Source organism: Nicotiana tabacum, chromosome 14, assembly GCF_000715075.1.
Source record: "Nicotiana tabacum cultivar K326 chromosome 14, ASM71507v2, whole genome shotgun sequence".
Lineage (NCBI taxonomy): Eukaryota > Viridiplantae > Streptophyta > Magnoliopsida > Solanales > Solanaceae > Nicotiana > Nicotiana tabacum.
Window position 1 is genome coordinate 6,718,089 of NC_134093.1, and position 72,089 is coordinate 6,790,177.

A 72,089-nucleotide genomic window follows, 5' to 3' on the forward strand; every position below is an offset into this window, starting at 1 on the left:
AACGTGTCTCGAATATTATTTGGAGGTCCGTAGAGGAATTAGATTTTAAATGCCGAAAGTTTAATTTTTGAGAAGTTTGACCGGGGGGTTGACTTTTTGATATCGGGGTCGGAATCCGATTCTGCAAATTGGAATACCTCTGTTATGTCATTTATGACTTGTGTGCAAAATTAGAGGTCAATCGGACGTGATTTGATAGGTTCCGGAGTCATTTGTAGAAATTAGAAATTTCAAAGTTCATTAGGCTTGAATTGGGGTGTAATTCATGATTTTAGCGTTGTTTGAGGTGATTTAAGGGCTCGACTAAGTCCGTATGATGTTTTAGAACTTGTTGGTATATTTGGTTGAGGTCCCGAGGGGCTCGGGTGAGTTTCGGATGGTTAACGGGTTGGATTTTGGACTTGGAACTCTGCTGGAATTTTTCTGATGCACCATCTGGTTTCCTTCATCGCGTTCGCGAGTGGAGCCTCGCGTTCGCGAAGAGGAACTGGGAGGCTGGCAATATTTGCTCTTCGCGTTCGCGAAGAGAGGTGTTACGTGTTCGCGAAGAAGAGAGGAAGCAGACGAAGACTCCAGGCAATTAGTCTACGCGTTTGCATAGGGGGTGTCGCGTTCGCGTAGTGAGGGGGAAACGAAGCACCGCGTTCGTGATGGGTTGAATACGTTCGCGTAGAAGGCATTGATGCAGAGGCATTTTGTGCTTCGCGAACGCGAGGGTGATGTCGCTTTCGCGAAGGAGGAATTTGGACGGGAGTTATTTTGTGCTTCGCGAACGCGAGGCACTGACCGCGTTCGCGAAGAAGAAAAGTCTGGGCAGTGAGTTTAAGTTCTGAAAATGGGACTTCGTCCCATTTTCAGTTTTTGGCGATTTAGAGTTCGGAAGTGAGGCCATTTTGGGTGATTTTCAGAGAAAATAACGGGGTAAGTATTCTTAACTCAATATTGGTTAAATTACCCGAATCCGTGGTTGTTTTTATCATTTAATTGGTGAACTGAGTTGGGAAAATTTGAAAACCCTCTTGGTTTAAATTGAAGATTTGAGGGTCGAGTTTGGGTCGGATTTTGGTAAAATTGGTATGGTTAGACTCGTGGTTAAATGGGCTTCCGGATTTTGTAACTTTTGTCGAGTTCCGAGACGTGGGCCCCACGGGCAAATTTTGAGCTAATTTTTGGATTTTTATGGAAAAATCATTATTATCTTGTGGAATTAATTCCAATGAATTTTATTGACTGAAACGAATTATTTATGACCAGATTCGAGGCGTTTGGAGACTAATTCACGAGGAAAGGACATTGTAGAATAAGAATTTCGCGGTTTGAGGTAAGTAACGATTGTAAATCTAGTCCTGAGGGTATGAAACCCCGGATTTCGTATCATTCTACTATTTTGAAGTGACGCACATGCTAGGTGACGGGTGTGTGGGCGTGCACTGTTGGAGATTTGTGACTTGGTCTGTCCCGTAGCAACTGTAAAGTTGCATACTTTGTTGAAACCATTTGATACTTATATGTTTTAGAAAGAATTTCTGTAAATTGGGCTGAATGCCATGTTTGGTCCTTGCACCAATGCTGTTAGGACCCTTAGGGGTTATTTCTTACCATCCTCTCATTGTTTTCGATTGAAAATCTATACTCAGTCATGTTTATACTTGTTTACCGTATAACTCAGTTTTATGACTCTATTTTGATGCATATAAATGTTTTGGGCCAAATGCCTTGTTTTACTAAAATGCCCGAGTGGCTTGAGAGATTTATGAGTGAGTGAGGCCGAGGTCCTGATTTGTGAGGATGAGTGTGGATCGGGGCTGCCCACCTGCAGCATACTTTATTATTTATGCATGTGAGTTGTCCGTGCAGATTATAGCGCTTGGGCTGAAGGAGCCCCTCCGGAGTCTGTACACACCCCAGTAAGCACAGGTACCTACTGAGTGCGAGTGCCGATTACTGAGTGACTGGGAGGCATAAGTGATTGTGAGGTATGCCCGAGTGGCAAGAGTGATTGTGAGTATGCCCGAGTAGCACGAGTGACAGTGAGGTTTGCCCGAGTGGCACGAGTGACAGTGAGGTTTGCCCGAGGGGCTGTTTATGAGTGATGTTTTGCCCGAGGGGCTGTTTATGATTTCATCATTTCTTTTGCTCACCTTTGCATTAAGCCTTGGTTTGAAAAACTGTTGGAAAAATATCTTTAAATGATTTCTACTGGAAACGGGTTCAAACGAGATAATTCGATTCAAACACTGATTTTTAAAGCATGTTGTACTTTACTGAGATTTCATGATATGAACGTTATATGCTTTATTGCTCGTCACTACTGCTCAGTCTTTATTTATTATTATTACTTACTGAGTTGGCGTACTCACGTTACTCCCTGCACCTTGTGTGCAGATTCAGGTGTAGTTGGACATGATAGCAGTTATTGAGTGTTCTGGTTGCAGATTTTTCTTGGAGATAGTAAGCTAGCTGTTTGGCGATCACAGCCCCTGCTCTTCTCTCTCTTATCTTCCTCTAGTTGTATTTAGCTATTTTCCAGGCTGAGTTAGCCTTGATATTGTTAGACAGATTGTAGTAGATGCTCATGACTAGTGACACCCCGATGTCGGACTTTTTCTTTTCCACACTTCTATTTTTCTTTAATTTGAACTCTTTAAATGGAGGTTTTATTTTAAATAACCTTGAAATTATCTTTGAAATAAAAATATCGGTTTGTTTTGGAAATGAGTCGGCTTTCCTAGCTCCACGATAGGCGCCATCACGAAAGAGGTTAGTTTGGGTTGTGACAGATTGGTACCAGAGCCTAGGTTACATAGGTCTCACGAGTCATGAGCGGGTTTAGTAGAGTCTTGCGGATCGGTACAGAGACGTATGCACTTATCTTCAGGAGGCTACAGAACCTTTAGGAAACTCCACATTCTTGAAGTCTTGTTATGCCAATCTGTTGATTCTAGTAATTAAACATCTGTAGTTTCATTCTCTCACAGATGGTGAGGACTCGTGCTACCGGTCAGGAGGGCCAGCTACCAGTACCATCAGTCAGGGCCGCGAGAGGCAGAGGCCGCGGTAGAGGCTGTGGTAGGGGCAGAGGTGCAGCCCGTATAGCAGATGGGGCAGTACCTGCAGATCTACCGGTTGTCCCAGATCAGGACCAACTTCCAGTTGTTGATGCACCAGCTCAGGAACCACCTATGGCTATTGTGATTCCAGGCCTTCAGATTCTGACAGCGTGTATTGGCCTTGCTCAGGCGGTTTCTATTTCGACGGACGCAGCCACTTCTCAGGCCAGGAGAGGCACTCAGACTCCCATTGCTCGCATACCCGAGCAGGTTATTCAGGGACTTCAGACACCAGAGCTACCACCAGCCCAGCCGGTTATTGTTGCTCAGGATTATGTGGTTCCTGCTATGCCTGAGGATGATCAGTGCAGGTTGGAGAGGTTTAGGAGACTTCAGCCACCACCTTTCAGTGGCACAGAGAGAGAGGATGACCAGGACTTTTTGGACAGGTGTTAGAGGATACTCCGTACTGCTAGTATTTTGGAGACTTGTGGGGTCTCATTCACTACCTTTCAGTTTTCTGGGGCTACACTCAGATGGTGGGAGACTTACGAGAGGTGTAGGCCTGTTGGCGCAGCACCCCTTACTTGGCAGCAGTTCTCTGTGGTCTTTTTGGAGAAGTTTGTGCCTCGATCCCGCAGAGAGGAGCTGTGCAGACAGTTTGAACAGCTTCGCCAGGGCGATATGTCTGTGACACTCTGAGTTGGCTTGTCATGCTATCTGGTTGGTTCCCACGGACAGAGAGAGGATCATGAGGTTTATTGATGGCCTCACTTATCAGCTATAGTTTCTCATAACCAGGGAGCGGGTTACAGGTGCTACCTTTGATGAGGTTGTCGACATTGCTCGGCAGATTGAGATGGTTCGCGGTCAGGAAAGAGTTGAGCGGGAGACCAAGAGGCCTCGTGGTCAGGGTGGATTCAGCGGTGCTCCCACTCATCACTTAGTTCCCTTCCAGTTCAGAGTTCGTCCTGTGCTCCACCTGTTCAGGGCTCGTCTATGCCAGGTTCTTCTACCAGTCATCCAGGTGCTAGGGGTTCCCTTCAGTTTCCGCCGCCAGCACCAGAGAGTTGTTTTGAGTGTGGGGAGCTTGGGCATATGTGGAGGCAGTGTCCTCGTCGTCATGGAGGTCTATCTCAGTAGAGGAGTCAGCCTCCAACTACAGCACCAGCTACCTCACCACCCGCCCAATCAGCTCGGGGTGGAGGTCAGTCAGCTAGGGGTCGCCCTAGGGGGAGAGGCAGATCAGGGGGTGGTCAGGCCCGTTTCTATGCTCTCCCTGCCAGACCAGATGTTATTGCTTCAGATGCTATGATTACAGGTATTGTATCAGTTTGTCACAGAGATGCCTCAGTATTATTTGACCCTGGTTCCACGTATTCATATGTTTCCTCGTATTTTGCCTATTTTCTGGACATGCCCCGTGAGTCCTTAGTTTCATCTGTACTTATATCTACTCCTGTGGGCGATACTATTATTGTGGACCGTGTATATCGGTCATGTGTGGTGACTATTAGGGGTTTGGAGACCCGAGTGGATCTATTGTTGCTCAGTATGGTTGACTTTGATGTGATATTCGGTATGGATTAGTTATCTCCATGTCATGTTATTCTAGATTGTCACGATAAGACGGTGACGTTGGCTATGCCAGGAATTTCGAGGGTTGAGTGGAGCGGTTCTGTAGATTATGTACCAAGTAGGATGATTTCATATTTGAAGGCTCAACGCATGGTTGAGAAGGGTTGCCTATCTTATTTGGCTTTTGTGGGGGATGTTAGTGCAGAGACTCCTGTCATTGATTCTGTTCCGGCGGTACGTGATTTTTCGGATGTGTTTCCTGCAGACCTGCTGGGCATGCCGCCTGACAGGGATATTAACTTTGGTATTGATTTGGTGCCGGGCACTCAACCCATTTCTATTCCACCGTATCATATGGCACCGGCGGAGTTGAAGGAATTGAAAGAACAGCTTCAGTAACTCTTTGATAAGGGGTTTATTCGGCCTAGTATGTCACCTTGGGGTGCACCGGTTCTATTTGTGAAGAAGAAGGATGGTTCCATGAGAATGTGTATTGATTACAGGCTGTTGAACAAGGTCACAGTCAAGAATAAGTATCCTTTACCTCGCATTGATGATTTATTCTACTAGCTTTAGGGAACGAGGGTGTTCTCTAAGATTGATTTGAGGTCCGGTTATCATCAGCTGAAGATTCGGGATTCATATATTCTTAAAACAACTTTCAGGACCCGATATGGCCATTATGAGTTCTTCGTGATATATTTTGGGCTGACCAATGCCCCAGCAGCGTTCATGCATTTGATGAACAATGTATTCCAACCCTATTTGGACTCATTCGTTGTTGTATTCATTGATGACATCCTGGTATACTCTCGTAGCTAGGAGGAGCACGCTCAACATCTGAGGATTGTATTACATAAATTGAGGGAGGAGAAGCTTTATGCAAAGTTCTCTAAATGTGAGTTTTGGCTCAGTTCAGTAGCATTCCTGGAGCACGTGGTGTCCAGCGATGGTATTCAGGTGGATCCGAAGAAGATAGAGGCGGTGCAGAGTTGGCCTAGACTATCCTCAGCCACGGAGATTAGGAGCTTTCTTGGTTTGGCGGGTTACTACCGTCACTCTGTGGAGGGATATTCATCTATTTCATCGCCCTTGACCAAATTGACCCAAAAGGGTGCTCCATTCAGGTGGTCGGATGAGTGTGAGGAGAGCTTTCATAAGCTCAAGACTGCTTTGACCACAGTTCTCGTGTTAGTTCTGTCATCAGCTTCAGGTTCTTACACCGTGTATTGTGATGCCTCGAGGATAGGCATTGGTTGTGTTTTGATGCAGGAGGGTAGGGTGATCGCCTATGCCTCGCGCCAGTTGAAGACCCATGAGAAGAACTATCATGTCCATGATTTTGATTTAGCAGCCATTGTTCACGCCTTGAAAATTTGGCATCATTATTTGTATTGGGTTCATTGTGAGATCTATACTGATCACCGGAGTCTACAGTATCTGTTAAAGCAGAAGGATCTTAATTTGCATCAGCGGAGATGGTTGGAGCTTCTTAAGGACTATGATATCACTATTTTATACCATCCGGGGAAGGCCAATGTGGTGGCCGATGCTTTGAGTCGCTGGGCAGAGAGTTTGGGGAGTTTAGCATATCTTCCAGCAGCAGAGAGACCTTTGGCATTGGATGTTCAGGCCTTAGCGGGCCAGCTTGTCAGATTGGATATTTCGGAGCCTAGTCGGGTGTTGGCTTGTGTGGTCTCCAGGTCTTCTCTTTATGACCGTATCAGGGAGCGTCAGTATGATGACCCTCACTTGCTCGTTCTTCAGGACAGGGTTCGGAGAGGTGATGCTAGGGATGTGACTATTGGTGATGACGTCGCACTGAGAATGCAGGGCCAGATATGTGTGCCTAATGTAAATGGGCTTCGAGAGTTGATTCTTGAGAAGGCCCACAACTCGCGGTATTCCATCCATCCGGGTGCCGCAAAGATGTACCAGGATTTAAGGCAGCACTATTGGTGGAGGCGGATGAGGAAGGATATAGTTGGGTTTGTGGCTCGGTGTCTAAACTGTCAACAGGTTAAGTACGAGCATCAGAAACCAGGTGGCTTGCTTCAGAGATTAGAGATCCCATAGTGGAAGTGGGAGCGGATCACTATGGACTTTGTAGTTAGACTCCCACGGCCTTCGAGGAAGTTCGACGCTATTTGGGTTATTGTGGATCGGCTGACCAAGTTTGCGCACTTCATTCCAGTTGGTACTACTTACTCTTCAGAGCGGTTGGTTGAGATTTACATCCGAGAGATCGTTCGCCTGCATGGTGTCCCAGTTTCCATCATTTCATATAGGGGTACTCAGTTCACATCGCAGTTTTGGAGGGCCGTGCAGCGAGAGTTGGGTACTCAGGTTGAGTTGAGCATAGCTTTTCACCCTCAGACGGACGGGCAGTCCGAGTGCACTATTAAGATATTGGAGGACATGTTGCGTGCTTGTGTCATTGACTTTGGGGGTTCATGGGACCAGTTTCTGCCACTCGCGGAGTTTGCATATAACAATAGTTATTAGTCGAGTATTCAGATGGCTCCGTGCGAGGCTTTATATGGGAGGAGGTATAGATCTTCGGTTGGAAGGTTTGAACAGGGTGAGGCTAGGATCTTAGGTACAGACTTGGTCCAGGACGCATTAGATAAGGTGAAATTGATTCAGGAGCGGCTTCTCACTGCGTAGTCCAGACAGAAGAGCTACGCGGATAGAAAGGTCCGTGATATGTTTTTTATGGTTGGGGAGAAGGTTTTGCTGAAGGTATCTCCCATGAAGGGTGTTATGAGGTTTGGGAAGAGGTGCAAGTTGAGCCCCCGGTTCATTAGGCCTTTTGAGGTGCTTCAGAAGATATGAGAGGTGGCTTATAAGCTTGCCTTGCTACACAGCTTGTCGAGTGTGCATCCAGTGTTTCATGTTTCCATGCTCCGGAAGTATATTGGAGATCTGTCCCATGTTTTGGATTTCAGCACGATTCAGTTGGAGGGTGATATGACTTATGATGTGGAGCCGGTGGCTATTTTGGATCGGCAGGTTCGAAGGTTGAGGTCAAAGGATATAGCTTCAGTGAAGGTGCAATGGAGAGGTCAGCCTGTGGAGGAGGCCACCTGGGAGACCGAGCGGAATATGCGGAGCAGATATCTACGCCTATTCGAGACTCCAGGTATGTTTCTAGACCCGTTCGAGGACGAACATATGTTTAAGAGGGGAAGGATGTAACGACCTGGCCGGTCGTTTCGAGAGTTATAGCCCTATTTTCCCCATTTCTACTTCTTTTTGTGTTATTCAGCTATATTATGTTATATCAAGTTAGTTGGTTCGGGTCTGGAAGGAACTCGGAGTGAAATGAGACACTTAGTCTCATAATTAAAAAATTGAGTTAGAAAATTAGACCGGATATGGACCTATGTGTAAATGATCTCATATTCGAATTTTGATAATTTCAATAGCTCTGTATGGTGATTTTGGGCTTAGGAGCGTGTCCGAAATATTATTTGGAGGTCTGTAGAGGAATCGGGCTTAAAATGCCAAAAGTTTAATTTTTGAGAAGTTTAACCGGGGGTTGACTTTTTGATATCGGGGTCGGAATCCGATTCTGAAAATTGGAATACCTCTATTATGTAATTTATGACTTGTGTGCAAAATTTAAGGTCAATCGGACGTGATTTGATAGGTTCCGGAGTTGTTTGTAGAAATTAGAAATTTCAAAGTTCATTAGGCTTGAATTGGGGTGTAATTCATGATTTTAGCGTTGTTTGAGGTGATTTGAGGGCTCGACTAAGTCCGTATGATATTTTAGAACTTGTTAGTATATTTGGTTGAGGTCCCGAGGGACTCGGGTGAGTTTCGGATGGTTAACAGATTGGATTTTGGACTTGGAACTCTGCTGGAATTTTTCTGATGCACCATCTGGTTTCCTTCATCGCGTTCGCGAGTGGAGCCTCGCGTTCGCGAAGAGGAACTGGGAGGCTGGCAATATTTGCTCTTCGCGTTCGCGAAGAGAGTGTTACGCGTTCGCTAAGAAGAGAGGAAGCAGACGAAGACCCCAGGCAATTGGTCTACGCGTTCGCGTAGGGGGTGTCGCGTTCGCGTAGTGAGGGGGAAATGAAGCATCGCATTCGCGATAGGTTGAACGCGTTCGCGTAGAAGGCATTAAGGCAGAGGCATTTTGTGCTTCGTGAACGCGAGGGTGATGTCGCGTTCGCGAAGGAGGAATTTGCAAGGGAGTTATTTTGTGCTTCGCGAACGCGAGACAAAGAAGAAAAGTCTAGGCAATGAGTTTAAGTTCTGAAATGGGACTTTGGGTAATTTTCAGTTTTTGGCAATTAGGAGCTCGGAAGTGAGGCAATTTTGGGTAATTTTCAGAGGAAACAATAGGGTAAGTGTTCTTAACTCAATATTGGTTAAATTACCCGAATCCATTGTTGTTTTTATCATTTAATTGGTGAATTGAGTTGGAAAAATTTGAAAACCCTCTTGGTTTAAATTGAAGATTTGAGGGTCGAGTTGGGGTCGGATTTTGGTAAAATTGGTATGGTTAGACTCGTGGTTGAATGGGCTTTCGAATTTTATAACTTTTGTCGAGTTCCGAGACGTGATCCCTACGGACAATTTTTGAGCTAATTTTTGGATTTTTATTGAAAAATCATTATTATGTTGTAGAATTAATTCCAATGAATTTTATTGACTGAAATGAATTATTTATGACGAGATGCGAGGCGTTTGGAGACCAATTCATGAGGAAAGGACATTGCAGAATAAGAATTTCGTGGTTTGAGGTAAGTAACGATTGTAAATCTAGTCCTGAGGGTATGAAACCCCGAATTTCGTATCATTCTACTATTTTGAAGTGACGCACATGCTAGGTGATGGGCGTGTGGGCGTGCACTGTTGGGGATTTGTGACTTGGTCCACCCCATAGCAACTGTAAAGTTGCATACTTTGTTGAAACCATTTGATACTTATATGTTTTAGAAAGAATTTCTGTAAATTGGGTTGAATGCCATGTTTGGGCCTTGCGCCAATGCTGTTTAACCCTTAGGGGCTGTTTCTTACCATCATCTCATTGCTTTCGATTGAAAATCTATACTCAGTTATGTTTATACTTGTTTACCGCATAACTCAGTTTTATGACTCTATTTTGATGCATATAAATATTTTGGGCCGAATGCCCTGTTTTACTAAAATGCCCGAGTGGATTGAGAGGTTTATGACTGAGTGAGGCCGAGGGCCTGATTTGTGAGGATGAGTATGGATAGGGGCTGCCCGCCTGCAGCATACTTTATTATTTTGGCGCGTGAGTTGTCCATGCAGCACGTGAGTTATCCGTGCAGATTATAGCGCTTGGGCTGAAGGAGCCCCTCCGGAGTCTGTACACACCCCCAGTGAGCGCAGGTACCTATTGAGTGCGAGTGCCGATTGCTGAGTGACTGGGAGGCATGAGTGATTGTGAGGTATGCCCGAATGGCAAGAGTGATTGTGAGGTATGCCCGAATGGCAAGAGTGATTGTGAGGTATGCCCGAGTGGCACGAGTGACAGTGAGGTTTGCCCGAGGGGTTGTTTATGAGTGATGTTTTGCCTGGTGGGCTGTTTATGATTTCATCATTTCTTTTGCTCACCTTTGCATTGAGCCTTGGTTTGAACAACTGTTGGAAAAATATCTTTAAATGATTTCTACTAGAACCGGGTTTAAACGAGATGATTCGATTCAAATACTGATTTTTAAAGCATATTGTACTTTACAGAGATTTCATGATATGAACATTATATGCTTTATTGCTCGTCACTACTGCTCGGTCTTTATTTATTGTTGTTACTTACTGAATTGGCGTACTCACGTTACTCCCTGCACCTTGTGTGCAGATTCAGGTGTAGCTGGACATGGTAGCAGTTATTGAGCGTTCTGGTTGCAGATTTTTCTTGGAGATAGTAAGGTAGCTGTTTGGTGATCACAACCCCTGCTCTTCTCCCTCTTATCTTCCTCTAGTTGTATTTAGTTATTTTCCAGGCTGATTTAGCCTTGATATTGTTAGACAGATTGTAGTAGATGCTCATGACTAGTGACACCCCGATGTCGGGCTTTTTCTTTTCCGCACTTCTGTTTTTCTTTAATTTGAACTCTTTAAATGGAGGTTTTATGTTAAATAACCTTGAAATTATCTTTGAAATGAAAATATCGGTTTAATTTGGAAATGAGTTGGCTTGCCTAGCTCCACGATAAGCGCCATCACGACAGAGTTTAGTTTGGGTCATAACAACTGAGGTTAGTCTTGATACTTAGTGGGTACCGACCGTGGTGTACTCATACTACACTTCTGCATATTTTTGTGCAGAGCTAGGTATTGAAGATATCGGATCCAGACAGAGATTAGAGTATGATCGCAAGGATTCAAGGTAGGACTGCTTGGTCATCGCAGTCCCTTGGAGTCTTTCTATCTTATTGTACTGTTAATTTCTTATTCGATCAGTACTGTATATTCGATCCTCGAGATAATTTCATGCATTTAGTTAGAGTTCGTGACTCAGTACTACCAGTCTTGGGAGGTTGTTATATTTATATTTGTTCCGCTGTTGGTTTTGCTTACCTATTTAATTCATATTCAAAAAAAATGGCCTCGAAATATAATGGAAATCGGCTTACCTAGTCTTAGAGACTAGGTGCCATCACGACGCCTGTGGTGAAATTTTAGGTTGTGACACATGGTTAGGTATGTAACAAGCTTAGCCGCAACTCTATTTCCTTTTGAGTCAGATTCAATATTCTAAACAAAGGAAGCACAAATAAATGAGAGAAATAAAGAAGAAAAATATACAATTGAAATAAATAATCATTGTATATGATTAAACTCAACTTATAAACAAATGTACCTTCCCTGTCACGGGCCCAAATCCTTACATTGGGTAGCGGCACCTGCTCGCCCGTGCGGCGCCTGCAGTTCCCCTCGCTGCAGGCCAGCCTGTTTCCTATCTCAGGATTCCCAAGCACAATCCTGTTCCTGTTGGTGGGACTCGCCCGTAGGCTTGCCCCAACTTGTGCCTCCTTGGCCCTAGACATGTCGTGGCGCTTCATCTTAGGATCACTATCCATGCGCGCCCTGGGGGAGTGGCTTAGGACATGTCTTGTCCCTCGCCCAAGACTGAGCATTGCTCTCGCGTGCACAGCCCAATCCTCAAGCTTGACACTCGCCTAGTACATCTGCGACTAGCTCATGCTTCGCCCGAGTAAGGCAACCTTTAGCCCTTGGCCATTGTCATGTGCGTCTTTCGTGCCATGCCCATACATTGCCCTCGCGACACGCTTCCATCCCGAATAGTGCAGTGTCGCCCCACAACTGCACCTTTAGGCCAACAGACCCTTACTTGCATGGTTGAACCCAAGTCATGCTCACAAGTCGACACATGATGCCCCTATGACAGGTGCGTCAAGTATCCAATCGGCACGGAGGTCTCGTTCCAACATTCGGCAGCCCGCAGGGCTGACCGTCCCACACATCGAGCCTCCAGCGCCACTTTGATGCCCAACGCTAGCCCGAAGGCGTTGCACCGCCCATAGAGTTTCCCTAACTCGTATGGGTATTTTTGACACTCCTTTGAGTCATCTAGGCAGGCCCCTGAGGTTGCCCCCAAGGTAGCTCGTTCTATACGGCTCGGTGGCAGCACGTGTGGGGGAGGCAGGTCGGAGCTTTCATCACCTATATCCTCCTTATATATGCTTAAAATTAAAAAGCCCAAGTTGCCCGAGTAGACAGTTCTACGTCAGACCATCAGAAGGACCTTTTCTCACCAGTTCTTGGCCGAAATCACAACTCCAAATTGCGAGTTGTGACATCCTCCTACACTCATAATGTCATCGTCCCCGATGACACATCATGGCTTAAGACATCCCTGAGTCTGCCTCCTCAGGTATGCCCATTCAAGCTCCCTTTGTCCTGTGGGTTGGACTTCCTCGAAGTCCTTTCTCAAAAGGAGTCATGCCCCATGCACTTCTCCCCCAAGTATCTTCCAAGCGTGCCTCTGTACTTCACCTCCATTCGGTGTTCACTTGGAAAGTGCCTCCGCACTTTCACCCTCTGGTGTCTAACTTTGTGATTGACCCACACTAGTCAATCACACCATGACCCTCACAGCCTTCATGTCCGTCTGAAGCTTTCCTTCACAGGTTAGCACATCAATGTGCTTTTTTGACGTCGCTCCTGTAGCCTTTAGCTTCCATAGCCTTAAGATGCCCTCTTTGGCATGGCTCCCATAGCCTTTCGCTCCCGTAGTATTAAAACGCCCTCTTGGCATAGCTCACGTAGCATTCCGCTCCTATAGCTTTTAGTTTCCCTCACTACCTTGAAGATGTGTTCGCTTCCAGACCCACGACTTCGCCCATATGCCTCTTGCATAGGTGGGATCCTCCCACACTCAATGTGGAGGATACATCTTAGCGCTGTCGTCCCACTTGGTATTCGGCCAGCACTTGGGATGACATTTGGTGAGTACTATATTCCCAATGGTATTCGGCCAGCACTTGGGATGACCTTTGGTGAGTACTATATTCCCAAAGTCATAGCATCGCCGCATTCCCGAACAAAGCTCTTTGTTTTCCAACTGTCACTTCCTCAGCAAGTAGCCAATGCTCCTGGTAGTACTTCAATACTCGCCCTATAAATAGGCACCCTCTTGGTCCTGCTAGCACGACTTCCCAGTTCGGTGTGCCTCGCACCAGGACACTCACGGTCCCCGATCATTCGACGTACCTCTTTCCAGAATGATGACACCTTATAACTTAGAAATCAGCCCAGTTCCGAAACTTCGCTATACCCTCGAATTCGTTTCCTCACCTTGGCAATGCTCTCAGGCAACCCAAAGGTCTTCTTCCGTAGGAAAGAGACTCAACTTGATGCGTTGCACGCATCCTTGGCAAGATATCCGCTATGATCACGCCCAAGTTTATAGTCCATGGCTCCCACTCTTCGCAATATGGTTGCACAACCTGGAAAACATGGCTTTTGGCCATCCGACTCATCGGCATATCACCTTATTCAGTAGCACCTTAGACTCACGAAAGACAATGGAATCACCCATTTCTTTCGTCGACCATCAGTATCGGGTTCTCGATCTTTGGTAGCATATGAACATCAATCTCTGCTTTGACGTGATCTCTGCACTGACATCCAAAATGCGCTCACCATATCCACCCTTTGCCTTGACATTGTGCCATGGCATAGTATGGCCTTAATCAGCTCTGATACCAAGTGTCACGGGCCCAAATCCTTATATTGGGTAGCGGCACCTGCTCGCCCATACGGCGCCTGCAGTTCCCCTCACTGCAGGCCAGCCTGTTTCCTATCCCAGGATTCCCAAGCACGATCCTGTGCCTGTTGGTGGGATTCGCCCGTAGGCTTGCCCCAACTTGTGCCGCCCGTAAGATGTCTAGACCCTTGGCCCTAGACATGTCATGGCGCTTCATCTTAGGATCACTATCCACGCGTGCCCTGGGGGATTGGCTTAGGACATGTCTTGTCCCTCGCCCAAGACTGAGCATCGCTCCCGCGTTCACAGCCCAATCCTCAAGCTTAACACTCGCCTAGTGCATCTGCGACTAGCTCGTGCTTCGCCCGAGTAAGGCAACCTTTAGCCCTTGGCCGTTGTCATGCACGTCTTTCGTGCCATGCCTATACATTGCCCTCGCGACATGCTTCAATTCCGAATAGTGCAGTGTCGCCCCACAACTGCACCTTTAGGTCAACGGACCCTTGCTTGCATGGTTGAACCCAAGCCATGCTAACAAGTCGACACATGATGCCCCTATGACAGGTGCGTCAAGTATCCAATCGGCACGGAGGTCTCGTTCCAACATTCGGCAGCCCGCAGGGCTGGCCGTCCCACACATCGAGCCTCCAGCGCCACTATGATGCCCAACGCTAGCCCGAAGGCGTTGCGCCGCCCATAGAGTTTTCCTAACTCGTATGGGTACCTTTGACACTCCTTTGAGTCATCTAGGTAGGCCCCTGAGGTTGCCCCCAAGGTAGTTCGTTCTATACGGCTCAGTGGCAGCACGTATGGGGGAGGCAGGTCGGAGCTTTCATCACCTATACCCCCCTTATATATGTTTAAAATTAAAAAGTTCAAGTTGCCCGAGTAGACAGTTCTACGTCAGACCATCAGAAGGACCTTTTCTCACCAGTTCTTGGCCGAAATCACAACTCCAAATTGCGAGTTGTGACATTCCCTCCTTATAAAGAATGCTATAGCATAGGATTACACTCAACTATAAGGAGACAAATACAGTAAAAATTAAATTGAAGTAAAATCATGGTCAAAATGATGCAATCTCACATAATCCATCTTCACCGCCACTTGCGAAACTGCAAAATGAAATAGCTAGTTCATACGAATGATTTAAGTGTTATGCATATTCACTTTGATTTATTGATTCTTAAGATTAATTATATAGTTAGGTATAAACACCTGATACATGTAAGTCTTTATTGTTCATACGACACTTAAATATCTACAATAAAACAATGGTCACAATAGTGTGTTCTATCTCATTTTGAGCTCCAAATTTTCCAAGTACACCCATTGAAGTTGTATTCCTTGAGGATGCAATTTATTGATGGTAAAACCGAAACAAAAACGTTTTCGACACCTCAATTCCAAACTAATTGGAGTCAACTATATAAATATTTTTAATTGTTTATCTATTTGAGCCCATTTCACTAGAATACCAAAATAATTTAATTTGTCTCGTAAAACAAACAAATTACGGGTACTCTAACTAGAAGTTCTATAAACCTCAGATTTATTATACATTGATCCCTTGATCACTTATTATAGTGATGTACATTTGAGACCAAGTACAAAATTTTCTTTTATCTGAACAAATACACACTGAATATGTAAATCTTCACATAACTTAATAATTATGTCTTTCTTTTCCCATTTTGACCTTTTAGTTGAAAGGATTCACATATAAGATGCAAGAACATGGAATGATCAGGCGTTACCTTTTCCCATTAGGATTGAAAGCCAAAATATTTATTGGTCCAAAACAGCTGAAGCATCCTTATCGTTTCCCAAAACCACCTATAAAACCATGAGAACCATTAGATTAGAAATATATCATTTACAGCTTGTTTGGATACATGCTGTAATGGCGTTGAGAACTAACGATATCATTTAAGTAGAAGGTCCAAAAATGCAATGGCGTTTCTGTTTATAATTTATATAAGATTGGTGAAGAAAATGGCATAATAGCTTCCGCCAATTAAACCGTAGGGTTTTTAAAAGCTGAAATTTTAATTTTCTCATTTGAACACTCGAACTCATTTTTTCTTGTAATTAATAAACGCATTTGACCATTGACCATGCGCGCGTGTATATTACACATACACATACGTGTCCATCTAGTCAACAAATGACCAATGGATGTCTTACACGTCAAGGCCGCGAAAATCCTAACCCAACAGATCGGGGTCCCCTCTTTTATTCTATAGACCGACCCCCTCCCCTCATTTTAATCTCTCTCTAACCAAGCCCTCCTTTGTTAAACATGGGTTATCAATGGGCTAACGTTCATTCACCCCCTTTCAAAATCGATCATAATCACTCACCCATTTTTTGTTTTCGTTTATTATATGTTAATCTCGTTCTGGTTGAGTTTCGTTTGGTATGTGCTTTCGATTCTAGTGACGTTATATGATCTGAAGGTTCGTTTGTTTCTTTTCTATTCCATTATTTTCACGGCCTTGAAAAAGAAAAAAATTAGAAATGGAGCTTCTTAAAAAAGGAGGAATAGAGTATTTTAGAAGGAATGAATAAGAAGACACTTAAATACAACCCATTTTGTACCGTTAGACGTTGGGAAGGGGGCTTTCACGCTCCTGTGCGTCGTGTTCCTCATGTGGCCTACTGATAGGACCAATTGATGTCACATGGGCATGGTCAATGATCAAATGTGTTTATTAGTTACCGAAAAAATGAACTGTTCAAATGGAATATTAAAAATTCATGTATCGGCTTTTAAAACCCCACAAGTTTAAATGGCCAGAAAGTCATTCTTCCAAAGAAAATCCTTACTAAATCGATTTTTTCGAGATGTGGGCTTAATGTGGATTAGTTTAAAGTACCGACCTAGACGTTTAGAGTCTCATGCGGCTAACGTCTCAACATGTGAGACATTCGACTTATGCATGCTTACGCCTTGAATTATTCGGCTATTTGTTCTTTATTTACAAAAACAAATGTTCTAATATAGTTTTATATAAATGCTATTTTTATTTTCAGAAATATTTGAAGTTAATAGTAATTCGTTAGTTTCCCTCTCTTAAAACACTGGTTATGAATGCATCACTCTCAATTTCTTCACCAACTTCAACGATGCGCCAGATTCCATTTCCCTACCGATGGCAGAAAATTACATGCTCAAATAGTCAAGATTGGCTTAGACAATTGCTCGCTAAAGCTTTGCAACAATCTCATAGACGTGTATGGCAAATGTGGCCTCTTAGACAACGCCGTCCAACTGTTCGATGAAATGCCACAAAGAGATTTAGCTTCATGGGCCTCTATTTTTACTGCACACAACGAAGCTAACAAACACCAAACGACCCTTTCCCTCTTTTCCAACATGTTTTTGGATGGTCTTTGGCCGGACCATTTCGTTTTTGCTAGTATTGTTAAGGCTTGTGCTAACTTAGGCACTTTGAAAATTGGCAAACAAGTGCATGCTCAGTTCTTGAAATCAGAATTTTCTCATGATGATGTTGTTAAGTCTTCTATGGTTGATATGTATGCAAAATGTGGATTGCCCGATATTGCAAGAACTGTTTTTGACGCTATCTTGGTTAAGAATTTGATTTGTTCAAGTGCAATGATATCGGGGTATGCACGTGTTGGGAGGAAAGATGAAGCTTTTGAGCTACTAGGGAAGTTGCCAGTAAAGAATTTGCAATGTTGGACTGCTCTGCTATCTGGGCTCGTGCAAAATGGGAGCTTGGTTGATGCCATTGATGTATTTCTTGAAGTAAGAAGAGAGGGTATCGATATGAGGGATCCATTTATTCTTTCAAGTATAGTAGGAGCTTGTGCTAGCTTAGCAGCATTACAGCTCGGGAAACAGATTCATCGGTTAGTTTTAGGACTTGGGTATGAATCCAGTTTATTCGTTAGTAATGCCCTTGTGGATATGTATGCAAAATGTAGCGATATCATGGAAGCAAAGAGAATATTTGATAGCATGTTGACAAGGGATGTTGTATCTTGGACCTCAATTATTGTCGGGATGGCACAGCACGGGCAAGCTATTGAGGCGTTATCTTTATACGATGAGATGATCTTTGCTGGCGTTAAGCCAAATAAAGTAACTTTTGTTGGATTAATCTATGCTTGTAGTCATGTTGGATTAGTAAGCAAAGGTCAGAGTCTTTTTAAATCCATGATTGAAGATTATAAGTTAAGTCCTTCTCTGCAGCATTATACTTGCTTATTAGATCTGTTTAGTCGATCTGGTCACCTTGAGGACGCCGAGAACCTTCTTAACACAATGCCATTTCAGCCTGATGAAGCTGTTTGGGCTGCTTTATTGAGTGCTTGTAAGCAACACGGAAATACTGAAATAGGAGTTAGGGTTGCCAATCGCTTACTAATTCTCGGTCCAAAAGATCCTTCAACTTGTATATTGCTGTCAAATACATATGCTGGTGCAGCTTTATGGAACGAGGTATCTAAGTTGAGGAAGCTGCTGGCAAATTTGGAAGTTAGGAAAGAACCTGGTTACAGTTCTATTGATTTGGGAAAAGAAACTACGACATTCTATGCTGGAGAGGCATTGTATCCAATGAAGGATGAGATATTTGCTCTCTTAAAGGAGTTTGATTCTGAGATGAGGAAGAGAGGTTATATTCCTGACACCACGTTCGTTTTGCATGATATGGAGCAGCAAGAGAAGGAAAGGCAGCTTTTTTGGCATAGTGAGAGATTGGCTGTGGCTTATGGACTTCTGAGAACTGTTCCTGGATCAGTAATAAGGGTGGTGAAAAACCTTCGAATTTGTGGTGATTGCCACACAGTTATAAAATTTATATCAAGCATTACAGGTCATAAAATTGTCGTTAGAGATGCAAATAGATTCCATCACTTTGATAAGGGGATATGTTCATGTAATGACTTCTGGTGATTGTGTGTCTTCAACTGTTAAGTATCTATTTTCCTCATACTTGGTAAGGTGCACACTGTTCGACAACCATCTAACCATCCTTGAGAGCTTTCAAGATTCGATATAGCTGTGCTTAACGATCAAACGCTCGTGCTGAGTCTTTTCTTGCTCTCAGGAATTTCGGTGCACGTTCTTCAGACACGATCTTGATTCACTATGAAGAGAAATTCTTTACACTTGGTAGACACAATGGTGATGGTGGTGATCAGGCTTTGTTAAACCCTTATGGTAATACATTGCTTTGAACTTTTCATAATACACCATTTTCCTGTGTTTTCTTTAGCATTGGAGATGGAAAAGAATGGACAAAGGGAAATGTAATTATCACAGATAGCATAGTCTCCTTTATGATCATTTCCTATTCAGTTCTACTACTCTATGTTGTATTTTGCCACAAGAACAGGATTTGTTATAAAGATACCTAACCCTTAGAACTCATTAGAGTTGGAATGCAAATAATAACATGTATTTAAGTGATACATAACGTCAAATCTGAGACCTCTTGTTAAGGATGGAGGATTCAAACCAACATTCGAGATACTCAACTAGACGTTAAAGTTGATTTAATTTGAAATTCCTTTTCTCAAGCAATTCAAATAATCTAAACTCTTTACAAATTCTGTTTGTTTATCCTCACGAATATATTGTTCTCTCACTCTACTTTGTTTTTCTATTTCTTCCCTCCATCTGAGTAGTTTTGCCTGGGGCTAACCATGTAATTAGGAGGTTTAAGTACGGAATAATTGTTTTATCGATAAAACAAAAATTAAAAAAAAATGCATGGAATAGAAAGAAGAAAAAAAATAGCAAGAACAAGTGCAACATCTCCCAAAATTGAATGTAATTTATTTTTCAGGAGACAATATTACATGCTTATTGAACAAGTTTGTGGTACAAAAGTAGTTAAATTTGCCTTCAATTACAACTTTTACATCCTCATAAATATACAGTTCTATTAGATCTATTCAATTTCAATCACTACATTATCATTACAAACACATTTTTTTATGGAAAAGTTCTGAAAACCCGTTCGCCGGTAGCAATTCAGATCTTGCAGCTTTCATAGAAAAAAAAAGTGGGGATTCCAGAGACAGGAATCATTTGTACAAGTTCTCAATTTGCTCTTTGTAAAGAGCTGCAACTCTGTCTCTCTTGATTTTCATGGTTGGTGTTAGTAAGCCACTATCAATCTGCATGCCAAAAAATTGTCTAAGATATACAAATAGTCTTGACATTTAAATCAAATTGTCAAAGAGGTACAGTTAATAAATGGTACCGTGAAAGGTTCATCGACAATAAGGATAGGTCCAACTTGAAATGAGCAACCTGAAGTCCTGCATTTTCAACAAAGATGGCAAAGATTTTTATTTTAATGGAACTGAAAATAAAATACTGATAGGATACGAGTAGGAACACGGAGGGGAGCCTTGGCGTAATTGGTAAAGTTGCTGTCATGTGACCACGAGGTCACGGGTTCGAGCAGTGGAAACAACTTCTTGCAGAAGTGCAGAGTAAGGCTGCTAGACCCTTGTGGTCTGGGCCTTCCCCGGACCCCGCGCATAGCGGGAGCTTAGTGCACCAGGCTACCCTCTTTTTTTTTTTTTACACGAGTAGGAACACAAAGATATATCAGTATAAGTGTAACGGACTTGGTCAATGGCAGACATTAGAACTACAATTAGTATGACATAAAGAATGGAGTTAAGACCTTTCCACAATCTTATAAGAGGGTTAATTTGGTGATTCGTTGCATCATTTACACATTTCCATCAGGAAGTGGATAAACAAGTTTTCTGATATACGATATGCGAGGGAATTGGTCAATGTAGAAGCTGTAAGTCCGTACCATTTTCTTAACTCCTCGTATAATAGGCCAACTGCTTTTTCCTTGCTAAGTTCAGTGGTTTCAGAATCCACAATAGCTGATCTTTTAGCTGCTAACAGAACCTCCTCCTTATTTGGTACAATTATAGCTCCAAGGCGTCGTTGATCCTACATGTTACTGATGTCAAACTTGTGCAACGTGAGAGAAAATCTTAATTATGCGCTCAATGACAATTCACCTGGCCAATGACAACAATCTGCTGAATCAGACGACTTCCCATTGCAGCTTCTTCAATCTCTGATGGTTCAACATTCTCACCTAGTTTTTCCCCAGGAGGCAAATACATAAAAATAAAGTTCAAAGCTCTGAATTGCAATTATAATAAGGCCAATCTCATGGCAGTTTACGAAGAGAAAAATCATCTATGATAATAAACACATAATAAAGGCCCTAATTACAAAAAGGTGTTGCATTCACAACAACTACTATGCTTCAATACCAAGCTAGTTGCGGTAAGTTATATGAATCCTCATTGTTCAAGTAGCTCGGTTACGCCCGTTTTAATCCAATTTTATAACTATTAGTTTCTCTAACGTTAAAAGTTCTCTACATCTATCTCTAAATGTCTAAGAAGACTAAAGACCCTAACAAATGTTGGACTAAAGTAAACGTATTAACATGACTAAAACTTACTCACAACTAATTGGATCAATTATAGCTAATCGAATACTAGCCATAACAAGCTTCAGATCTTTATTCTTTGTACATGAGTCAATTGCTAGTTTCTATGGGATCTATTCTGGAACTTCTTTTATAATGGTGGTGTTTGGCCCATCTTGCGCGCCTGGACATTCTATAGGTTACCTGCTACCACCCCACAAGCACAGGCACCAAGCAAATCTGTCCTTTTCGCCTAGCATTTTCTAATTTGGAACTTCCAACAGCAGCAAGTTTCAATGGGAATCTAATTTGGATTCCTCTGAACTCACAAACTCCTATGTATTGAACTGTAAGTCATAGCCCATACGACCCAACTCAAATCAGTTTTCATTTGTTTATTTTTCTTTTAAAATATCTACCTAAATTAATATATCAGCAATCCAACTCGTCCAAACTCTACCTAAATGAATGCATCATTCACCGGTACATCCAAGCTTGGGTGCGTTGAATGGCGTACACATTTATAGGTTAAAATTGACACTTATACTTTTGAATTTCAGCTATAAATTGGACAGGTCAAAATCTTTATTCATTGGAGGGGAGAGTTCCAGACGTTCTGCCTCTTATTTTTCATCTTTTTCATTTGGGGTAGGCGAGAGGGTGGGGGTGGGGTGGGGGAAGGTGGTCGGGACTTTGAGGTTTGGTGACAGTTGATCTTCATTCGAACACATAACTGACAACAACACTACAACATAGACAGACTTACACGTTGCTAGGGCAGTCAAAGAGCAGGCACACTAGAAATAATTATAGCTCACCAGTTGAAAGGACTATGGTATCCTTTGCACGGCCTTCAAGGACTATTACACCCCCACTTTTACGACTTCGCCCTACAGAATGATCAGGCGCAATCCAACCAAGATCACCAGTGTTCAGCCATCCATTCTCATCAATAGCTTGTTTTGTTGCCGACGGATTCTAACAATAATTCACATAATAATGATGGTTAACCAACACTGCCAGTGGAATAATATTCCGGAGTAACATATACAGCAGAAAAGTGACCACCTATGAAGCTACTGAAGGCAAAACATGCTTTTGATGTTTTTCATAATGACGAAGAGTAACAAGGAAGCTCTTTTATAAGTATTGCTGAAAAGGCAACAATAGGGAGAAATGGAGTACTTACAATTCATAGGATTCGACTGATCAAGCTATTGCATTGCATTGCATTAACAGGTCGAACTAAGATGAACTGTAGAATTCATTATGCTCAAACAAAAATTTATGCACTAACCTTATAGTAGCCCTTCATTACTAGTGGCCCTCTGGCTTTTACAATGCCTCTTGAGCCTGGAGGAAGGACCTCATCTGTTTCTGCATTTACAACTTTTACTTCTACATGCCGAATGGGAGGCCCAACTGAGCCGAGTACCTTCAGAGATTAAATCAATGACTGTGTTATATGAATATCACATTCAGAATATGCATAGTTAAAGCAAAGTAGATATAAACTAGCCTAAGAATATGTAAAATATAAATCGCATATTTGTGTTGTGGGAAGCAACAAATGTGCCATATGAAACAATTTCATGTGATGGTTGTGGTATTATGGCATATTTAATAGATAACCAATGGTACGTGAAACCTGTGAATTGAATAAATTCAAAGAATACTTTAGGAAAAACTCTTTTTCAGCATAAAGTCTGACTAGAGGTAATGTCATGCTCTTATATGAATAGCAGTTAAGTTATTGGTAACTATATTCGTGATTGCTCGATTCAGAGGAAAGTATTTTTTTATCATTATACAGAGGAAAGTATTTTAATTTACTTCACGCCCTCCACCAGATTCCCACGTAAGAATTTATGATGCACGCCTGCAGAAAGATGCTTAGAAGCTCAAGGCACTGCTCTATACCAATATCATACAAGGTATCTCTATGAGAAACTTCAATGTCGAAGCAGAAGTTGAATTCTTTTGGTTCTATAGGTAGAGGATACACTACTCACATTACACGCAGGATGACGGGCAGCAACCACAGGAGATGACTCAGTCAGACCATATCCATTCTGAATCTTTATGTCAATTGCCTAAGAATTACCAAATGACATGTAAGAAAGGAGCACGAATCCAATTGCCTACAAACAATAGTTAAGACTATAAGAGCTACTAACCTCAAAGAACTTGTCAACATGTGAAGAAAGACTACCACCTCCACTTACGCCAGCCTGTAAAATATAAAAGGAAGGTAATCAACTGTCTTCACAATCTAGTGGACCTAAGTCACGTTGGGCCATGCAAATATAAATAACAATAAAATATTAGCAATCTTTACAGAAAAGAGTAGGATGTGGCTGTTAACAAGGTATTGAAAGATGAAAGTTTACAACTATGCATTTGGAAAAACAACAGCACGAAAACATGTAAGCTATTTTCTGCAACCTTTTCTAGTTATTTCCACTTACATTGACATGAGAGTAGGTGTATTGTCTCCAACCTTTTCAAATTATTTCCACTCACATTGGCATGAGAAAAACTTTCATCTTCTCACTTTTAAATTTCTTATTTTACTTTCTTTCTATTTCTAAACTTACTTTGTCCTACTGATGTTGTAAGTTTATCCTGTTAGCTCTTCTATTTTCTTTTGATACACCCTAACTGCATCAAAAATTTCTGTGTCGTGGATATGTACAGTGTACCTAGCTCGCCCATGTTTTAATAATATAGGGAAAATGGCAGAAGTTTAACAATGACGCATCAACCTTCGAACTTCAGAGATGCACCAGACAAAGAACACCAGAAGTCACAAACAGTAGCATATCCAACCTTTGAAATACCAATGCTTGCGTGTATTTTACTGTAAACAATTTTCTTCGCCAGCATATGCAGCGGCCATAATATAGCAGCAATAGTTCTAGCCCACAACCAGTCGAGCAATGATACAATATATGAAGGTTGCTTGGTGTCCTTCATTAAACATTTCCCCTGCATAAGAGACCGTGATACAAAAGAGTAAATCATGATTATCTAAGCAAAACTCTGTGCTTATTCACTACAATAATGGTGCATATAAGCTGAAATCATAGTACAATAATATCAGGAATTAACCTCGTAAATCCTTTTTGCCTCCATGTAAGCCATACTGATCCTTAAAAATAATAGGGCAATGAGTTTACGAGCAGCAGAGTTTGAATTGATCTGCTTTAGAATTCCACTGTAAAGTTCATAAACAGTAGTGTATCATTTAATAATATACAACAACAACAACCCAGTAATATCCCACTAATGGGGTCTAGGGAAGGTAGTGTGTACGCAGACCTTACCCCTACCCCGAAGGAGTAGAGAGGCTGTTTCCGAAAGACCCTCGGCTCAAGAAAACAAAAAGACAAAAGGACAAAAAGATACAATATTAGTATCACCACAGCAATCATAGGAAAAATGAGAACACCATGAAAACCAGAAGAAAGATGCAAAGCAAAAGCGATAACTAGTAAATAGGTCCTTCACTGAAAAGCGAAATAGTAAGACAAAACATTGCCACTAGCTATCTTAGATAAAAACCCTACCTGGCTAGTCCCACAATGGTACGAAGTAAGGCAAGACTCAACTACCTCCTAACCTACAACCCTAATACTCGACCTCCACATCTTCCTATCAAGTGTCATGTCCTCGGAAATCTGGAACCTCGCCATATCCTGCCTGATCACCTCTCCCCAATATTTCTTAGGCCGCCCTCTACCTCTTCTCGTGCCCTCCACAACCAGCCGCCCACACCTCCGTACCGGAGCATCTAGGCTTCTCCTTTGAACATGTCCGAACCATCTAAGCCTCGCTTCCCGCATCTTGTCATCAATGGGAGCCACGTGCACTTCTCCCGAATATCATCATTCCTAATCTTATCTATCCTAGTATGCCCGCACATCCACCTCAACATCCTCATTTCTGCTACTTTCATTTTCTGGATATGTGAGTTCTTAACGGGCCAACACTCAGCCCCATAAATCATGGCCGATCTAACCACCGCTTTATAGAACTTACCTTTGAATATCGGTGGCACTCTCTTGTCACACAGAACTCCAGATGCTAACCTCCACTTCATCCATCCTACCCCAATACGGTGTGTGACATCCTTGTCGATCTCCCCTCCCCCTGGATAACCGAACCAAGATACTTGAAGCTGCCTCTACTCGGGATGACCTGTGATTCAATCCGCACATCCACGCCAACTTCCACCGGCTCAGCGCTGAACTTACACTCCAGGTATTCCGTCTTCGTCCTGCTCAGCTTGAAACCCTTAGACTCAAGAGCTTGTCTCCAAACCTCTAGTCTCTCGTTAACACCGGCTCGCGACTCATCAATCAGAACTATGTCATCGGCGAATAGCATGCACCATGGCACATCCCCTTGAATATGGTGTGTCAACGCGTCCATCACCAAGGCGAGTAAGAATGGTCTGAGCGCAGAACCTTGGTGTAACCCCATTACAACCAGAAAATTCTCAGAGTCGCCTCCTACTGTTCTAACTCGAGTCTTAGCCCCATCATACATGTCCTTAATCGCCATAATGTAGGGAACCGACACACCTTTTGCCTCTAGGCATCTCCAGAGAACTTCTCTAGGATACTTTGTCATACGCTTTCTCTAAGTCAATAAACACCACGTGCAGATCCTTTTTCTTCTCTCTGTACAGTTCCACCAACCTCCTAACAAGGTGTATAGCTTTTGTAGTCGAACGACCCGGCATGAACCCGAACTGGTTGTCGGATACAAACATTGTCATCCTCATCCTCGCTTCAACCACCTGCTCCCACACTTTCATGGTATGACTCAGTAATTTGATACCCCTATAATTGTTACAACTCTGGATATCACCTTTGTTCTTATACATTGGAACCACCGTACTCCACCTCCACTCATCCGGCATCCTCTTCGCCTTAAAAATAACATTAAACAACCTAGTCAACCACTCCAAACCTGCTCTCCCCACACTTCCAAAATTCCACTGGAATCTCGCCTGACCCGGTCGCTCTGCCCCTGCTCATCTTACGCATAGCTCCCACTACCTCCTCGACCTCGATACGCCTGCAGTACCCAAAGTCACGGTGACTTTCGGAATGCTCCAATTCGCCTAGCACAATATCCCGATCCCCTTCTTCATTCAGAAGGTTATGAAAGTAAGTCTGCCATCTCTTCTTAATCTGGGCATCTTCCATCAATACTCTACCATCTCCGTCCTTGATGCATCTCACTTGGTCCAAATCTCGAGCCTTTCTCTCTCTCAACTTGGCCAACCAGAATAACTTCTTCTCCCCGCCTTTTTTCCCCAGTTCCTCGTACATACGACCATAAACCGCAGTCTTAGCCTCCGTGACCGCCAGCTTAGCCTCCTTCCTAGCTACCTTACACCTCTCCATGCACGCTCGCCTCTCCTCCTCTCCTATACTCCCCACTAACTTCAGGTACGCTGCCTTCTTCGCTTCCACTTTACCTTGGACCACTTCATTCCACCACCAGTCTCCTTTGTGCCCACCAGAGATGCCCGTCGAGACCCCTAACACCTCTCTCGCAGCCTCTCTAATACAGTCTGTTGTCGCTGACCACATAGTGCTCGCGTCACCACTGCTCCTCCACACTCCCATAGCCGACAACCGCCCCTCCAACTCTTGGGCTTTATCCTTAGTTAAGGACCCCCACCTGATTCTCGGTCTTCCTCGAGCAGACCTTTTCCTCCTCTTTAACATAATACCAACGTCTATCACCAAGAGTCTATGCTGCGTCGCGAGTATCTCATCCGGAATCACCTTGCAATCCTTGCACAACCCTGTGTCACACCTCCTGAGGAGGAGATAGTCAATCTGAGTCTTCGCCACCGCATTTTGAAAAGTAACCAAATGCCCCTCCCTCTTTGGAAAGCTAGAGTTCGCAATCACCAACCCAAAAGCCTTAGCTATCATTTAATAATATAGAATAATAAAAAATGATTACCTGAAGATATTTCAAGAGAAAAATGCCATAAAGCACAAAAATTTCCAGCAATTTAAGAAACGAGAAATTCAAAGGAATGAGAAACCAATTTATCTAATGCACGGTGACATTTGGAGAAGAATTTCCATCATATTCAAGCGGTAAAATTGTTTCAAAAGATTAAGGGAACAAGGAGATTTATAGCAGAGGTTTTACTCAGTATTTCTTCAGAAAACACCTTGGCTGACAAAGTACTACCGTCTTTTATCATTCAGAAGGTTACCATTTTCTATTACCCAATCAGTTCTCAGCATGCAACTGATTTTCTTCGTTGTCCCAGAAAAAACGTATATTTTAGAGGAAGAGTTTATATGAATTAGACAAGAAAAGTTCTCCGGAGCACAGTCTTAGAATAGCCATCCACATTAAGGACATACCTGTATAATGTCTCATACACTAAAGGAACACTTATCAAGTAATGTGGCTGATAACGCCGCAAATCTTCCTACAACAGTAAGAAGGTTGCTGAGGCAGTGGTAACAAAGATTAATAATCAAAGTACCAATAAATTTAAGGGGACAAAATATTAGGGCAGAGATCAGATCAATGTTTTAGATTCTCTCAAAACATCATTGGCGAAATAAGGGGTTTAGATTGACTACAAAATGGAAACACACCTTCAAATTTTTCACAGTTGTGTACACTTGCTCTGTTCCGTGTGTGAATATGAAATATTCACAAGCACGCTCATATGCATGCCAAGGCGGAAGCATGCTTAGAAATCTGTCCCCAGGTACAGCAGGTACAATCTCCCCCAAATTCAAAATCTAACAAGGAGAATGCAGGGATGTCAACAACTGTATGTACCCAAATACTAGCAGTCCAGCATACTTATCAATACCACAGATACTTTTAGAAGTTAAAGAAACACGGATGCTTGGCTATTAACATGATACTAAAAGATGGGAAACCAGCCAAACAAAAGATCAATCAGAAAAATAACAGCAACAGCAAAAAACATTATTTTCTATATACAATGGTAATAATAAGAAAACAGGCACCCATTCAAGTAATTAGGATCGCCAAGAAACATTTCTTGTTGGTTTTTGTTTCGCACAGCTTTTACGGTGATTTATTCCGACTGTATTACGATTCTTTCTGGTGATGTTTTAGTGACAATGTGACTCTTTTATGTGACCGTTCTGCTGGCACCGTGTCTCTTTATAGTGATCGCTCTGGTAGAACCACGACTCTTTCTAGTGAGCGTTCCAAAGGTAACATATTTGTTCTCAGTGGCTTTTACGGCGTTACTGCTAAGCGCCTCGCATGAACACTATTTTAGAAACATTTAAAGCAATATATTCTCCAAAACCCGTTCTCTTCTTTCTCTTCATGATATCAGAGTCGGGATATTGAGTCCATTTCGTGGACATTAAATTTCGATCATTGTCCTGACAAGTTTTTCGATTACTCTAAGCTGCCAATTCAAGCAATGCTCATGATGTTCTAAAGATTTGTGTATTTGTACCTCTTCGGGAGGAGTAAGAAAAGATCCATTTCCATATATGTTACAAGAAGCACTTTCTTTACACAATTACCATCAAATTTCAGGGGGAAAAGAATTCCAGCACTGCTTTTCTTTTGGGGATTGTTCATTATTCTAGCAACACTACTCGGACAGTTGTTCACTAATCAAGTATTTTTTTTTTGCAGTTCTTGTATTGGAAATAAAGTAAACTCACGACGTTTCACCACCTTGAGTTTGAGGGCTTCTGAACGTTAAGAAAATCATTAAATATTTGGTAGAATATCCTCGATAATGTCATAACTAAGAATTCAGAAATAGGATTCATTCTTTAAAAAGCCTATATAAGGAGCCCGCTTAGTAGTTAACCTACAATTCAGCAAGAGGTTTTTTCTCTTTTCTTTTTCTCTTTCACAAAACTAAACCTCACTTCTCAACCTAACTTTTTCTCACTGACGCCTTTCTCCAAGGGTATTTTATTCGTTTTTCTGCCACAAAAAAAATCACAAGAGTACAGAACCAATTGAAACACAAATTTTAAGATGACATAGCACTCAAGTTCAAAGACAGATTGGTCCATTTATCCTTTTCCCCGATTTTGTACCTCAAGTTAATAGCTTCTTTTCAGAACCAAGATCAGAATAACAGGATAAAGTTAATAAGACACTGATGAACCCGCAAAAATTAGCTACAACTACAGAATTCTTAGCACTAGAGTAAATGTACAAGTGCAAACCTGGTGAAGCAGATTTTTATGCGTAAGCATGACACCTTTTGGATTACCGGTGGTTCCACTGGTATAGACAATTGTAGCCACATCATCAGAGTTGATTGCCTCATATGAATATTGTTTCCCTAAAAAATTATTTTGTTAGTTACAGATATTCTCCCCAAAGGGAACTATATTATTGAAAAGTGCAACTTCAGAATCGAAGACAAAATAAAACTGTTACCAAACTGAATTATCGCATTGAACACATAACTGCGAAACATATAACTGCTAAATATATATAGCGAATACAGACTAGATATCGAGCTCATTACCAACATGGAAGTTGTAACAGAAATAGAAAGGAAAAAAAACAGAGTTGCTCTAATATCCATGAAAGATGTTAATAATCACTTGTCACCGGCCAAATTGATTTGAAAACACAAAAATTCCTACTAGCTTGAATAAGCATGTCCAAAATTCCATAAATTACAGGGTTACATTTCGACAAGCTAAAAGGGAAGCAGCAGGCCAAATTGTGATGATAGAATTAGCATGAGCTTCAGGATATTGATCTCTACGCTGAAGTCTCGAAATCTAATCTACTAAGTAATGATTTATTGTGTTTACATTAGGGAGGAGTTATCTTTAGCGTAGTATCTCAGAGAGCTCACAAACATAACATATACAGGAAAAGAGTCGGGAAGATAAACTTGCAACTTGAAGTCGAAAACTTCTTAAGACAACTATGCTCTAAGAAGATGATAAAGAAAAGTAGAGAGGAAAGAAATGCAGGATAAAGAGTCAAGGAAACTCTCTTGTTTGAAGAAAAGAAACCGCCAATATATCATCTTAGTAAAACACTAATTAGTTTTAAGCAAGAAATATTTTTTTAATTTAAATTATGTCTCTTACAGTAAATGTCTTACTGGCATCTTCAGAATCAAATAGATCCACACGACTCTTGTGACCCAATTCTATAATCTCCTTATAAGTATATACAGGATATCCCTGCACGGCTTCTCTTCCAAGGCTTGATTTCTCTCCCCAAAGTAAAATAGCAAATCGTACAGCTGCATGGGAACCAAAGGTGTCTGCAATCCGGTTGTACATCTCAGGATTGTCAATAGCAAGAGCGACACTGGCAAAATGCATGCAGAAAAAACAGGCTACTTCGTCAAATTGATCACACTTGCTGGTGTAAACTAAAGAACGAGAAACCCATGATTCTATAATCTGTCCACAAATGAGCAGAAGAAATATCATGCTCATTAACATGTTAATTAGAACAACCAACCAAATCTCAATGCGCAAGAACATCTGCACTAACCTTTCAGAGTGGCTATATAATTGCAATAGCTCTTGAACTGATGACCTTGAACCCCTCACAACGTTGATAGCCCCACTTGTCATTGTACCTAAAGGAAATTGGACACTTTTACGACAGAGCTTCCACTAAAATTGAACATAATTTAGACTGTAATTTTACACTATATCCCTACTTCACATATCATAACAACAAAAGAAAACCACAGTACATATAGTAGTCCTTTCGAATAAGCGCATCAGTGATTAAGCAACCCCATTTACCATCTCGTCGACATGCTTGAGTTCAAGTTATTTTACAGGACAGCATATTATCTGGACCTTATGATGGAAAATGTTGATTTTGTAGGTTTGCAAATGATAGACGAGCGCATGTGAATAACAGCCTGCTGACTTATCCCCTATTTAAACAAGCTAACACAGAAGCTTGCGCACTTGGCAGCTGTTCAGTATCTCATTTTCAAGAGATTTGAGAACTCAAATCCTGGAGATAACCAAGCAACTACCACCCCTCAATGGATGAGCTGAAAAGTAGCCCCTTCGTTCTCCATGATAATGAGCAGGAAAAAAGAAAAAGTGGTTAAATAGGCAATTACCAAGGTGGACGATGAAATGCACGTTATTGATTCCTTCCCTAATATGAGAATTCCTCTACAGAACTCTTAAGTAAGGAAAAACTGGGTACTTCTCCCATTATATTTTCAGAATTGTGTGCGCTTTCAATTGTTAATTTGGTTCATGAATTACTTTGGTTATGAATGTACTATTGTTTACTACTACAAGCCAGCTATTAAGTCCTAGAACAGGTAATTTATCAAAAAAAGATTGTCCTGCTACAAATAAACTTGGGTGTTCTTTTGACGGATAAAACAAAACAAAGCACGAACATAATTCATAGATTCGAACCATGAGCCATTGGCTTTAGGGGATTTCTCCGTAACCAAAAAAAATACTCTAGGGGTTTGGCCTAGTGGCAAGAGCGCAGCGTGACGTATGGGTTGGGCACACAACACGGTTAGACCAAAGCCTGGTATTTAAGTGGAGGAGGATAGAGGGGTGAGCCCATTATCCACCAAATTTTGAACCGTGAGCCACCGACCTCAGGATTTTCTCAGTTATAAGAAAAGACAACAATAACAACCTAGTAAAATCCCATCAAGTGGGGTCTGGTGAGGGTAGAGTGTACGCAGACCTTACCCCTACCCCGAAGGGGTAGAGAGGCTGTTTCCGGGAGACCCTCGGTTCAAAAGGCGAACAGAGATAATAGATCCTTACCAGCAGCAGCAACCAGAGAGATAATATAATATCAACATTGTAAGAGACAGAAAATAGATGGCAAGGCAATAACAAAAACAGTTACTAGTAACACAATACTATGAAAACGGGAAAATAATATGAACTCGGTTATAAGAAAAGATGAAAAATAATTCAAGGGCTTTAAATTCAAGTTATGTACATGATATATTTCTTGAGACATAATGGAGAGAAACAGTTAAATGATCAAAAGGTTGGTATTATATATGCCCTTCAGCATATGGGCAGTCCAGTGCACAAAGCATCTCATCATTCATGCAGGTATGAGGAAGGGCCGCACCCCAAGGGGTGTGATGTAGCCAGCGTACCCTAATGGAAGCATTAGTGCCTGCTTCGACGGCTAGAACCCATGACTTATATGCCCTTCAGCATACAAACTAATATTATCATAGTTTAATCGCAAAGATGGTGCTTCCAACTTCTGTCTGCTTATGTAGAGGGTTCAACTTTTTCAAGAAGCCATTATATGATAATTGGTGAGCCAATAGCCTGACTTCTTTTGTCTTTTTCATTAGCAGATCAGTATTTTCACGATCCATAAGTTTTACATGCGCATTTTAGGTTCATACCATTTATGATAATCAAGGGCTTTAATAAGTACCTAGGATTATCCTAATCCGCAAAAGAGCATGGGAAATTTTTGAAATCCGAAAAAGAAAACAGGAAAAAGAAAGAAAAAAGTAATACGTAATAATAAAGCTAAGAGTTACCGATTTCTAGGATTTACAAAATAGGACGGATTGATTTACCTTGATCTGCAACAAGCCATCGACATGAATTATCAGCAAAGAGTGCAATCTTCTCATTTGGCTTTAGCCCAACAACTCTCAAACCTTCAGAGAAATCCACAATCTCCTGACAAAGCTGCATTTTTTGGTAATGCATTTAGAAAAAGTACTATGGATAGAATAGGAGAGCTGATAACATAGTTAAATGCACTTAATTTTCCAGATTAGCTAGTCGCCTTCTTGCAAAATTTTGATTAAGTAGTAACTACAAAAACCATGCATCCAATTACACCCAAAACAGATTTTGACTAGGGAGACCACCAGGGGCGGAGCTAGTGTTTCAGTGACAGGTTCAGCCGAACACAGTATCTTTGACCCTAACTCTTTATTTGTCTTTAGAAATTCATTGAATATGTAAAATTTAATTTAGAACCCAGTAACTTAAAAAGACTAAAATCCCCCACTCATAATCTTCAAATCCTGACTCCACCTCTGGAGACCACAACTTTACTGCATTATCCTCTGCTATTTAGATTTAGTGCAATTACTCTCAAGCACAACCGTATATTCATGATAAATGATCTGCCCAAGTCTCAAAAGATCCAACAAACATTAACATTAGATTAGATTAAAAGAAGATTGCTAAGTCATCTCATCGTTTCCCTTATATAATAAAAAATAAAAAATAAAAAAGAAGATTGCTAGGTGAAATTTCTGTTGCCTCACAGTTTTTCAACTCTTCAGATCCACTTGATGTTAGGGACGAAATACTACCACCCCCCAGAATGATCAGATCTAGAAGCATTCATGACACTATTCATAGAAATCATGTTTAGAGCTATAGAAGCTTGAAATAAGAAATCAAATTCTACCACCCATTTTTGGAACAAAGGGAGCACAGAATATACGACAATTTCTTTTTTTGAGAAGGAATATACGACAAATTTACCTGAAAGAAAAGAAAGAAAAAGGAAGACGGCCGGGCTAAGGATGAATCAAATTCCTAAAGTCAAAGGCAAGGCCATACACCGTTTGGTTCACCACGCCTAAAAGCAACCACATAGTCAAACAAAAGACTATAATCCTACACCAACATTGACTCATAAATACTGAAAAGGAAGATCCTACCTAGGAACTCATGTTGATAATATTTGTTCCCAGCAAGCACTTACAAATGAAAGACAGGAAGCCCACGCCTTCACGCATACGGATAAAAAGATGGATAGTCTCATACAGTCGGCCAACAGAGGGCCACTACACAAACTTGTGAAAGCAACTATCATTCCAGAGAAAAAGCTCTTTAAAACAGAAGAAAATTTTATAGCAGGATTTAATGAATTCCCATAATGCAGGACTTCACATATTAAAATAATTAACACAAAGGGTTGATTATTTCATCTTTAGATAAAAATAAACCAAAAAAAGGATATTGAAAAGAATAAAATGAGAATAAAGAAAAAAAATTGACCTGTTTATAAGTCATGCTTGTAGGAGGATCATGATATGGGTCCACAACTGCTACATGATCACCAAATTTCTCTGACGAAGTCCGCCAAATGTCGGGAACAGTTCTCCACTCTGTCAAGGGCAACCCACCATTACCGGACAACAATTCACTTTCTAGAAAAGGCGAGCACTTCCTGATTTCCATTTCTGCAGTCTGGGAACATGATTCGATGAATCCCATAAATAAATACACAATAGAAGCAGTAGCTGAACACTACATGATAAGTTTTCAAATTGACTAAAAACAATTGACAGGTACAGGTAAATTTATATACTTATAGGATGATGCCGGAGAGTCGGTGAACGTTACATTTAAAAGACCACCATGTGTTTCCTGACACTTTATCTTCTCTAGTCTCCCACAATAATAATTTTTGAAGATTCAACTAACAAGCTTAACTCAAAAACTGGATAGGGTTATAACTTATAAAGGATGGTGGATTGGTAGTGAAGATTTTGAAACTTCATAATAAAAGTTTTCTTTGATTGGGAGATTAGAAGGGTGAACCTTTTGATTGAGAAACTAGCAGTGATTATCGAAGAAAGTTCGTAAAACTTTTCTAATAGCCAATGTAGATGGCAAATTTTCTCTGAACTCAAGTTATAGGCTGTTGTGAAAATAAAATGTTGAAAATGAGATTTATCTGCCCTGGAAAATGTAAATGGAAACAAAATCTCCACCTAAAATGGTATGCTTTATATGGATTCTTACATAATGCAGCCTAACCCAGGATAATTTATAGAGAAGAGGCTTTAAATATGCAACATATGATGCACCTAAGGGTATGTCCAGTGGTCAATGAAGTTGAATAAAGACCACGGAAGACAGCAAAACAATAGGTAATTTCTTCTTAGCTGCCTAAGTCTGGGCGAACAGAGTTACCACCTAGAGTTACCCAATATCTATATAGTTTGGATGGTGCAGCTATTCAAGTTGAGGTGTCTGCAAACTAACCCACCCGATTACCACTACGATAAAAATACAATAAAAATTATCAACAGTCCTAATATTACTCTCGCCCAAATATGCTTAAATTCAAAGTTCTGATGGAATCCAGACAGTTATGGAGCATTTGTTTTAACATATATGGAGTCCAGTGGGTTATGCCCGAATACTTGAAAGAGGCTACAAGCTGGGTAGGGACAAAGGACACTTAAGAGGCAGAGACAAGCTTGGCGAGAAATTCCTCTCTATGTACGCAGGACAGTGTGGAACGTGGATAGATAGAAACCATAGATGCTTGATGGGAAAGAACATACATCTCTTGTAAAGTTCAAATATCTTGAAAATCATCATTTTTATGCAGGATGAATAGTGTAAACAAAACAGATGATATGCTGGACTTAATTGACTCCTTATAGCTATAAAAGCGATCAGCCACAGATGACTACACCTGCTTTGTGCCACTCTATCAATGAGATTACTTTAACTGTTCGAAGAATTATTTCAAGATCGGTACACAAAATGCATCAACAATAAAACTGTAATTGGAGGCTAACTAAATTTAGTTGGTATTAAGAAAATTACATTTAAACACAAAAGGGTACTGAATCCAATAAAAAAGTATTCGCAACATATTCATTCAGGAAATTTCCATTCTAAATGCAATTAATGCTGCTTGTCCTTCCCAAGCTTAAGTCAATTATAGCAATTGTACTTTCAAACCTGGACTAAGTTATAACAAATAGGAAAAACATTGCAAATTAATGTAGAACAATGATAAATACTCCCTCTGTCCCAAATTTATGTGACACACTTTCCTCTTTAGGCTATCCCAAAAAGTTACACCTTTCTACACTTGGAAACAATAACTTTAAACTTTCAATTTTACCCTTAGTGACATTTAACTGGAGCCAGTATGGAGGGATAGAGATAGGCTGAGTCCTCGGTACTAAGCCAATGCAAAACTCAACTTCTCGCCTAGGAGGTAACCCAAGAAATCTTCTGGAAATACATTTCTGAATCCGCAATTTTATAGACATGCAAATGTCTATGACAATGTTTTAGACCACAAGTGTCAAAAAAATTCTATATTTCTTAACTTTGTTCCTACTTCCTAGTAAAAAATCAGTCACGTAAAATGGGACAGAGGGAGTATAATTTACAATGATGATTACAATTAACAACTATAGTTAAAGGGCAGCCCAGTGCACTAAGCTCTCGTTATGCGCGGGTCCAAAAAAGCATCATACCACGAGGGTTTATTGTACACAGAATTAGTTTCCACGGCGGCTAGAACGCGTGACCATCACACGGCAGCAACTTTATATGTTACACCAGCGCTACCGTTCAATTAAAAACTATAATTATTTTTAAAAAAAGAAAGAAACAGAAAGAGCATTACATAAAACAAAGTACTAAGAATCACCTTAGACTCGCAATAAACTCGACCAACCCTCTGACTTGTGTGTGACTTGGAGTTGACCAATTTCTGCTGAGACCAAAAATGGCTTACCCCATATCTTCCACTATATGGGGTAGCAAAAAGATTGGATTTTAGGCTCATGGTAATCATCTCTGACATCTACAACAAACCCCTTTTAATTTCTGTGCATAAATATATTGTACAGAGGGTAATTCCCTGATGTTACAGATTGAAATCTCGAGGGTATTAATGGTGAGAAGGAGTCAATAGTTAGGAATTAAGCAAAGAAAAATAGAGAGGAACAAAGCTGCAGCATTGAAGTAACCGCAGAGAAGAATTGAAAGGGGTGGAAAATAGTGAAGAATTGATGACTTCTAGGAATTCATTCACGAGTGAGAGGAGTGTGTGTGAGAGAGAGAGAGAGCGAGAGAGCGCATTGATTAGTGTGACATTCGACAAGTTTGGCAACCAATCTATAATTGTAAAACTCTCTTTTAACTACTTCTAGTAGTACTATGAAAATTTTGTCCATAAAAAGAATTTTTTTTGGAAGAACCGTAAGCAGTTTTTGAGAAGTAGAAAAAAAGTATAGTTTCTTCCCGAGAGCATAAGCAAAAATAGTTTTGAATTTTCTTTTTATCAAAAATATCTTTAATAAAATATAATATATATTAAAATAACTGTTAAACCTTATACTTAGGCTATTAATATATAAATATTTCTTACTATTTTTAGTATATCTTTCTAATATATAGTGACTTTAGGAGCGAATGCTTTTATATTTGTTGAATGATTTTTAATATATTTAACTTATATTAAAATAATTAAGTACTTTTAAATTTTATTTTTATATTTTACTTAAATAAAATAAAAGGATCTAACTATTGCTTGTAATAATAAATTTTTAAGATTATATATTTATTTATAATATTAACTATTAAGTAAATATATTAATGTCCTTATTCGTAATTTGATACTTAAAAGTACTTTCTGAAAATCTTGACCAAACACAAATTATTGCTCAAAAGTATTTTTCAGAGTGATTAGCCAAACACAAACTTCTTCTCTCCAAAAGTACTTTTTTCAAAAGCACTTTTGAAAAAAATACTTCTCAAAATAAGTTAATTTCTCTAGTTTGGCCAAACAGGCTAGTAATATCCTACCCCTATTTGTCTCTTCTTGAATTTCAGGAAACAAATTAATATAGAAAGGGTATTTAGTTTGTGAAAATGACTAGAAATATTTGTGTAAAAGTATACTCGGCCTTGGCCCAGTAACTCCATAAGAACATGGGCTCTGAACTAGAAGTGCACCAATAACCACTTTTTAGACCATTATTTAAAATAAATTCATAATTATAATATATTTAAATAATAGCCAATTCACTCAAACTTCATGACTAAGTATCCTAAATTTGGAAATCTAAGACTTAGTGTCCTGAACTTTTGAGCTGCTAATTTGAATTTCAGGACTAAGTATCCTGAATTTCTGAACTTCTAATTTAAAATTCAAGACATAAGATTCAAACTTCTGGACACAATTTTCGAACTTTAGGATACGATATCCTGAAGTTTGAACTTTGAGGTTTGAACTTTGAGGTTTAAACTTCAAGACGTCATGTCCTAAAATTTGAATAAATTGGCTAATTTTTAAATACATTGTAAACTATAAATATATTTTAAACAACATGCTTAAAAGTGACTACCTAGTGTCATTTTTATGGACTAGATAGATAACGGGGTTTTACAAAATTCAGAGCAAAGAAAGGGTAGAAATGACACCAGGTGGCCATTTTAAAGGGATGTTATTTATGAATTAGTCAGTGCATCCTGGATTTCAGTTTTTTCGTTTAATTTTTTAGGACAAAAATATCATGAGTTGTACTGAAGTTAAGATTTTAGTTTAAAATTTCAGGACAAAATAATTATTGGCTTATCTCTAAATAACATCTCTACAAATGGCTATATGTACACTTGTCATTGGGGGCAGGAAAAGGCCCAAATACAATATCTTCGGTTTGCACAAATAATTGAAACAATTAGGAAGTGTAGAATATGTTTCCTCGCAATAATTAATCATAGAAGATCCACATGCAATTGAAACTTTTCTGTTCTGTATTTTTTTTCTTTTTTTACATCCAGATATTTATTAGGAAATTTATTTTTGAATAAAATACTAGGAAATACTCGATAATTGCAATCGAATTGAACAAAACTTGAGGACTCGATGTGATGATTTTACAATTCCATGATATTATCCCAAAAGTTTTCTCATTAGTGAGCATGGGTGACTCGACTACAATACCAGTAAAGCAATTGCTTGGAGGCCATCTTTTTTGGGGTTTCATTTTTTTATTAAAAATATATTGTATATGTATTATTAAAAAATATGTAAATTTAAATTTAAATAAATTTTTGGAGCGAAAGTACAATTATTTTCATGTGAGGATCGTTATAATAATTAGTGAGTGAAATAATTTTTAATGAATTGTTTCCTTACATGGGTAGGGTAGCTATTTTTTGCCTCATTTATATCCTAACAACGAAACTAATACGGGCCCATATTATTATTTATATATTTGCCCTCTACATTCTCTGACAAGGTGGGTTGCTCTGATGGTAAGTATCCTCCACTTCCAACCAAGAGGTTGTGAGTTCGAGTCACCCCAAGAGCAAGGTGGGGAGTTCTTGGAGGGAAGGATGCCGAGGTTTTCTATTGGAAACAGCCTCTCTACCCCAGGGTAGGGGTAAGGTCTGCGTACACACTGCCCTCCCCAGATCCCACTAGTGGGATTTATCATGACTTATTCGCTTTCGTTACTTTCATTTTCATACCGTATTGAATTGATTGTCCTTATCTGACCGTTTTTTTTGCCATGCGTACACTTTACCTCTCCAGACCCCACTTTGTAGATTTTCATTGGGTATGTTGTTGTATATCAACATATTAAATTCTTGAGCCGTTTTTATGATTCTACCTTTATTAAACTACTCTCTATTTAGATTATATACAAAAAAAAAAAAACTAACTCTAGGCTATTCCACACGCTATCTAGTAAAAATATGATTAGCTGAAGTGGATTTTCTTTTTTTTGTAGTAGATGTCGAATCTGCCGTGCCTCATTGGCGAAGAAGGGGGCAGACAAAGCAAATACATGAACCGCTTCATTTCTCACAGCAGGCAATTCTACTGACAGAGCAATCTTTAAGCAATGATTGTCAATTGACACTCTTTTTCCCCAAAATTACGAACTATAATTAGATAGAGTTATTTTTATGTATGTATATTATATTTTCTGTTGGACGCTAAAGGAACAAGATTCTTCATTACTTTAATAGATTAATTAGTAGATTAATTAGCAAGAGATTTCATTTCTGTTTGGATGGGCAGAGGCATATTCATGATTTAAAGCTTAAGAGTTTCTACATCGACTCTAAGTACAGTACTCAGTGCCCTAAACTCCCGTTATGCGTTGGATTTCGAGGAAGGGTCGGATTACAAGTATCTATCGTACGCAACCTTATCCTACATTTCTGTAAGAGGCTGTTTCACAGCTCGAACCTGTGACCTCCTGGTCACATGACAACAACTTTACCAACTATGCCAAAACTCTCTTTCCTACATCGACTTCAAGTAAATTTATAATAATAACTGAGTTTACAGTCAAATATTTATTAAACTTCTTAATACATAACAAAATCTAAACAAAAGCTATTAGGTTTTCACAAACCGTACGTCGAACACTCGAACTCTAGATCCACCAGTCGATGGGGTAATAATCACTTTGCATGTGCAATTCCCAAAGTTATATAGAAAGATTAATATTTTTTGTTGCGAATCATATGCCAAAAATTAATTATAATTGTGTTTATTCGAAAAACGGATAGAGTTAAATTTATACATAGTCCTAAGGATACATGATATAACTTAGTACAAACCGAAAAAATAAGTAGAGATATATCGAATATTGACTGTAAAAAGGAATTAAAACAAACCGAAATTGAGTGGGGAATGATATTTATATGAACAAGATGAACCAATGTACAAAGCCCAAAAAAGGATAATCTTTATTATATGTGTGTAAATCTCAATAATTTCTGAATATGAGAGTGTATCAATGTTTGCTTCTCTGGATGCTCAATCTGCCTTACAGAAATGATACCCACTCTTAATATAGTGGAAAAATTCTACTTTGGATATACTAAAAAATACATAATGGGGATTCCATGATAGATTAGTTAATTAGCTTTTCCTTAATTTTCGTCGAGATTCTCTCCCTAAGTGCGGCTACAACGGCTCTTTATCTCTTAGTTCGATCTTGGTCGGTCTTGGTATTGGACGATCTCCGAATCTCGAGCTCGATATTGACTCGAGCTCGATATTGACTCGGGCTCGGTATTAATCGGTCTCTGGATCTTGAGCTCGATAACACTACCTCATATCATAGCTCGATATTGACTCGAGCTCGATATTGACTCGGGCTCGATATTGACCGGTCTCTGGCTCTTGAGCTCGATAACACTACTTCATATCATAGCTCGATATTGACTCGAGCTCGATATTGACTCGGGTTCGATATTGATCGGTCCCTGAATCTTGAACTCAATAACCTGGCTTTACTTATTATCTCGATGTTACAATGACGACCCTTAGTTCATCATGTTCCAATCTCGACTAATTACACGAAGGGCAAACTCAGATTTGACCGTATACAGATAGTCCCCTTGTTTCTCGGAAAGAATGTGGCGAGAAACAATATGATTTTCCAATGATATGACTAGATATACACTGATGTCTGCATCGAGTCCGACCATGATGTACGTGATAATGTTCCGTCGGTTCAGTTACCAAGGCATTAAATATGCGTCAGACAACGGTCGGCCACTGCTGATATTGAATTGTCATCGCCAAATCTATAAATAGCTCCTCTCTTCACCATTTTTTACTTTTAAAATTCCAATCTCCAAATCTACTAAGTTCTTTTTTGCATCTTCTGAGTTCTTCATCTGCAAATCTGCGATTTTCACTGCTAACCTCTTCTTAGAACACCAAATCTTATCATCTCCCTCTATTTTAACTTCAAATCCAAATGGCGAAAACGTCAAAAATTGTTCCTCAAAAAGAAAACGCTTCTTCATCGCGGCCGCCCGGCGACAAAATACTGGTGGAGCCACGACCTGAGGAGTGTATTCCTGGGGGGTGTGTCCTCACTTCTGATTTTAAGACCGATAAAACCTCGTCGGTTTTCGGTCGATGCGAGCCAATATCGAGGTATATATGCTCGATACTGAGGGATACCTTAAGCAGGTAAGGAAAGATTGCAACTGGGAGAACAAAGAAGTGGTGATCCCGACTCCCGAAGAAGATATCACCACCCGTGTGGAAGGATTTTTAAGTGTTTACACTTACCCTTTCACGCTGGGCCCCCTCGACCCTGTTGTCGTTGATTTTTGCCGTCAGTATTAAATAACCTGAGTCCAAATCCATCCTTCATTTTGGGGAATTATTATTCTGCTCCAATTCTTTGTGAGAAAAATCGAGGGGATGCCTTTTACCTTCGACAACCTCATCAGGTTGTACAGTCCCTGCCTCTATCGAGGTGGGTTAATAAAACTCTAACGCCAGGCTGCCAAAGTGCCGTTCTCGAGCATAGATGAGGATAAGGACCGAGGTTGGATGGGCTGGTTCGTTCGAGTGAAGACTTCCGATTTAATCCCGGCCGAGAAGATGCCATTTTCCGAGAAATGGAATATGAAGAGTAAGTATAATCCCACTGTCAGCTCCTATTTATTGTTTTGCTCCTTTGTTTCTCTCTCATCGATATCCTTTTCCGTGATGTAGTGGCTGCTTGGATGCCCGGTGCAATTCCTAACCTCAAGAGCTGGGTTCGGGACCTGGCCTAAACCTCTACATATGCCGAGCGCTCGTGGCGCGATTTATCAAAGGGCCGATGGGAGGCAAAAACTCATGATAAGCCTCTTTCCCACGTCTTCGATGATTTTATTAAAGCGTTTCTTACTTATTTTCTTTTCATACAGGCCTTGGCAAAGATGTCGTTGTGATGCCCCTATCTGGCGAGGAGGAGACTTCGATCCTGGCACCGAAACTGGCGAAGGACAAAAAGAGGAAAAAGATCTCAACCTCCGAGGATCCAGAACCTAAGAAGAAGGTGGCTCGTAAGCCGAGGAAGAACATTATCCTTTTGACCCGAAGACTATGTTCGACGTCTAAGGTATGAAGACGAAGAAGAGATAAAAGACTACTCCGGGCCGGTGGCCCGAATGAAAATGAGCACCGAGGCCCCAAAGGCTACTGAATCGGTGAAGGCTGCAGAGACTCCATCTCGAGATAAGGGAGTCTCGTTCCCACGTCATTGATGATTTTATTAAAGCGTTTCTTACTTATTTTCTTTTCATACAGGCCTTGGCAAAGATGTTGTTGTGAGGCCCCTATCTGGCGAGGAGGAGACTTCGATCCTGGCACCGAAACCGGCGAAGGACAAAAAGAGAAAAAAGATCTCAACCTTCGAGGATCCAGAACCTAAGAAGAAGGTGGCTCGTAAGCCGAGGAAGAACATTATCCTTTTGACCCGAAGACTATGTTCGGCATCTAAGGGATGAAGACGAAGAAGAGGTAAAAGACGACTCTGGGCTGGTGGCTCGAGTGAAAATAAGCAGCGAGGCCCCAAAGGCTACTGAATCGGTGAAGGCTGCAGAGACTCCATCTCGAGATGAGGGAGTCTCGGGGAGAGACTTGGGCAAAGTCCCCGAGTCATCGAGGATTGAGGATGCCTCCTACCATAATGAGCCAACGGTGGGTACGGCTGCAGGGGCTGATCTCGAGACCCCCCGAGATGGAGAGAACACCCGAAGTGATCCACTTGGGGCAGTAGAAATTGGAGGCTCCCCGCTGCTCCCCTCATTTTTCGAGGAGATGATTTAAGAGGCTCGGGCCTTGAAGGCCCTCTCCATCGAAGGAGGCCACGGAAAGGAAGATCCCTTCCGTGATTATTTTACTGGGGTCGAAGATGCTACCAGCCTGAGCGACTTGGAGGTCTCGAGGAAGGACTTGGGCGAGGCATCGAGCCTTTTCAACGAAGCGCAGCAAGCTCTGAATCGGGTAAGCCTGAACTCCCCATGTTGGTTTTACCCTTGTGTTTATTTTTCTCTTCCTGTCTAACTTCTTTTCTTCTTTCTGCGTAGGCCTCAACACTTCATCAGGAAGCATTTTCTCGGTCTTGAGCTGAACTGAGTCGGAATGAAGCCGACCTCCGAGGGCTCACGGAGGAGAGAAATGCCCTTAAACTTCTCTGTGGGCAAAAAGAAGAGGAGATCAAGGACCTCCGAGCCGAGTTGGCCAAGGCTCACCAAGATCAGTCCGACCTAATCGAGCAGGTAATGAAAATATTAAAAGCTCATGGGCTCGATTCGGGAACGGTGGAAAATATTTCAATCTCACAGTTGCAGTAGAAGATCGAGATGATCGGGCAGCTCCGCGAGGAGGTCGACATGATGAAGGCAGAGACCTTGGGGTGTTAAGAAGGCATGGGCCGCTTTGCTGCAGAAAAAGAGACTGCTTTATCCCAATTGCCATCGGCCGAAAGTCAGCTTCGAGGCATGAAGGAGAAAAGCTCAATTTAGGCGAAGAAAATAGAGGAGCTCGAGGCCCGTTTGGCTTCCGAACTTGCAAAGGCCAAGTCTGAAGCCGAAAAGGCAAAGGCCAAGGCAGAGTCGATCGTGGCCGTCTACCGGGCCGATACTGAAGCCGCTCAAGTCCAAGCGAGAGAGGCAGCCGAGACCGCTCAAACTCGAGCATATTGGATTGCTGAACTTGCCAAATGCCAATCTCGGAGGGAAACCCTCGAGGAGATCCACGCTCGAGGTTTCGATTTTTTTGACGAGATAACAAAGGCTAGAGAGCTCGAAGCCGATGCTGGAGCATTGGCCTCCTCCTATGATGATGATGATGATGTCGAAAGCAAGAGCGGGTCCAAGAGCGGGGAGGACCTCGACGGAGAAGAAGCTGCCCCCGGAGAAAATCAGGAACCTTAGGATTTTTCATTTTTGATCTTTTGTGTAGGGTCCTGATCGGACCTTGTAAATATTCTCATATATGTAAAGATCTCTTTCTTTTCCGACTTGTCTTTATTTCATTTTTTGCCTTGTGAAAATTTTGTTTCATTCATGCCTTATGAAAAATTTGTTCATAAGTTCGAGGCTTTAGGCAATTTGATCGAAGTCGGACAAGTGTAGTTTTTATAATCGAGTGAGTACTTGCTCTAACTCGGAGTAGGGTGAACCTTAGGTTTTAATTAAGTGAGGATGATTTCTCGAACTCAGAAATAATATGGCCCTTAGGCTTAATGGTCGAGTGAGTGTTTGCTCGAACTCGAATTAAGAGTAGCCCTTAGTCTTTATGGTCGAGTGAGTGTTTGCTCGTACTCGAATTAAGAGTAGCTCTTAGGCTTAATAGTCGAGTGAGCGTTTTCTCGAACTCAAAATGAAAACAGCCCTTAGGCTTAATAGTCGAGTGAGCGTTTGCTCGAACTCGAAATAAAAACAGCCCTTAGGCTTTATGGTCGAGTGAATGTTTGCTCGAACTCGAATTAAGAGTAGCCTTTTGGCTTTATAGTCGAGTGAGTGTTTACTCAAACTCGAATAAAGAGTAGCCCTTAGGCTTTATGGTCGAGTGAGTGTTTGCTCGAACTCGAATTAAGAGTTTCCCTTAGGCTTTATGATCGAGTGAGCGTTTGCTCAAACTCGAATTAAGAGTAGCCCTTAGGCTTAATAGTCGAGTGAGCGTTTGCTCGAATATGAAATGAAAATAGCCCTTAGGCTTAATAGTCGAGTGAGCATTTGCTCGAACTCAAAATGAAAATAGCCTTTAGGCTTTATGGTCGAGTGAGCATTTGCTCGAACTCGAAATGAAAACAACCCTTAGGCTTTATGGTCGAGCAAGTGTTTGCTCAAACTCGAATTAAGAGTAGCCCTTAGGATTTGTGGTCGAGTGAGTGTTTGCTCGAACTCGAGTTAATGTAGCCCTTAGGCTTAGTGGTCGAGTGAGTGTTTGCTCAAACTCGAGTTAATGTAGCCCTTAGGCTTTATGGTCAATTGAGTGTTTGCTCGAACTTGAGTTAATGTAGGCTATATAGAGCTTGATCTCGTTGATTTTTCGGTTGGAAGTTCCCGATTTATGGGGTAATTTTTCAAACTTCGGTCATGGTCGGCCCTTAAGCCTGTTTGCATAATTGATCACGAACATGAAGTAGAAGAATATTTCTGAGATATGAGATATCGGTAAAGAAGAAATTTCTCTTTATAAGTCATTATACATGTGTTCATGTTTTGTGCCAGGGCTCGAGCAAACTATGCGGGCATGGTTCGTTTGACAATTTGGCCCTTACAATTTTTCTTATCGAGACCCTGTTTGCCATGAAGTAACTTTCTTGCATCAAACTTGATTTATTCGAGGGCAATGCCACCCAGTATTCGAGGTTGATTGAAAAGAGGCCTCAGATACTGTTGAATTGTTCCAAGTTAGCACGATCAATGGTTGCCTCATTAAAAACCTTGTCGAAAAACCTATTTGGGACAAAATCGGTCTAAGGGAAAAAGAGTGCAACGTGTGCTTTTAGGCCTAAAGGCTTCGAGTTGAACAATCCATCCCTATTTTTGGTCGAACACATGCAAGGGTTAATTTTGAAATAACATGGGAGGGTCGCACCTTAGCAGTAGTATCGTTTTAGGTGCGAAACGTTCCAATTGCTCAGTAGTTGTTTGCCATATCACGTCGAGCTTGTAGAACCCCTTTCCGACGATTTCGAGAACTTGATATGGTCCTTCCCAGTTCGGACCCAGTTTCCCTTCATTCGGATTTCGGGTGTTGAGGGTGACTTTCCTTAGTACCAAGTCCCCGATTTTGAAATATTGAATAGTGGTTCTTCGATTGTAGTATCTTTTGATCCGCTGTTTTTGTGCGGCCAATCGGACGAGAGCGGCCTCTCGTCTTTTATCCAATAATTCTAGGCTCGTGTTCATGGTCTCGTTATTCGACTCCTTTGTTGCATATCGAAACCTGATGCTAGGTTCTCCGACCTTAACTGGGATCAGAGCTTTGACGCCATAGACCAACGAGAATGGCGTTGCTCCGGTATTGGATTTCGATGTTGTGCGATATGCCCATAAGACCTCAGGCAGTATTTCTCTCCATTTTCCTTTGGAGTCGGTCAATCTCTTCTTAAGGTTTTGGATGATGGTTTTATAGGTCGATTTGGCTTGTCCGTTTCCGCTGGGATGGTACGGTGTTGATAGGATCCTTTTGATCTTGTGATCCTCGAGAAATTTAGTTACTTTGCTGTCGATGAATTGTTTTCCATTATCATATACAATCTCGGATGGCATCCTGAATCGACATATGATGTGGTCCCAAATGAAGTCTATCACTTCTTTTTCTCTGACTTTCTTGAAAGCCCGAGGTTCAACCCATTTAGTGAAATAATCAGTCATAAATAAAATAAATTGAGCTTTACCTAGGGCTGATGAGAGAGGCCCGACAATGTACATTCCCCATTTCATGAAAGGCCATGGAGATAGGATCGAGTGGAGTAGCTCCCCGGTTGATGAATCATAGGCGCATGTCTTTGGCATTTGTCGCATTTTCGAACGAACTCCCTAGCATCCTTGCCTATATCGATCAAATAATATCCAGCTCTGATTGCTTTGTGGACCAGCGAATCGGCACGGGAATGGTTTTCACAAGTGCCCTCGTGAATTTTTCGTAGGATGTAATCGGTATTTCCTGTTCCCAAACATATTGTCAATGGTCTATCGAACGTCCTTCTAAACAGCATTCCGTCTTCGGACAGGGTGAACCGTGCTGCCTTTATGCGCAAAGCTCTTGATTCCTTTGGATCCGAAGGAAGCTTCCCGTTCTTGAAGTACTCTATATATTTGTTTCTCTAATCCCAGGTTAGACTCGTGGAGTTTATCTCGGCATGACCTTCTTCGATCACCGATCTTATGAGTTATAAGACAGTCATCGAGTTGAGTTCATCATCTTCGACCGATGAGCTTAAGTTTGCAAGGGCGTCGGCCTCGTTGTTCTGTTCTTGGGGTACATGCTGCAAATTCCATTCCTTAAATCGATGTAGAGTCACTTGTAATTTATCCAAGTACCTCTGCATTCGATCTTCTCGGACTTCGAATAACCCGTTAACTTGGTTAACTATGAGGAGGGAATCACACTTAGCCTCTATGACCTCAGCTCCCAAACTTCTGGCTAGTTCGAGACCTGCAATCATGGCCTCATACTCGGCCTCATTGTTAGTCAATTTTGCAGTTCTGATAGACTTTCTAACTATATTACCTATGGACGATTTTAGTATGATTCCTAGTCCGGACCCCTTTGCATTCGAGGCACCATCCGTAAAGAGGGTCAAGACTCCCGAGGAGGTACCTGATTTTATTAGTAGTTCTTTTTCAATCTTGGGTACGAGGGCCGGCGTAAAGTTAGCCACAAAGTCCGCCAAGATTTGGGATTTGATAGCGGTTCGGGGTCGATACTCAATATCGTACCCACCGATTTCTATGGCCCGCTTAGCCAACTGACATGAAAGCTCGGGTTTGTGCAAAATACTTCGAAGAGAATAAGTTGTTACAACATGTATCAGATGACATTGGAAATATGGTTTTAGTTTCCTAGAGGCGCTTATTAAAGTAAGCGCTAATATTTCCAAGTGTGGATACCTAGTTTCGGCCTCGCCTAAGGTCCGACTGACATAATAAATAGGGAATTACGTACCTCGTTCTTCTCGAACCAGGACATCGCTTACCGCTATCTCCAAGATAGCTAAGTACAAATAAAGTTGTTCGTCCATTTTCAGGGTATGAAGCAGAGGCAGGCTCGATAAATACCGCTTTAACTCCTCCAAAGCCTGTTGGCATTCCCGCTTTAACTATATATATATATATATATATATATATATATATATATATATATATATATAGTTTTGGAGATTAACACATGAGGATGTACAAATTTCTACAACAGTTAAATATTCTGAACAAAAATTCAAGTATGTGAGATTTCAATCTTTTACCATTTCCTCTAACAATTTGCAACATAATTCTATTGCTTTAATTAAATAAGGATACAATTATCACAAGGAATTCATGATTTGAGTCCTAAACTACCAGGACTTTAGCAATATTAGTAGCTACGCACGAACTCTCGTCACCTCGTGCGGACGTAGCCCCCACAGTTAGCAATAATTATTAATTTAAATCACCCATGGGGTAAATTCCCTCTTACAAGGTTAGGCAAGAGACTTACCTTGTCTCAAAACCCACTTTCCGATCACCATGTCGCGAAAAATCTCAATTATGTGCTGAAAAATTCGAAACTATCCAAAAATTATATAAAATAATTAATACATGCTCAATAATTTGAAATTGGACTATTAAATAAATTACCCTATCCAAAATGGTAAATTTCTAAAATTCACCCCGGGCCCACGTGCCCGGATTTTGAAGATTTTCGGAGAAAATCGTTACCCATAATCTCAAGTACTCAAATATACAATTTTCATCTAATTCCATAACCATTTTCGTGGAATTATGAGAACAGCCCCAAACCATTGATTGAATATTTCCCAAGTGACAACAGCTGATAGAAGAAGTAACCATTGTTTGTTTCACTCTCTAATGGGTTTTCTGGAAATTGTATAATTAAACTTGTGAGATTTATTGCTTGTATGGTGGAAGTATTTATAGTGCAAATTGAGATGAGTGAAGTGAATTTTCCATTTTTCATGTGCTCAAATAGGAGGTTATGCAAAGATGTATGAAGCTCAAATTCGGCTTTGACAAGTCAAAATTCAATCAGATAAAATGTCATATTTCTTGTGCAATCAAACTCCAGACAAATTTTGTAAACTTTTATCGTGCCTTAACATTTATTGCAATCGACAATTAGATGATATATAATTTATTAGATCCGCCAAACAAATTGCATAGACTGTGGATTGCCTAGTGATCACGCCCAACTATGCCTTATAAAAAGGACTAAGCGGTTGTTGCAAATATAATTCGGTTTACAAGTCCGGAGTCGAATCCCACAGAGAAATGACGTGTTAATTACAACTAATAATTTTGCACGAATTCAAGTAATCAACCTTCAGAAATATTATATAACAATTTGAGAGTTTACTAACTAAGATCAAAGTAATTAAAAATGTAGTAATTTATAACTAACAAGGCAAATATTGTAGACAAGATTTGAAGAAGTCTAAGGTTATGATTTCCCCTATCTGCTATCTTTTTGGAGAAGTTCGTGCCGCAGTCTCATAGGGAGGAGCTGCGTAGACAGTTTGAGCATCTTCGGCAGGATGGCATATCTGTGACCCAGTACGCGATGAGGTTTTCTGAGTTGTCTCGTCATGCAGTTTGGTTGGTTCCCACTGATAGAGAGAGGATTAGGAGGTTCATTGATGGCCTCACACATCAGCTGCGATTACTTATGACTCGGGAAAGGGTGTCTTGTGCTACTTTTGATGAGGTAGTTGACATTGCTCGGCAGATAGAGATGGTCCGTAACCAGGAGCGAGGAGAGAGGTAGACCAAGAAGCCTCATGGATCGAATGGTTTCAGCGGTATTCCTTCAGGGGGTCAGTTTTACCACGGCAGGGGTCGTCCTTACAAACACTCTCAGACGGGTTGTCCAGTACACCGTGGTGCATCATCCAGCCATGGTTCATACAGTTCTCATCAGGGTCAGTCATCTCTCAGTGCCCTTCCAGCTCACAGTTCGACCCGCGCTCCTTCAGTTCGGGGTTCATTTGCACCGGGTGCTTCTAGCAGTTATTCCGGTTCTTAGGGCCCGATTCAGTCCTCACCACCACCAGTACCGGGGAGTTGCTTTGATTACGGGGAGTTTGGGCATATGTGGAGGCAGTGTCCTCATCGCCCGGGAGGTCTAGTGCAATAGAGGAATCAGACTACGACTTCAGCACCATTTACTTCGACACCCATCTAGCCAGCTTGGGGTGGGGGTCAGTCATCTAGGGGTCGCCCAAGAGGGGAAGGATGATCAGGTGGTGGTCTGACCCTTTTCAGGGTATGAAGCAGAGGCAGGCTCGATAAATACCGCTTTAACTCCTCCAAAGCCTGTTGGCATTCCGGAGTCCATGCAAAGTTGCTTTTTTTCTTAAGTAGTGAGAAAAAATGGTGGCTCCTATCTGAGGATCTCGGAATGAATCGTCCTAGGGCGGTTATCTATCCCGTCAGCCTCTACAAGGCCTTTACATTATCTACTACTGTGATGTCCTCGATAGATTTGATTTTATCGAGGTTGATCTCGATTCCTCGATTGGATACCATGAAACTAAGAAACTTGCCCGAGCCAACCCCGAATGCACATTTTTCGGGATGGAGTTTCATATTGTACTCCCTTAGTATGTTGAATATTTCCTGTAAATGCTTTAAATGGTCCTCTGCTCCCAGGGACTTAACTAACATGTCATCAATATAAACTTCCATTGATTTTCCTATTTGTTTTTCGAACATTCGGTTTACTAGGCGTTGATAAGTTGCACCAGCATTTTTTAGACCGAATGACATTATGTTATAACAGTTGGTACTGTACTTAGTGATGAACGAGGTCTTTTCTTGGTCTTCTGGGTTCATCTGTATCTAGTTGTACCCGGAGTAGGCATCGAGAAAACTAAGAGTCTCATGGCCGGCCATGGCATCGATCATACGATCGATATTAGGCAAAGGAAAAAAAATTCTTAGGGCATGCTTTATTCGGGTCTTTATAATCTATACACATTCTAAGTTTGTTCCCCTTTTTAAGGACTACCACCACATTTGCTAGCCACTCGGGGTATTTTACTTCGCGAATGGATCCTATTTTAAGAAGTTTGGTTACCTCATTTTTTATGAAGGCATGTTTGACCTCGGACTGGGGCCTTCTTTTTTGCTTTACTGGATGGAATTTCGGATCCAAGCTTAGTCTATGAGTGGTTACTTCCGGTGGGATCCCTGTCATGTCAATATGGGACCAAGCGAAACAGTTCATGTTAGCTATAAAAAATTGAATAAGCTTTTTCCTGAGCTAGGGATCTAACACCGTGCCCAGGTATACCTTTCGTTCGGGTAGATATTCGATTAGCATGATTTTCTCCAGTTCTTCGACCGTTGATTGGGTAGCGTCAGAATCATCGGGGACCACAAAGGATCGAGGGACCCCATGTTCATCATCTTCACCAGTCTTCTGATTCTCTAGTCGGGTTGAGGCTGACGTTTGTGATTGCTATTTGGTATCCCGTTCCCCCTTCGAATCCGATCCTTTTGTCGTCGATAGTGAAGATATCGGAATTACTTCATCGATGACAAATATTTCTTTTGTGGTTGGTTGTTCTCCGTAGACTGTTTTGACTCCTTCCGATGTTGGGAATTTCAGAACCTGGTGGAGGGTCGAGGGTACAACTCTCATATTGTGGATCCACGGTCTTATAAAAAGGCGGTTATACCTCATGTCGCCTACGGTGACGTGAAATTTCATTTCTTGGATGGTCCCGACCACGTTTATTGGAAAAATGATCTCGCCCTTGGTAGTTTCACATGCCATATTGAATCCGTTTAGAACTAGGGTTGCGGCCACGACCTGGTCCTGTAGACCGAGCTGCTCTACAACCTTCAATCTAATAATGTTGACTGAACTACCTGGATTAATTAACATACGCTTAACTTGAGTTTTATTCATAAGTACAGATATTACCAGTGCATCGTTATGGGGTTGCATAACTCCTTATGTGTCTTCATCATTAAAGGACAATGTTTATATAGGTGCGTAATCCTGAGTCCGAGATCGCTTCTATCTTACGATCGACATCTTAGTGCTTTTAAGCACCGACCCCTGGGGGATATCGATCCCACCGATGATCATATGGATAATGTGTTGTGGCTCTTCTTGTTCGTTTTGTCTACTGAAATCCCTATTTTTGAAATTGTTTTTGGCCCGGTCACTTAGAAATTCTCGAAGGTGTCCTTTATTGAATAATCGGGCTACCTCCTCTCTCAGTTGCATGCAATCTTCCGTTATGTGGCCATGAGTGCCATGATGTTCGCACATTTGATTAGGATTCCTCTGGGCTGGAACGATCTGCAGAGGTCGAGGCCATTTAGTATCTTTGATGCGTCAGATAGCCGACACGATGACAGATGCATCGATGTTGAAGTTATATTATGATAACCGGGGTGCTTCCTTAGGTCCGGTATATCTGTCGAACCCATTCATGTTCATTAACCCCCGAGACCCTTGGCCTCAATCACTTCTTTTATCGCCTTGTATGGTGTCACAACCCAAATTCACCTATTGGTCGTGATGATGCCCAACATCCCAGTTAGGCAAGCCAACTAATTATTTAAACATATATTCATTTCTTTAAAAATTATCCGAGTAATAAAACTCCTCGAAATTTCAAAAATTAAGAAGATATGAGAAAATAAGATAAATTAAAACCCTAAGTAAAATAATTAAATCCAAAAATTCTACTAGTGTATGTGCCAAGACCTGGTATCACAAGTGTATGAGCATCTAGTAGATTATACAAAATTCTAAATATTATCTGAAATAAAATAGACAGAATACAAATGCAAGAAGAGGTACTAGTTGTTGCAGAACAGCTCAGAAAGGCAGCTCACCACTATTCCTCTGGATAATGTGGGTGCGCTCCGATAGGTCCTCCGATAGTACTTGTCTCGGATCCTGCACAAAAAGTGCAGTAAGCGTAGCATGAGTACGTAAAAAACGTATACCCAGTAAGTATCAAGCCTAATACCGAAAAAGTAGTGACGAGAGGTCGACTTTGACACTCACTATGGGTCAATAATATTACAATAGAAATATTTAATTAAACATGATTTTTAGGTGAACAACGCTAATTTTTTAAACAAGGAGAAATAAATAAATTCCTTAAATTTCAATGATTTTCAATTTATCAATTTAGCTTCACAAGCTGCAATTAAAATATCAAGGTATCGTGTTATTATTATTATTAGGTACGATTTCTGTCGAAGTCGTACGACCCGATCCAGAGTGTCGTGTATACTGCCGAGGGACGTGCGGCGCGATCCATAGATGCATCTATACTACCGAGGCGTTTGGCCCGCTCCACAAGAAATGAGTACATTTTCTTATGAAATAAAGAGAATATATATATATATATATATATATATATATATATATATATATATATATATATATATATATAGTTTTGGAGATTAACACATGAGGATGTACAAATTTCTACAACAGTTAAATATTCTGAACAAAAATTCAAGTATGTGAGATTTCAATCTTTTACCATTTCCTCTAACAATTTGCAACATAATTCTATTGCTTTAATTAAATAAGGATACAATTATCACAAGGAATTCATGATTTGAGTCCTAAACTACCAGGACTTTAGCAATATTAGTAGCTACGCACGAACTCTCGTCACCTCGTGCGGACGTAGCCCCCACAGTTAGCAATAATTATTAATTTAAATCACCCATGGGGTAAATTCCCTCTTACAAGGTTAGGCAAGAGACTTACCTTGTCTCAAAACCCACTTTCCGATCACCATGTCGCGAAAAATCTCAATTATGTGCTGAAAAATTCGAAACTATCCAAAAATTATATAAAATAATTAATACATGCTCAATAATTTGAAATTGGACTATTAAATAAATTACCCTATCCAAAATGGTAAATTTCTAAAATTCACCCCGGGCCCACGTGCCCGGATTTTGAAGATTTTCGGAGAAAATCGTTACCCATAATCTCAAGTACTCAAATATACAATTTTCATCTAATTCCATAACCATTTTCGTGGTTAAAATCTCATTTTTATAAAAATTTAGGTTTTTCATCTAAACACTTAATTTTCTAAATTTACAGGTTATAATTTACCCATAATCTATGTATTTAACTCAAAGTGTATAGAATTAACTTACCTTCAAGTTGCTAGTTGAAATCCCCTCTCAAAAAGCTCCAAAATCGCCCAAAAATAGAGAAAATACGGGCTAAAAATGACTGAGCCTCGTCCCTTTTCATAATCTACTGCAAAAACTTGATACTTAAACTACTCGCAATGATACCAAATTTTGCGTGCAAGTCTTAAATCACCATACAGAACTATTCTCACGCTCAGAATTCCAAACGGGCTTCAATTACTCCAAAACCTACTCCAAATCAAATTTAAAGAACCTTAAACCTTTAAATAGTTAATTTTCACTATTAAGCGTCGAAACGCTCCCAGGTTGTCCAAATTCCGATTCGAACATACACCCAAGTCCAAAATCATCATACAAATCTATTGAAACCGTCAAATCCCGATTCCGGAGTCGTTTTCTAAAAATATTGACCGAAGTCAAACTTGCCCTCTTAAAGCCAAACCAAGGAACTGAGTGTTCCGATTTCAACCCGAATACTACCAAATCCCGAACCAACCATCCCCGCAAGTCATAAATTAGTAAAAGTACATATGGGGAGTCTTATTTAGGGGAACATGGTTCTAACAATCAAAACCACCAGTTGGGTCGTTACATTCTCTCCCACTTAAATATACGTTCGTCATCGAACGTGCCAAGAATTGCTCCGGAGTTTGCTGAAATTATTGTTTAGCCCCTCGTGCACCTACCCGTGCTACCACAACTCAGCTGAGCACATTAGCCAGAGCAGATCTAAAGATCCTCCCCTTTATTTAGGCAAATAAGTCTTAGAGCCAAATTCCAACATCCGAAATTCTCTACTAGGCCTGCTTTCAACATACGAACACCGTTTCAATCACTATACGATGTACTACTACATGATTGTATACTCTTACCGAATTCACATCATGCACCACATTATTCACATGACCACAATAACATCCTCTGATAACAATAGCCGAAATTTCACGAATCTGATGCTCACAACACACCTCATGATACATATAAGTCCTGTTCCAACTCTTGCAATACTGCCACGACGGAAGAGATATGTAGAAATTCATAACCAACTGCATAGTCAACAAATCCTTTAGTTCCTCCTCCTGACCGGAACCATTACCTTATTATGAACCAAATAACGATTTTTGCTCTTTAACATGCCTCATATAATTCCGTTCGCACTGATCCCAGGTCCAAAAATATCGCTTCACCCAGTACAAGTCATTCCGGTAATAAGCCACCACAATCACTACCAAAAGTCTCATATGATACCACCATGTTCCAACAAGCCACAAACTCGAATGTGATACATAAGGAAAACGAATTCTGGAAAGAATTACTTAACCCATGTAACAGATTAAACAACTGAAAAGGTGTTATGAACCTTCCTCATAACATGATAAGCAAGACACGCAAGAATAGATATAGGGAATTGTATTGTTACATTCAGTGGTTATGGGTTGTTTAGTAATTTAGTTGCTAAAATATTTATCATTTACTCCATGAGTTCTATCTTTACTATTTAATTGAAGAAAATTTCAATTCAAAAATACTAAAATGAGTAATTAAATTAATTAGTCAAGGTTGGCTTGCCTGACAATGGTGTTAGGTACCATCATGACCTTTAATGGATTTTGGGCTGACATATGGGGTTACGTCTTGGTTCGTTACCCCTATGATCTCCACTATACGGCCGGTATCGGTCCCTGATCGGCCTTGGTTCTCGGTTGATGTCCCTTTTAATAACGGACCAAGAACCCAACTGGTCGTCTTCGACTCTAATCTTCTATTGATACCGATTGTGTACATCAGCCCAGGTAACAACTGGGTACTCGATCAGGTTCTGCTTCAACCGTCGTGAAGCCATCGAGCTTCGTTCATTTAGACCTTGAGTGAAAGGTTGAACATCCCAATCGTCTTTGACTGGTGGTAGATTCATTCGTTCCATTTGGAAACGAGATACGAATTCTCTTAGCATCTCGTTATATTTTTGTCTTACCTTGAAAAGGTCCGACTTTCTGGTCTCGACCTTTATGGCTCCAACATGTGCTTTTACGAAAGAATCTGTAAGCATAGCAAAAGAATCGATAGAGTTAGGCGGTAAATTATGATACCATATCATTGCTCCCTTTGACAGGGTTTCACCGAATTTTTTCAATAATACAGATTCGATCTCGTCGTCTTCCAGATCGTTCCCTTTAATGGCACATGTGTAAGAGGTGACATGTTCGTTGGGGTCGGTCGTTCCATTATATTTAGGAATTTCGGCATGCGGAACTTCTTGGGGATCGGTTTCGGAGCTGCGCCTGGGTGGGGAGGGCTTTTGTACGATTTTTTTTGGAATCCAAGCCTTTCAATATTGGTGGTGCCCCCGGGATCTGATCAACCCTGGAGTTATACGTTTCCATTTTTTTATCGTTTGCTTCAATCCTCCTTTCTCCTGACTCTATTCGTTTTGTCAGTTCCTGGAGCATCTTAACAATTTCGGGATTAGTCCCTGATTCTTGCTCATTTGACCTTACTACAACTGGCTCTATTATGTGGGTGACTTCTTGGTATGGATTGAGCTAGGGCCTGCTCGGTGCCTGGGTTTGGCTCTGCAACTGAGCTATCACTACCTGTTGAGCTTGCAATATTTCGAAAATCATACGCAAGCTAATTCTGTTTTCCTCAATGTTTTGGGTATTTCGAGTTGCAGATCGAGTTCTACCATGAATGTTATTTTCAGGGTCGGAACGTTGGTTTGCCTCGATGGCCACATGTGAATTAACGTCTATTGGCCCTTCGACCCGAGCTCCAACAGGATCGACGAGTGGCCTTTCAACCCCGGGCGTCAAGTCGTTGTTCTCATCTTGAAGGCCAGCTTCGTTGTCGATAGGTAGGTCCATTAATTGAGAATTCATCGTTTTCAACCTGAAATCAAAGACACTTCCAAGAGCAAGTATAAAGTAGTGTATTTCACAGAGATTCGTACCAAATAACCACTATTATCCTTAGCCCCACGGTGAGCGCCAAACTGTTTATCCGAAAAACGGATAGAGTTGAATTTATACGTAATCCTAAGGATACGTGGTATAACTTGGTACAAACCAGAAAAATAAGTAGAGATATATCGAATATTGACTGTAAAAAGAAATTAAAATAAACCGAAATTGAGTGGGAAATGATATTTATATGAACAAGATGAACCAATGTACAAAACCCCAAAAAGGATATTCTTTACTATATGTGTGTAAATCTCAATAATTTCTGAATATGAGAGTGTATCAATATTTGCTTCTCTGGATGCTCAATCTGCCTTACATAAATGATACTCACTCTTAATATAGTAAAAAAAATCCTACTTTGGATATAATAAAAAAATACATAATGGGGATCCTATGATAGATTAGTTAATTAACTTTTCCTTAATTCCCGCCGAGATTCTCTCCCTAAGTGCGGCTACAACGACTATTTGTCTCTTAGCTCGATCTTGGTCGGTCTTGGTATTGGTCGATCTCCGGATCTCGAGCTCGATATTAACTCGGGCTCGGTATTGATCGGTCTCTGGCTCTTGAGCTCGTTAACACTACCTCATATCATAACTCGATATTGACTCGGGCTCGATATTGATCGGTCCTTCGCTCTTGAGCTCGATAACACTATTTCATATCATAGCCCGATATTGACTCGGGATCGATATTGATCGGTCCCTGAATCTTGAGCTCGATAACTTGGCTTTACTTCTTATCTCGATGTTACAATGACGACCCTCGGTTCATCATATTCCAATCTCGACTAATTACACGAAGGACAAACTCGGATTTGACCGTATACAAATTGCTATATTGTTTGTCTTTGTCATCCTATCTCGAAGGCTACCCTATCATTGCAATTTGCCGTCATACCTTGTATTATGAAAATACATGAACAAAATGTTTTAAGGAAATTAATACCAGTTTTCGTTAACTTATATTGCTGAAAATAATTTTTTTCAAAGAAAATAATTTCGACAAAATGGCGGAAAAAGATTTATCCAATTTAAGAGCAAAGTCATTTTCTGTTAAAATATCACAATATATAATTAGACATCGTTATTTATATTGTACGATTAAAATATTTCACCTATTTTCATAACCGGTCATACACTAAAGTTTTCAGGCGATACATATTCCCATTGCATAAAAAGCTTATTAACCAATTATAGTACTTATAATGTTTTTAATCTTTGATCGTTTTTTTTTTTTAAATATTGCTCCATATAATCAATGGATGCCAAATAAAATTTTCCTTTTTTTAAACGGCAAAGGGCCAAATATACCCCTGTACTTTCGAAAATGGTCTAAAAATACCCCTCGTTATACTACTGGGCTATATATATCCTTCCCATCATACTTTGGAACAAATATACCCTTATTTTGGATGGAGTGCCACGTGGAAGCACCAGATGAAAACGACCCATTTCTTTTTTTTACCCGATCCGTTTTAAAAAATCCACCACCTGACATGTTTTAAAATTCAGTTTTTTTAGTTTTTTTAAAGCATATATTTTGTAAAAATTGGAATTTCTTTTTGTAAAAACTGAAAAAAAAAAAGAATTTACAAAATATATATTTTTAAGTCTTTTCAGTTTTTTTAAAGTATTTGTTTTGTAAAAATTGAAAATAAAATATTTTTTTTGTAAAATCTGGAAAAAGAAGACTCTCATAAAGCAGTGGACTACATATGTATTAGTTTAAAAAAAATAAAAATATTTTGCAAAGTCTTTTTTTTTTAATTTTTACAAAAAAATACTTTAAAAAACTGAAAAAACTAAAAAATATATATTTTGAAAATTCCTTTTTTTTTTTTTCAGTTTTACAAAAAAATATTTTTTTTAAAAATACTTAAAAACTGAAAAATATATATTTTGTAAAAACTGGAAAATTTTTTTTGCAAAATATATATTTTTCAGTTTTTTTAGTTTTTTAAAGTATTTTTTTTGTAAAAATTGAAAAAATAAGATTTTGCAAAATATTTTTATTTTTTTTAAACTAATGCATATGTAGTCCACTGCTTTAGGAGGGTTTATTTTTCAGTTTTTACAAAATATTTTTTTAGTTTTTACAAAAAAAATACTTTAAAAAAACTGAAAAGACTTAAAAATATATATTTTGCAAATTACTTTCTTCTTTTTTTTTTCCAGTTTTTACAAAAAATAAATTCAGTTTTTACAAAATATATGTTTTAAAAAAACTGAAAAAACTGAATTTTAAAACGGGTCGGGTGGTGGGTTTTTTAAAACGGATCGGGTAAAAAAAAAAGAAATGAGTCATTTTATTCTGGTGCTGCCACGTGGCTCTCCATCCAAAATTAGGGTATATTTGTTCCAAAGTATGACGGGAAAGGTATATATAACCCAATAGTATAACGAGAGGTATTTTTAGACCATTTTCAAAAGTACAAAGATATATTTGGGCCTTTGCGGTTTTTTAAATGCTAAGAATTTTAGTCATTCAAGAAACGAAACAAACAAGATGAGTTTTAAACGATACACCTAACATGCTAAAAGTTTCTTATTCATGTAGTTTAATCACCAACATATATACGTGTCATTTTCGCAGTGCAATCGAAATTTGACAAATGTAGTTAACCTCAATCATGACCATTAAAAAGGAAAACAACGATACATAATGCTTCTACTAATATATATTTTTCAATACATCTTGATCAACTTCATGTACTTAATTATACTAATAGTAACCATACTTTCATTGATGACTTTCCCCTGCCATCAAAGGGAAGTATTTCTTTATTATTAATCACAAGAGGTTAAAATTTGGTATGAAGTCGTTTTTAATTGAGAGCGTTTTATCCAAAGTTGGACTTTCCAATACGAATCTCATATGAATCGATCGGGCCCAAAGTAAATACCGATGAAAACCAAATTTTCATAAAAGTATTATAGTTTAGTGCCTAGTAATTAAAGTTTGCTTAATTACTATTCGTAGCTACTGTTCAATTGTTACTCACTTGTATCACTTGTATTCAAACGTGTAACGAATACGGCCCGTGTCAACTATATTCGTTCGTGCAACGAATAAAACCTGTATCAACTGTATTCGTTGGCGTAATTTATTCATTCGCGCAGCGAATACAACATGTATCAACTGTAACCAAGGCGAATACAAGGGTATATAAAAATGATACAACTTGTATCGACTGTATACAAGGGTGTTAACAAAGGATACAACTTGTATCGACTATATTCGTTCGCACAACGAAAATAACTAAGGCGAAATACAGAAAAATAAAATGCTTTCGTTGAGAGTCAAACTCAAAATCTACGCTAACTAAACGGACCCTCTAACCTACTGAGCTACAAGAGTTTGTCGCTCAATTGTTTCAGTTCAAAACAATTAATCTCTTGTTTTATGAATTTGCTATAAAATTCAAATATAACTACGAATGGTAAATTTACTGAAAATACAGTTACGAATGATAAATACAATATAAATATTTGATATGTTTTAAAAAAGAAATTAGACTTTCCCAAACCCTTCAATCATGGCACTTATGTTGCTCTACCAGCATCTATCAGCGACAAAGATATGACTTGTGCATTAGTATAATGATTAGTGGTTGCCAACAAATTGAAGATCAATCATCTTATACTTAGACCTTTGATCCCATGTGTTATGATTAATTGTAGCACAATCATAGGACATCTTATATGCAAAATTAAAGCAAATAATTTATAATGTGTAGTATTTTTCTAATGAGTGAAGAAAATTCAAGAAACAAATCAATTACTGGCAAATGTACTCCAATAAAGAAATATATTGTATACTACTAGAAACAAAAATATCTAACTGATATACACCTCATACACAGAAGTTTTAGAAAACAATATAACATGCTATATTCGGTTTAATGAATTGGAGCAGGTAATGCTTAGGTTTCTTTGGAGGTTTCTTTGGCCAAAAAAATTGTCTATTTTTTAACACATAAGAGGAACACAAGTTGGTACTACTACTATTTTCAAAGGTTAGTTTGCAACTTATAGTAGTTAGAGTGTGAAAATGACTTGCGAGATTTCTTAATTATTTACTAGTATATTGTATTAGCATACCATTTTCTTAATATAAAATGAGGTCATTATTCTTTTTTTTTTCTTTCAATTTTAAGACAATTACACGTTTTGAGATTATATTGGTTTTACTCTCTGACGTCTTCGGTACTATAGTATTTAACGCACTTAGATTGTTGGCGTAGACATCTAAATTTTAATGGATCAAGTCTAAAAGAAATTTGAGTTAAATTCTAAATTCAAAACATTACTCTTGAAATTCTAGGAGTATATTAGGGTTTCTGGGAGGCTACTCTACCAAAATCCTAACTTGGAGGCTACTCTACCCTAACCCTAAGTCACTCCTATAAAAAGTATCTCAAAAATGGAGATCATTTCGAATATCCCATAAACTCACGAGACAAAGAGATCAAGATGTGACCGGATAATTCTTGATAATCAAACACTTCAAGAAGATCTACAACATACTTTCATGGATATCAGATACATGCAAGGAAGTTCGCATCATTTTACGTTCGAGAAACACGTAACTCCAGCTCTTGAATCACGGAGATAATCAGGAGAGAAGAATCAAAGGAGAAATAAAATTGTACTCACAATTGATTAATAAAATTACTTTATTCATTTGTGATTGTAATTATTTTTCGTGTGTCGAAAATTCGTTGCTAACAATTGGATGTACGAATAAAGTCTCACGTTGGTAGTTGAAAAGATTAGGATGATATTGTTACATCAATAGCCTAAATAGTTGACACCCCTCGGGAGGGACCAACAAGAAGATATTTCAGTTGGTATCTATAATGTTTCTTTAATCTTTAAAATGAAATTAATTGCCGTTACAAACAAAAACAAAAAATCAACCTTAATGTCCTGTCAATATCATAGTAAATATATATTTTTTTGGGTACTCTAGTTATTTTACACATTAAAGCCAATCAATTCCTAACAAAAACCGACCTACAAAGATTGACAAAAGGTCCCCACTACATGTGCACCACAACTTCACAAAAAAGAAATAACAACAATAAATAAATAAATACTAAAAAATAGTCTACTTAAGCAGTCATCCCCCATGTGAAATATGACTTCAAACTTATAAATCCCTTTAATTAATATTATTTTCTTCAGCAACAGCATAAGAAACCAATCAAGAAAAACAGAAGAATATAGATCAGTATGACAGTATAGATCCAGCAAAAATTTGTTTTAACCTACAGAAATCTTTGTGGGTTCTGAAAAATCATATCTTCAAGAAAAGACAAGAATTCTCTCAAAAAATGAAAAAAAAAGGAGATTTATACAACTTTCTCTCACATAATAGAATTAGTTATTTTTAACTAATCCCAATTAACAAAGGACTAAGGTGAGCCTTGGAGCAACGGTAAAGTTGTCCCAGTGTGACCTATAGGTCACGAGTTCGAGCCATGAAAGCTGCCTACATTACATCCCTTTGGGTACAGCTCTTCCCTGGACCCGACGTGAATGCGAAATGCTTTGTGCACCGTGAATTAATTATTTTAACTAATCCCGGACAACATAGGAGGAAGGGGAGCCTTGGAACAACGGTAAAGTTGTCTCAGTATGACCTATTGGTCACGGATTCGAGTCGTGAAATCACTGCATGGATGCGGAATGCTTTGTGTACCGGGCTGACCAAAATTAACATAGGACTTAATAAGTACCATGTTAGCTAATAGTGTAAACTAAATCTAATCTTGGAGTAACACAAGGTATAAAGAAAATATGAAGCTCAATTCTATTTACATTGACAATATATGAAAGAATTTGATACAATTTTCTGTCCCAAAAAGGCAAAAGGGAAAAGTTACATTCACCTGACTTAAACCTTCTGTTATCACACCTAGCATCTAGACTATAATAACTTTGTTACAAAAGGAGATGTAACTACATAAGAAGCAAATGACATTGACAAGAAGAAATCAATTAATCAAATGAATTGGCATACTGTATGTTGATCCACAAAGGATAAAAACCGTGTGACGCGTGGCATGGCTTGACCTGTTACCAAAAATTTTATCTGCAATCTGTTGAATCGAAAGTATCTGCAAATCCGGAAGGTTTTGAGGGTATGCTTGACTGTGTGTCACTGATCGAGAAGTCATCGAACATTCTTGAAGTTCCTTCATCAGCTTGCCACCTTTGAAGGGCTTGAGGAAGACTCATGTCAAGGTCAATACCATAGCCGTCGTCATCTTCATTTCTTATAGGCTTCCACTGCTCGACAAGGGGACCAAGGACGTTAACAGCATGTCCCATATCAGGTCGCTGAAAAGGTTCCCGAGCAGTGCAATGGCCAGCCAACTCAGCAACCTTGGAAATGCTCTCATATGTTTCATCATCAGGATCCAGTATCGGGTCAATAGCCTTTCGTAAGTTGTCTTTGTTGATAAGGACTCTGCGGAACCATGTCACCAAATGAGACCTCTCATCTGGCATGGTCTCGTCTAATGCTTTTCTACCGGTAATAATTTCCATTAAAACAACCCCGAAGGCATAAACGTCTACTTTGGTTGTGACTCGTCCAGTAGCTGTAATAAAAAGGAGATGTAGTGGAATAACTTAAGTGTAGATTCATATGAGATTGAAAATTATCTTTTGTAAAAATAGCATATAGATATCCTAAGATACAAACATAATATTAAAGGTGGTGGAATACAAGACAAAACAAGTACAAACATGCAAGCAACAAGCCATTACTCTGCCAACGAGAGTCTTTAGATGTAGAACTCGCGTCAAGACGAGAATCATGTCCTGGTTACCAACTAGGAGTAATGACAAAGCAGCATTTATGTATGGAAATCACTTGACTATTACTAACACTATATCCTTATGTCTTTAACGTGCTGAAGATAACACCGTCTATGAATGCTGATGAACGGATACTTTTTAATTTTGCTTAAAATCTACAGCTTTAGATTAGGGGCTTGCAAATCAGTTTTCAGATAAAAAGGATGTAATGAGACATGGAGCCGAAATGTTTACCCGCATATTCAGGTGCAAGATAGCCAAAAGTTCCAGCCAATCGTGTCTCAACAGAATATTTTCCATCAGGGGCATTCCTAACCAAACCAAAATCTGCAACCTTGGCTCTCATGTCATCTCCGAGAAGGATGTTTGAGGGTTTCAAATCTCTATGAATGAAACTTTGTTGAGCTAAGCTATGCAGGTATTCAACCCCTCTCGCCACATCCAACGCTATTGTCACCCTCTCTTTCCAAGTAAGAGGTTTGTAGCCAAGTTCTTTCCATTCAAACAAATGCTGACTCAAAGTTCCTTGAGGCATATACTCATACACCAAAAGCCTCTCATTTCCATTAACACACGAACCAAGTAGAGCAACCAAATGCCTATGCCTGACTTTGGTAAGGACCGCAATTTCTGCTTGGAATTCATTCATGCCTTTGGTACCCATTGCCCCAGATTCCATCCTCTTCACCGCGATCTTAGTCCCGTCGTGTAATTCGCCCTTATAAACAACTCCAAACCCTCCTCTCCCCAAGATATTTTCTTCACTGAAGTTGTTTGTCACTTGCCGAAGGACCTGGATTGAAATGGCAACATTTCCGCCTTCAAAAACTGGTATCTCGCTATGATCACCGCTGCTCTGACTCTGTAACTCACTAGGGACTCCGGTATATCCATTTGAACCGCCCACAACACTAGGGACACTAGACTTAACCATTTCATTGCTTTTCTCCGGAGTCTCAACCCTTCCAAATCTCTTATGGCGTCTCTTCATGTAACATTTGTAAGACACAAACAACACAACCAAAACGAAAACAACAGCGGCTATAACCACACCGGCAATCATTCCAGTTGAAACTGAAGGCCCCTTTGAACCTCCCGACGAATTTTCACCAGGACTACCAGAATTTGATCCGGAACCTCCCGATCCACTTCCCCCACCACCAGTACTTATATTCTTCCCAAGCAATAAGTTACCGGTATGAGTAAATTTCACACTAGCCGGAAACAAAAGTATAGGTCCAGACAAATTGTTATTAGACACATCAAGAACTTGTAAATCAGGCAAAGTTGTCAAGCTCTCCGGAATTGTACCAGTAAGATTATTGTCATTCAAAAACAAGTTCCTCAAAGAAGTCAATTTTACAAAAGCAGGCGAAATAGTACCCGAAACCCCCCGCTTACCTAAGTTAGCAACAGTCACATTCTTCCTTGTTGTATCACAACTTATAAAACTCCAATCTTTACAAGCATCATTCCCTTTCCAAGACTCGGCCAACGAGACCGGATATCCAAAACCACTAGCTACATCAAGAAGAGCAGTAACCTGTGGATCACAAGGTCCAGGACTATCCTTACAAAAACTATTAGTAGTTCCAAGATTAACCTTAACCCCATCTTTAAACTGAGGCATTGGACCCTGCAACTTATTATTCTGCAAAGTAATATTTAACAATTTGGGAAGAGTCATAACAGACTCAGGAACAACACCAGTAAACTGATTATCCCTTAATTGCAAATCAAATATACTCTCACAATTTGACAAATCAGGTATACTACCAGTAAAAGAATTAGCATGTAACCAAACTTGAGACAATTGTGTCATATTTTCAATCACATTAATAGTACCTGATAACCCTTTAAGCTGATTATTCAACCAAAGATTCCTAATTTCAGAACCCCTAAAAGAAGCAGGCAAAGAACCAGTAAGATTATTATAAGACAACCTCAAGTTCAGTAAATTAGGAAAAGAATCAAAAAAATCAGGAATAACACCAATAATACTAGCATTACTAGAATAAAAAGACCCCAAATTTGTACTTTCAGTTAAGTACATAGGAATTTGCCAAGGAGAGAGCTTTCCATTTTCACTAATACTTAAAGTTAATAAATTTGGAACCCCCAAAAGGAAATCTTGAGGAACAGAAGTGAATTGGTTATTGTCCAAGGAAATGTCAGCTAAGTTTGACATGTTTGAAAAAGAAGGTAAAGGACCAGAAAGTTTGTTGTTTTGAACAGAAAGTGTTTTAAGATTGGAAAGTTGGTTAAGTTCAGGAGGTAAAGAACCAGAAACTGATTGAGAATCAAGATTAATGGAAGTTACAGTAGTAGAAAATTTGTCACAGTTGACATTTTTCCAAGAACAGAAAGGCTGAGAAGTTGACCAACCAGAAGGTGGTGGAGAAAGAGATGTAAGAAGTTTTGACATAACAGAAGCATCATCTGAGAAAGTGAAGGTAAGGGAAGTTAACAGTAGGAGGAGGTGGAGAAGGAGGAAGTGGTGGTGGAAAGCCATTGATGGTTAGGGGTTGGGATGTTAGGGTGGTGGGTGTATAAATAGAGGAAGAATGGAGATGTGGGGTTGTGGGGTGGGGCAGGGGTAAGGGGTTTCATGTTGGTTAGGTGTTTTGTTACTTGAATAATGTGTTTGGTTTTTCGGTCAACAAGAAGGAAGATATGTTCGAGCATCAAGAACATGCCTTATACTTTTTGGGTGACCCTTCTCGGAATCTATGTGCGAATACGGAACAGAATATACTTGCGCAAGATTAGGATGCTTATATTATACCTTTTTGGGACAAACCTTTCCTGCCTCCCGCGTGAATACGGAATAGAAGATGCTTGCATCAATTAGACTGCCTACATTATATATTTTTGGGTGCGACCTTTCCCGAAATTATACGTGAATACAGAATAAAAAATGCTTGAATCAGGGTAAGCTGCCTACATTATACCTTTTTGGGTGGGACCCTTTCTCCGAACCCGCGAATACAAAATGCTTTGTGTATCGGATTTTTTTTTTTTTTTTTTCAAAAGAAGGGAGATGTGGGAGTTCATGAAAAGGACTTCCTGGTTTTTCATTTAAATATTTGGGTGAAGAGAGAAGACAGTTTGGGTGTTTGTTCTTTTGTCTTCTTTGAGTATTCAGTGTACCAATTAATTTGAATTGTCATCGTTAATTTTAGTCTCTTTGTTAAGAGGACTTTATTTTCAAATCTCGAATTTAGAAGCATATTCAAGATTTTAATTCTATGAATACTTTATTTGAGTTCTAAGTTTATAGTTCAATAATTACAGCAACTCCAGTGAGTTTTACACAAATAATTCAGGTCTAAGTTAAAATTATATGTTCAAATGAACAACATACATTTACAATGCTAGATCCGTGCATGTGTGAATTCGCCTCTCTATAGAAAGAACTTGGTTACCATATTCTCGAAACCTTTAGCTAAGTATAAAGAATGAGTTATATCATTTCCTCATATCCTTCAAGAAAGGAGAAAAAGATAGTGAGTGTTAAATTCACGTTTATTATACAAGCGAACTTTCATAAAAATAGATTTTCATGAATAATAATTAAGACATATTAGGAAGAATAAGATAATTAAGACATTAAGACTTGATAATCACCCTTGGTGGTCGATTTGAGCGTTTGTAATTATTTGCAAACATTGTTCTTATAGTTTTATTTTGTTTCCTCTTTCTTTTTTATAAAGAATTTATACTAATGATCACAGCTTCATAGGATTTATATATTTGTCATCAAGTGGCAGCTCAATTTCCTTTTTCCTATTTCCTTACTAAGGGCACTATTTAGAAAAAAATTCACTTTTTGAAAGGTCCCTTTTATCCTATTTTAACGAGAGAATTGAACGTCATATTGAAGTTTTGACTCTAGAATTAATTTAGTGAGTTTATTTATATACCTTGGGAAAAGAAGAAGAAGACATCTAAACATGTAGAAGAGGCCCGTTTGGCCATAAAAAAAATATTTTTTTTTGAAATTAGTGTTTGGCCATAAATTTTTCAATTTTTATTTAAAGATGAATTTTGAAATTTTTCAAAAATTTTTAAAACTCCAAAAAACTATTTTTCAATTTTTTTTTACTATAGATCACTCACAAAAATTCAAAAACAGCCCAAAATTATATTCATATACAAACACAACTCTAATTTTCAAATACCATTTTCACTTATATTTTTTTTTTACTTTTTTCCGAAATTTTATAATTCTTATGTCCAAACGCCCACTAAGTTGAAAATTTATAATTTCCTCCACAACTCTTCTAATGCGTTCTTGATTTTTTTTTTTTTTTTTTGGAAAAATCTTACCCACTCAAGTAAGAAGAAATCTTTTAAAACAAACATACTATTTGAGCAAAAACTACTTGATTCGACCGAATTCCTTTGGACTTCTACCTCCGCGCGGCCCTAACTATGAACAAGCATAATTGGAGAGGGCAATTTGTACTAAAAATCACCACTTGTGAAAAAAGTCTAAACAGGAAAAAGGAGATGTGTGCTACAACTATCCAAAAAAAATCTTCTATGCAACTCTTCATAAGTGAGTTAGAAATAGATTTGCGATTGGACTAAAAATTTATTTTATAAAAGAACTTCAAAGAAAATGGGCAGCATCATCAACTTGATACATACACTACTATGTAAATTTTTATTGTTGATTATGCTGGTGCAAGAGTTTCATAAATATGTGGCAATTTAAATATGATCACGCTCATATTTAATTTGTTTCATAAAAAGCTTTAGTTTCGTACATTTTCAACTAAATCCAATTTTAAAAAAAATCCAAAACTACGAAGATACTGACTATAATCCTTAACGAAAAAATTGTAGATTATAAGATCTAAAGCTTTTTTCACGTAAATACTTGGAATTATACTTTTTTTGTCCGCATTTTATGTTCTAAAAGAAATTCCCAATATTACAACTGACCATCAAAATACAATTGTATCTTCTTTATTTCCTTCCTACTCACGATTCTCTCCAACTGTTGACCCTAATTTGGTGCGAAATATTTTTAAAAAGATATTAGGAAACTAACAGTTATGTCAATTTATAAGTAGCTTATTACAAAAATTGATCAATTCATAAAATATTACTAATATTTGCCAATTAGTTATGTGTAGCCAAAAAAGGTCAAATTTTTGCTTTATTTGAGTGAGTGTTATTAGAATAGATTGGGTACGCTTGAATATCAGTTTTGGAATGATTTTGTAGAGTTTTGAGGTGGTTTGAATTGAAAATTCAAAGTAGAATACGAACATAAAAAAAAAATGATATGTGTATATTTGTGAACCAAGCTGATTCCAAAGGGCATATGGGTTAGAGGAGATGAATGAGGCTAAGTCAATTGAGATTATTGGATCTAGGCCGCAAAAAGGGAATTAGGGGTTAGTAAGAAGAATTATATGAATTGTGATGTTGAATATGTTCTCTCTCATCTACGCTCTATATCTCTCATTTCCTCATCTCCTTCTGTACGTGTGTGCTTCTAACATCCTTCTTCTTATGAGTTCTTCTATGTTATTTCCATCACTTTTCATTGTAATTGTTTAGTAAGGGCAATACTGCAAGTGAGTTTAGTTGTGTGTGAATTGGTTATTTCAAGTTCTTAACATTGGTGCTTTTATCGATTCGGACTCCAATGGCAGCAGTGATACTGGATAAATTCAGTAATGGCAACCCAGAGGGCTGGGTTTAGCGGTACTTCAACTTCCTTGGAAATTCCGAGGAAGACTGGTTATCTCTTCCTTATTTCTACTTGAAGGTGATGCTCTTGCTTGGTTTGATTGGCTATTTCGCAACAAACAATTATATGATTGCAACCATTTCAAGGAGAAATTCATTTTGCGATTTCGAAAACGGCCTGTCGCAAATTCAAAGAGGAGTTTGGCTAATTCTTCAATGGCTTATCATAGCTGCATTAGTTACTCTACTTTGGATTCGTCTGCGGCTCAGTTATCACCCTTAGCTGATTTGCGCCATAATTTCAATGTGTTCGATGAAATGTCTCCTGGAATTTTCACCAAAGCAGCCGAGTGCGATTCTCTTGAATCGACATCATCAGTTCCTGCTATTGAAATTCAGGTTGGTCCGGACTCTATTGAAATTGACCCCGTAGACTATGCTGATAGTGCCCGTACTACTTTATCAAATAATGAAGACAAAGTGTTTGACCAAATTTCACAAGGAATTGACACTGGTTTGTGGTACCAATCTGCAGATGATTTTCCGTTTCCAATTCATTCTGCTGTCTCACCCTTGCTTCCATCCAGTGTTGAACAACTAAATGCACATGTCTTGTTCCCTGAGGTTGAACCTCCTTTAAAGGAAGACACCGCAATCTATGTGAACCAGATGTTTGCTAAAAGTCCTCAACGAGCTACCGCCGAACAACTCATAACTCCTTTTGCTAGCTTGGTCCCAGGTGATAAGTTTCATATTAGTCGAATACTTGTTGTTCCTGTCAGTGACACTTTTAGATGATGGTCATATGCTTGATACTTGTCTTTGCTGCCATACGAGGGCTTGCACATATCTCTACTATGCGTCTGAATCAATCATAAGGACTATCCCATTTTTTAATTGCATGGACTATTGGTTTGACACAGGGCAAGGTTTTAAGGATGATTCATGTGTGCATTTATCTATTGAATCTGCAGATTTAAAACAAATTGAGGGATTTGTTCCATTTATCGCCAAAATAGATTTAGACGGTGAGATTGCAGAGTTTTCTCCTTGCTTATTAGATCGACCATTTGTGTCCTTGGTGCTTGATGATTTTCGGAATGTCGCAACACATAAGAGCTTGAAAAATAGAGGGGTATTCTCTGGATGCCAAGCTAGCTTCAAGAGGTACACAAATTTATGTAGTGTCGCATGAATAACTGGACCGTGATATGCCAACGAGGTATATAGATGCCTCCTCTGTTGATAATAGCCCTCCTACATGGATAATTGAATTGACGACCTTTGAAGACATGTATCTTGCTGAATTTTTTATGAACTAGTGCAAGACATTATGTTAAAGTAATTCTTGAAGATGTGAATGAAAGTTCTACTGGGGGATCCAATGATAAACATAGTTTGAGTCAATTTCCATTTGTTCCTGGTGTTAATTTCTTTATAGTAACCATTCACACAACTGTGCCGACCCCTAGTGTACAGGATCCTGGAATAAGTTCTGAGTTCTTGGCTCTAACAGATTCTACAGAGTACGTGGCTGTCTTAATATTGTTGGAATGTACTGGCAGGTTGTGCGTCTTTGCATATTCTAACTCTAAGACAAGAGTGGGATCCCGGACAACCATGGTTCGTGAAGTCATACAATTTGCAATCTCCTTTGGCAATATCAGTTACTACTAGTTTACCAAGTTTAACTCACTTCTACATTGCCGATTGGATTTGTGTGAGGTCTCAAGCACCTCTGACCATTGCTTTACCTGGCAGCTCTTAGTATGTTGACATAAACCAAAATTTTCTTCTCTGTTCACCCAAGATAGCCTCATTCCCCTCCATGTTGGAGAATAAGTCAACAACTAC

At 39.6% G+C, this 72,089-nt stretch overlaps 3 protein-coding genes across 4 annotated transcripts; 1 reads left to right on the plus strand and 2 right to left on the minus strand.

Moving 5' to 3' along the window:
• The first annotated feature begins 16,668 nt into the window (after positions 1-16,668).
• Positions 16,669-19,248, plus strand: LOC107826297 (pentatricopeptide repeat-containing protein At4g14050, mitochondrial). Its single transcript, XM_016653260.2, has one exon. It carries the CDS (start codon positions 16,940-16,942, stop codon positions 18,770-18,772), a length of 1,833 nt encoding a protein of 610 aa, XP_016508746.2. The 5' UTR covers positions 16,669-16,939; the 3' UTR covers positions 18,773-19,248.
• Positions 19,249-19,635: 387 nt separating this feature from the next.
• Positions 19,636-37,227, minus strand: LOC107827314 (putative acyl-activating enzyme 16, chloroplastic). 2 transcript variants are annotated; one of them, XM_075229255.1, is made up of 19 exons: positions 36,741-37,207; positions 33,994-34,525; positions 33,815-33,911; positions 32,887-33,001; positions 30,828-30,915; positions 30,427-30,638; positions 29,525-29,643; positions 27,941-28,090; positions 27,701-27,768; positions 24,408-24,513; positions 24,126-24,284; positions 23,474-23,527; positions 23,309-23,389; positions 22,594-22,731; positions 22,115-22,274; positions 20,875-20,954; positions 20,658-20,803; positions 20,088-20,145; positions 19,636-20,001 (listed from the first exon to the last, which is right to left on the minus strand). In XM_075229255.1, the coding sequence occupies exons 5-19, from the start codon at positions 30,908-30,910 to the stop codon at positions 19,909-19,911; spliced, it is 1,707 nt and encodes a 568-aa protein (XP_075085356.1). In that variant the 5' UTR covers positions 30,911-30,915; positions 32,887-33,001; positions 33,815-33,911; positions 33,994-34,525; positions 36,741-37,207; the 3' UTR covers positions 19,636-19,908. The 2 variants fall into 2 exon arrangements, with proteins under 2 accessions (XP_075085356.1, XP_075085355.1); XM_075229254.1 differs by lacking the exon at positions 33,815-33,911 and having other exon boundaries at positions 34,334-34,525; positions 36,741-37,227.
• Positions 37,228-63,493: 26,266 nt separating this feature from the next.
• LOC107827313 (receptor-like kinase TMK4) lies at positions 63,494-67,202 on the minus strand. Its single transcript, XM_016654410.2, has 2 exons — positions 64,764-67,202; positions 63,494-64,309 (listed from the first exon to the last, which is right to left on the minus strand). The coding sequence occupies exons 1-2, from the start codon at positions 67,039-67,041 to the stop codon at positions 63,795-63,797; spliced, it is 2,793 nt and encodes a 930-aa protein (XP_016509896.1). The 5' UTR covers positions 67,042-67,202; the 3' UTR covers positions 63,494-63,794.
• Positions 67,203-72,089: the final 4,887 nt, after the last annotated feature.

What these genes read in the sequence shown, in the direction of transcription:
- LOC107826297 (XM_016653260.2), top strand. Translation starts at nt 16,940, where the DNA reads ATGCATCACTCTCAATTTCTTCACCAACTTCAACGATGCGCCAGATTC.
- LOC107827314 (XM_075229254.1), bottom strand. Translation starts at nt 36,896, where the DNA reads ATGTCAGAGATGATTACCATGAGCCTAAAATCCAATCTTTTTGCTACC. An exon ending in ATGGCTTGTTGCAGATCAAG is followed by an intron (nt 30,916 to 32,886) that starts GTAAATCAATCC and finishes AATTTCCTTTAG; the next exon opens with GTACAATGACAAGTGGGGCT. An exon ending in GTGTATGAGACATTATACAG is followed by an intron (nt 24,514 to 27,700) that starts GTATGTCCTTAA and finishes TGAACTTTACAG; the next exon opens with TGGAATTCTAAAGCAGATCA.
- LOC107827313 (XM_016654410.2), bottom strand. Translation starts at nt 67,041, where the DNA reads ATGGCTTTCCACCACCACTTCCTCCTTCTCCACCTCCTCCTACTGTTA. An exon ending in TCTTGCACCTGAATATGCGG is followed by an intron (nt 64,310 to 64,763) that starts GTAAACATTTCG and finishes TTTTTATTACAG; the next exon opens with CTACTGGACGAGTCACAACC.